This window comes from Gossypium arboreum, chromosome 11 (genome assembly GCF_025698485.1).
Source record: "Gossypium arboreum isolate Shixiya-1 chromosome 11, ASM2569848v2, whole genome shotgun sequence".
NCBI lineage: Eukaryota > Viridiplantae > Streptophyta > Magnoliopsida > Malvales > Malvaceae > Gossypium > Gossypium arboreum.
The window spans coordinates 13896513-13968601 of record NC_069080.1 but is presented as its reverse complement, the minus strand read 5'-3'; the positions used below and the strand labels follow the sequence as shown (position 1 = coordinate 13968601).

Sequence of the window (72089 nt, the reverse complement as noted above, 5' to 3'; positions counted from 1 at the left end):
ACTTTCTCTTTTCCTTTCCTAGTTGAAATCTCCGGTTCAATGTTAGCTGCGGAATTAAAACAATTAAAATTATCAATACACTACAATTTCATATTGAATATTTTTCAATTTACATTTAACATTCAATTTTTACTCACACTTTAATTAACTCCTAATCAAATCTAACTTTGTTTTATTTACAATTTATTCATTATTTTTCACTCAATTAACACTTAAAACTAAATTTAACTCTCTAATTTTCATCATAATTTCCTAATTTCGAATTTCTTTCAATTTAGTCCCTACTATTCAAAACTTATGGTTTATTTAACAATTCAATCCTTTTCCATTTTTAACTTGAAATTCTATCAAATTAACCCCTAATTCTTCAAATTGTTCAACATGAACAATATCTAAAAATCTATTAACTTTCAAAATTTCGATATAAATCAAGTAATATTTGTCTCTAGGATTCCAAAAACATCAAAATTAAAAGAAAAGAGACTAAATTGACTTACCAATTAAGCTTCAAACTTTAAAGCCCTAATTTTCCCTTTTTGTTTTCTTTCTCTTTTTCTTTCCCCTGTTTCGTTCTTCAATTCTGTTTCTTTCTCATTCTTTTGTTTCTTTATTCTTTTATTTAATTTTTATTAATTGTTTATTATATTATTCTAATATTATATTAATTTAATAATTATGACCGGTAAATACACTTTTCCTATAACCACAAATTTTGGGTCGTTACATTTCTCCTCCCTTAATAAATTTCGTCCTCAAAATTTACCTGAAAAGAGGTGGGGGTACTGAGATCTCATTGTTTCTTCAGATTCCCAAGTTGCTTCTTCCATACTATGGCTTCTCCATAACACTTTCACTAAGGGAACTCGTTTATTACGTAATTCTTTCACCTCTCGAGCCAATATTCTAACCTATTTTTCTTCGTATGACAAATCAGGCCAAATCTCAATATCTTCTGCTAAAATCACATGGGAGGGATCAGTCTATATCTTCTTAACATAGAAACATGAAAAACATCGTGAATCTTCTGTAATTCTGGAGGCAAAGCTAAACGATATGCTACCGGTCCAATTCTTTCCACAATTTCATATGGCCCAATGAAACAAGAGCTTAATTTTCCTTTTCAACCAAATCTCAAGATTTTCTTCCAAGGTGATACCTTTAGAAATACCTTATCACCGACTAAATACTCAATGTTCCAATGTTTCAAATCTGCATAAAAATTCTATCTGTCAAAAGCTATCTTCAATCTTTCTTGAATCTTATTAACAGCATCCTCTATTTCTTGGATTAAATCTGGTCCAATCATTTTTCTTTCATTCAATTCCATCCAACACACAGGTGACCGACATCTCCGACCATATAATGCTTCATACGATGCCATTTGAATACTTGATTAGAAACTGTTATTATATATAAATTCAGCCAATGATAAATAACATTCCCAACCAGATTCAAATTCAATGATATAAGCTCAAATCATGTCTTCTAAAATTTGAATAACCCATTCAGATTGCCCATCAGTTTGTGGATGAAAAGCTGTAACAGCCCAGTTTAGACCCTAGTCGGAATAGTGGTTTTGGGACCACAAATCTGAGTCAGAAAATTTTTTTAATATTATTTTCCATACTTATAATATGTGAATTGATGTCTGTGAAAGTTTCGTGTGAAAATTTTATCGTTTGTGTGTTCAATTTTGGAAAAAGGACTTAATCGCGTAAATTGTAAAAGTGACTAGCTAATTGTTAAAGTGCTAAATTGCTAAGTTCTTTCAATATGGAGGCCTTGAAATGAAATTTGGCCATTAAATAATGGCATGGACGGTAATGGAAAACCATTACAAATCCTTTACATTATTTCTTTAAAGTTAATTAGGTAATTAATTAATAAATGATGTTATAAATAAAGCAAATAAAAATTTGTTTATCCATTATCATCTATAGCTGAAAATAAAAAGGAAAAGAAAGAAAAAGACTAAGCTAGGGTTCGACCTTTGTCTTCTTTGATTAAGGTATGAATTTTGTTCAGTTTTTGATAGTTTTTATGTTTTTGTGATCGTTGCTTAGTAATCTTTCAAGCCCATGCCTCAATTTTTGAATTTGAATGATGATTTTGAGTTGTGACATTGTTGATAATGTGAATTTTATGAAGTTAGATGATAGAAAATGAAAGATATGTGTTAGATTACTATGTTTTGTATTGGGATTTTTGATGAATTTGAGTATTTTGGACTAAATTGTGAAAATGAGAAATTGAGGGGATAAAATATGAAATAAATGAAATATATAGACTTATTTGGGCTAGAGAAAATTTTTTCTAGGCATGTGTGAAAGGAAATTATGCATATTTTGTGATTTTATTAAATAGGGACTAAAATGTTAAAATGTAAAAATATGAGGGCTAACTTGTAAAATTCCCTAAATATGTGTTTATGGATTGAATTGAATGATTTGTTGAATAAAAGAGTTAAATTTGGATTTATATATATTAAAAACTAAAGAAAACGGAATTAGATCGGAGAAAGTCAAAAGTCGTTGATTAGCCGTTCGTTTTTGTTCATTTCCATACGAGGTAAGTCGACATAAAAATAAATGTGTTTGAATTTATTTTTCATGTTTATATGATATTGAATTGTGATGAATGATTATAGAAGCTGAATATGTGAAATGGAGAAAGTTTCGATAATGTAACGACTTTTGAAAGCCCCGTATAATGTAACGACTTTTGAAAGCCCCGTACGAACCATAGGAATAGTTAGGATAAATATGTCATGACATAGGATTCCGATATGTGATTTTGTGTAAGACCATGTCTGGAACGTTGGCATCGATTTGAGATTTATGTGTAAGACCATGTCTAGGACATCAGCAGCGTATTTGATTTCATGTAAGACCCTGTCTAGGACAGTGACATCGATATTTGATTACATGTAAGACCACGTCTGGGACATTGGCATTGTACGAGTTTTTTAAGCTATTCTAGTATCCTTAATGATTCCGAACGGTTCAACGGGCACTTTGAGAAACGAATAACTATGTGAATGTATATCCGATTCAGGTATGTTTGAAATATATAACATGATTGAGAATGAAAGGTAAGTATTTGTACAATTGTGTACATATGATATATGTAAGAAAATTATAGTTAAATGAGCTATATGAGACCTATAGATATGTGAATATATTTTGCCATAAGTTACATGAATAAATTGGTTCTAGAAATGTGTTATGTGATAAGTTATTTGTATATGGCTTACTAAGCTTTTGAAAGCTTACTTTGTGTGTCTTTCATATGTTTTATAGATATCAAAGCTACCGAGAGCTCGAGGATCGTCAAGGATCATCAGCACACTATCAAACTTGTCTTTGGTACTTTTTGAAAGTGTAAATATTAAAGTATGGCATGTATAGTCTAAATAAATTTGAGATATGTTTTTGAGTTATGAATATTTAGCCATGTGATATAGCTTGGTTTTGGTTGAGATTATGAATGAATTTTGAGTATAAATCATGTGATGCAATATTGCTAATATAATGTGTTCATGATTGGTCAAGAGAAATGGTTAATTCGGTAAGATTTTGATATGAGATTGAATGAAGTAAATTGAAGTTTCGAAACATATGTTTTGGTATGACTTTGGCTTATGATTTGGTATGATTTGGTATGGATTTTAAGCATGAAATAGGTTGATAATAATATGATATGAATGGTGTATGTTTTGGGAATGAAATTGGTTGAAATCATGGTGCATTTGATGTTTATTTGGTGCTTATAGGGAGGACCCAAAGTGGGTGGCATATTGGCCTTGTAAATGGCCTATTTTTGCCCACATGGGCAGGAATACGGGCTTGTGTCTTTGTCGTGTTGCTTGAGGGCCATTTTGAAATGCGCTTGGGTAGACCACACGGTCGCACACAAGGGCGTGTGCCAAGCCGTGTGGCTAAGTCAGTTTCGAGCACAGGCTAAACACACGGGTGTGTGACTGGCCGTGTGACCGAAGTCAATAGCCTCTCTAATTTTTACATGACCTAGCACACGGGCGTGTCTTGTAGCCGTGTGGTCAAGTCAGTATGTATGCTCTATTTCGCCATGGCCTAGATACACGAGCACGTCTAATGTCATGTGAGGCACACGGCCTGTTCACACTGGCGTGTGACCTCTGTAACTTAGAAAAATTGTTTAGTTTTGAATTTTTTTTTATGTTTTTGGTTTAGTCCCGACCTATTCCTAATGCATGTTTAGGGTCTTGTTGACCTAAGAAATGAACTTTATATTGATATTTGACTTTGATATGGTAATGTATAACTTTTGATTGTAAAATGTTTCGATATGTTCGACAATGCCTCTTAACCCTAGTCCGGCAATGGATACAGGTTAGGGGTGTTACATTTGGTTGGTATCAAAGCTACGGTTTAGTCGATTCTTGGACTAATGTAGCATATGTGAGTCTAGCTATACATGCCATATATATGAACTGCGATAGTGTGATGATTCCTGACAATTAAAATGTGTTTTTATATAGTAAATATGTAACGACCCAAATTTTACCGTTACCGAAAAAATGTATTTTCGGGTCTCCGTTTTTGAAAAATGGATTCGTAAATATTTATTAAAAATATTTACAAAGTCAATTGAGTGGTTAATTAGAGTTTAATTAAGTAAATTTAGTTTAATTAAGAGTAATTAGGAAAAATGACTAAATTGAATAAAGGATGAAAGTTGAATTGTAGATTAAAAGAAAATGAAGAGGACCAAAATGGCAATTATGCCATTTGTCCTAAGTGAGATGACATAAACATAAAAATCGAGATTTTATGTGTTAAAATATATATTAAATTATTATTATATTATAGTATATTATATTATATATTATATTATATAAATAAGTAAAAAAAAAAACATAAGAAACAGAATGAAAGCAAACGAAACAGAGAAGAAACAGGGGAGAAAGAAAGAAAGAAAAAGAAAAAGGAAAATTTGGGTTTCAAGGCTCAAAGTTTAATTTGGTAAGTCAATTAAGTCATTTCTTCTTAAATTTTGATGTTTTAGAAGCTTTGGAACAAGACTTTGATGAAATTAAGTTGATATTTTGAGAGTTTATAGATTTTCAAGTATAGTTCATGTTGAATAAAATAGTGACTTAAGGGTTTAATTGAGTAAATTTCAAGCTAGAATTGATAATAGGATCAAATTGTAAAGTAAGTTATAAGTTTTGTGTTGTAGGGACTAAATTGATGAAATTTTGAAATTAGGAAAGTATGCTGGAAATTTAATATTTAAATGAGAGTATGGATGAAATTTGAATAGAAATAAAGTATGAATTAAGATAGAAAAGTAAGTGAATTTAGTTAGAATTAAATTGAAATTAAAGTAAATCAACATTTTGTACTAAGACTATTTTGGACAGCAGCAGTAGTCTAAGTTTGAAAAATCACAAAAAATTGTAGAAATTGAATTAGAGGATGAATAAAATATGAAATTAAATATTATTGAGTCTAGTTTCTTATAGAAGAAACGATATAAGCAATTGAATTGTAAATTATGAGATATAATGAATTTTGTGAGACAAGGTCAGAATGAATTCGGGTTCCCCTGTTCTGACTTTGGAAAATCACGAAAAATTGAATAAAAATAATTAGAGGCTTAAAGTTATATTTTTAGAATCTCTAATGAGTCTATTTTCATTAGAAATCAACAAGAATGTTATCCGAGTTCTGTACTGTGAGATAATTAATTTTTAGTAAAGAAGGGACGAAACTGTCAGACAGCAGAATAGGGGTGAATTTAAAGAATAAACTGTACTTAATGGCTAAACCAAAAATTCTGAAAATTTTATTGTAAGAAGATTTGTGAGTCTAGTTTCAGGAAAAATTAGCGGATCTTAATTTAGATTTCTATAACTCAAGATATGAATTAGTAATCTATTAATGATTATGAATTGTGTTAATTTCGTAGTCAATGTGGTACCAGAAATCTCGTCTAAGAAAGGACAAGACAAAGTAAACGGGAGTTAGCTCGAAAATTACGGTTTGTATTTCTGTAATCCGAACCTAATACTTAATTGTTGAATTTATTTCTTAATATGTATATTAAGTGTTTTGAAGTAAGAATTATTGTGTTTTGCAAATGAAATGGATTGATATAGTATGTGATGAATTTATTGAATTTATATTGATTGAATTACGATATTTATATAGATATATATATTGAATATTGAATATATATTGATTATTTGAATTGAATCGAAATATAAATTGTTTGAAAATTTTAAATATGAGATTTGTGATATTTGGATATTTGTTATTGAAAAGTGAATTGAATTGTATTGAATTATGAATTTATGTGATTAATTAAAATGTGTATTGATTGAAAAAATTGAAAGTGAATTGAATACCCTATTAACGATGATCGAGTGAGTCGGATATAGTTGGCATGCCATAGGATTGGAAGTGTTCAGGATTCTTCGACCTCGAGTCGATGAGACACTGGTGTCACTATATTTCTTCGGATAGATTCGATGAGGTACTGGGTACCAACTTTACTTGACTAGGCCGATGAGACACTTGGGTGTCAAATATTGCTTCGAACTATCCGATGAGGCACTGGGTGCCATATTGGTGTGTTTGGTTGGATCCGTATCCGCCAAGGTCCGAGTCTTGTTAATAGGGGTAAATAAGTGAAAAGATAAGTCGAGTGAATTTGATTGATTGAGCTATTGGAATGAAATGAGAAATTGAATTGAGAATTGAAATTGAGATATGAGATTGAAAACATGAACCAAAAGGTTCATGAAATGAGTGAAGTTCAAATGGATGATGATTGATGTTAGAATGAATTAAAATGGTATATTGTTAAGAAGTAAAGTGTGAAAACAAGTGAATTGTGAATATATTGTATAGAATTTATACGGTAAGTAAATGAAAAGAATTGAACAAATATGTTATTGTGTTTGTTATATGACTTGTATAGAATTTATATGGTAAGTAATTGAAATTTTATCTATAAAACAAATAAATGAATACTTATAATTGTTATTGTGATTTTAAGTTTAATTGTTATATTATTAAGTGTTCGGATTATGGAAATACCACTTGAGTATACCATACTCGACATACGGTTTGTTTCGCATGTAGGTTTAGTAAAGATAGAACGTTGAATCAAGATCCCGTTCGATCCCGAATTCATTAAGGTAAAGTGTGTTAATTATTGGTAATGGCATGTACCTAGGATGTTTTATGAGAGTCATTTAGGTTGTAGATGTACTCATGAAATGAGTAAATTATGGTTGGCAACGGTATGTAGTATGAATTTTGAAATTTACTAAAAATTCGTAGTGATTCTAAATTAGTCCCGAATTGAATTTACTGTTCATATTGGACCGCGAGGGCCCATTAAAGAGACGACATCTTAAAACTAGGATGTGTGTAAATATTTATTTTAATTAATGATCGAAATTGGACTATACTGACTGGTAATGTCTCGTAACCCTGTTCCGATGACGGTATAGGGTTAGGGGGCGTTACAATAGATCCTGAACGAGCCGTAGCTAAAGATGTTGAAAATAATGTGCTTGCTCCCGCTTAAGAGACAGCGCCATCTAATTCTAGACCTACTACTAGTATCCATGAGGGAGAGGCTAATCAAGTCTTTTACCAAATGATGAATGATTTGTTCACTCAGTATATTAGAACCAATCCAGCTGTGCCATAACCTTCAACCCCACTAAATTCTCCACAAGTTCCTGTCATGCCACAAGCTAATCCGATTTAGTTGAAGAAGCCTCCTGTTGATAAAATTAGAAAATATGAGGCCGAAGAGTTCCGTGCTACTACTAATGATGATACTGAGAGAGCTGAATTTTGGCTAGAAAATATGATACGAGTGTTTGATGAATTGTCATGTACTCCAGATGAATATCTTAAATTTGTCGTTTCACTTCTGAGAGATACGACGTATCATTAGTGGAAGACGTTAATATTAGTGGTTCCGAGAAAACGAGTCACCTGAGATTTCTTTCAAGCTGAATTCTGAAAGAAATACATCAGTCAAAGATTATCAATCAAAAATGTAAAGAGTTTCTTGAATTGAAACAGGGTCGTATGTCTGTTATGGAATACGAATGAGAATTTGTGAGATTGAGCTAGTATGTACGAGAATGTGTCTCGACTGAAGCAATTATATACAAAATATTCGAGGATGGCTTGAATAAAGATATTCGCTTATTAGTCAGAATTTTGGAGGTAAAAGAGTTTGTTGTGCTTGTTGAACAAGCAAGTAAAGCTGAAGAACTCGGGAAAGAGAAAAGAAAAATAGATTCAGAAGCTAAAGAAGTGAGAAAAAGATCATCGAGCAAGTCATTTCATTCGGTATCAAAGAAATTTCGAGATGATTTTAGTCTTTCAAAGGCTAATGTTGGACATTCGAGTAGAGATCATATTAGATTGCATTTGAGTTTCAGAGCTCCAGCTACTTTTATTGCAAGTGTTGGAAATGTTTGATCCGATCGACCTGTGTGTCGACATTGTAGTAAAAGGCATCTAGAAGTTGTAGATTGAATGATCGATCTTGCTTTATCTGTGGATCATTAGATCACTTTATCCATGAATGTCCTGAGTCTGTAGAGGAAGAGATTGTGCAAAATCTGAGGCCTCCTGGCAATACAGCTTGAGGTAGACCACCTAGAAATATGAGTAATATGAGTGGCAGCCAGAGGGGAACTAAAGATACAATTGTTAGATCTGGGGCTCACGCACTTGCCAGAGCTTATGCTATTTGTGCATGTGAAGAAGCTTCGTCTCCAAATGTTATTACTGGTACTTTTACTCTTTATGATACTTCTGTGATTGCATTAATAGATCCAGGATCAACATATTCTTATATATGCATGAACTTAGTGAACAGTAAGACTTTGCCTGTAGAGTCTATTGAATTTGTAATTAGAGTATCGAACCCCTTAGGTCGGTGTGTTTTGGTTGACAAAGTGTGTAAGAATTGTCCATTGATGATTCGCGATTCATGTTCTCCGGCAGATTTGATGTTATTACCATACGATGAATTTGATATAATTCTTGGTATGGATTGGTTAACTTTGCATGATGCTATTGTAAACTACAAATGGAAGCCTATTGATTTGAGATGTCAGAATGATGAGATTATTCGGATTGAGTCTAATGATCTGAATGGTTTACCAACAGTGATTTCTTCGATGATAGCTCAGAAATATGTGAAAAAGGGTTGTGAAGCTTACTTTACTTATGTGATTGATTCGAAAGTGACAGAAAAGAAAATTAAATCAGTGCCTGTTGTCTGTGAATTCCCTAATGTGTTTCCTGAAGAACTTTCGGGATTACCTCCGATTCGAGAAGTTGAGTTTGGCATTGAATTAGTGCCGAGGACTACTCCGATTTCGATAGCTCCATATAGAAGGGCTCCGATCGAGTTGAAAGAATTAAAGTGTAAGTTGCAAGAATTGACTGATAAAGGATTTGCACGACTGAGCATTTCTCCTTAGGGTGCTCCTGTTCTGTTTGTGAAAAAGAAAGATGGTACGATGAGAATGTGCATTGATTATTGTTAGTTGAACAAAATGACTATCAAGAATAAATATCCTCTGCCCAGAATTGATGATTTGTTTGATCAGTTGGAAGGAGCTACCATGTTTTCAAAGATAGATCTCAGATCGAGTTATTATCAGTTGAGAGTAAAAGATTCAGGCATTCCGAAAATTACTTTCCGAACGAGGTACGGACACTATGATTTTTAGTTATACCTTTTGGATTAACGAATGCACTTGCTGTTTTTATGGATTTGATGAATATAATTTTTAGACCGTATTTAGATCGATTTGTTGTCGTATTCATTGATGACATATTGATATATTCTCGTAACGAATCTGAGCATGCTGAACATCTAAGAATAGTGCTACAGACTTTGCGTGATAAGCAGTTGTATGCGAAGTTTAGCAAATGTGAATTCTGGTTACAAGAAGTTGGTTTTCTGGGACACGTTGTGTCAACATCTGGTATCCGAGTTGATTCGAGCAAAATTTCAGCTATCTTGGATTGGAAGCCTCCGAGAAATGTTTCTGAAGTTCACAGTTTTCTGGGACTTGCCGGTTATTATAGATGATTTGTGAAAGGCTTTTTTATGATTACTACTCCATTAACGAAATTACTTCAGAAAGATGTGAAAGTTGAATGGTTTGAAAAGTGTCAGAAAAGCTTTGATCAGTTGAAAGCCCTATTGACAGAAGCTCTGGTGTTATGATAATACTCTAGAACATCATATTTTTATGTGCTAATTATATATTTATTTTGAGTATGATGCTACTAATTTGGGCTATTTATGGTCTTTTATCTTTTAGAGACTAAATTGGAGGCAAGAAGAAATTTAAGGGTAAAAAGTGCCAATTTGAAAATATAATGGGCCAACATGCAAAGAAAGAGAAAAGTGGTTCCAAAAAATGCAAACATGGAAGACCCAAGGACTACAATGCAAAAGAAGAGATTTTATAGCACAAGATTCTATTTTAATTTTAATTATATTAGGATAATTATTAAGGATTTTTATTTAGATTTAAATTTTAGGATTTATTTTCATTTATCTTTATTTATTTGTATTTATCTTTTAGAATTTCATTAGGAATATACTAGGTTTTCTAGTACTATAAATAGGGGATGGAGTGGTACATATTTGACATCTCTTTTTTCTGTAATCACCCCCTCTCCCAAAAACTCTGTCTTTTGTTCTCTCTATATTTTCTTAAATAAAAATCTCATATCTATTTTATTTACTTCTTTCTCAAAAATCATGAGCCACTAAACCAATCTAGCCGAAGGTTGTCAAAATTCCCCAAAAAGGTTCATGAGGCTTAGAATCCACGCTTAGCCTTCTCAACAGGGTATTCATCGCTTCTCCGCATTACGGGGATGACGCTTCCGTCCATGTCTCTTAATAGGTGATCTTTTCAACTTGTGCAAGGAACGGCCACTTTGTACGTTTTGAGAAAGTTGCACAGTTGGTTCGTTAGCTTTCTGCTTCAGAGGTTGGCGAATCCAAGAGACAAAACGACGTGGTATTCGCCGTTGGGAAGAGGTGATCTAGCAGAAGATAGTCCCACAAAAGCGATTATTGGCTAGAGTCAAGCTCCGCCAAATCTTAGGTCCAAATCCTTGGAGCTGGTGGTCGTAGGCGTCCTTTTCCACTATAACTGGCTTATCCTGCTCGAGAAGGGTTACTTAAAAGCCAAAGATTGAACCCAAAGCAGAACGAGATAACTGGAGGCTGGAATCTCGCCACATAAGAAACTTTCTTTATTTTCAAACTTTGTTTATTATTTTTCCATTTTAATTTCTGCAATCTATTTAATTTCACAATTTTAATTCACTTTAAATTCTATTTTTATTTTTTCTAGATTCTTAATTCTATTTTCTATTTTCAGGAACGCAAGTTTTCTTGGCCAAGAAATTGTCCAGGATTTCAAGAAACGAGCAATCGTACAATCCGATCTCTGAGGATTCGACCCTACTTCCCCTTTACTATTATTTTTACTATTTTACAGGGAATAGGATTTTTTTGATGCTCTCAACGACACATCATGTTAGTGCATCTCTGGTAAAGAATTTTTAATATACAGTGATGCATTGTTGAATGGTCTGGGCTACGTTTTGATGCAGGAAAGCAAAGTCATAGCTTATGCCTCGAGACAGTTAAAGCTGCACGAAAAGAATTATCTGACACACGATCTGGAATTAGCAGCTATTGAGTTTGCTTTAAAGATTTGGCGGCATTATCTGTTTGGTGAGAGATGTCATGTTTATTCTGATCATAAAAGTTTGAAATATCTGATGACTCAGAAAGATTTGAACCTGCAGCAGAGAAGATGGTTAGACGTGCTAAAAGATTATAAGCTTGTTATTGATTATCATCCGAGAAAAGCAAATGTTGTTGCTGATGTTTTGAGTTGGAAATCATTATTTACATTGCGTGCGATGAATACTCATTTAGTTCCGTCCGATGATGGTTCGATTTTAGCCGAATTGAAAGCGAGACCGTTTGTTTTACAACAGATTATTAATGCTTAGAAAGTTGATAATAAGATAATAGCAAAACGAGTTCAGTGTGATTTGGATTCTGATTTTGAATATCAAATTGATAGTGACGATTGTTTGAGATTCTGAGGTCGGATTTGTGTTTCGAGAAACTCAGAGTTGATTCAGATGATTTTGAACGAAGCTCACAATAGTCGTTTATCTATACATCAGAGTAGTACAAAATGTATAATGATTTGAAACAGCATTACTGGTGGTCTGGAATGAAAAGAAATATCTCCGACTTTGTTTCGAAATGTTTGATCTGTCAGCAAGTTAAAGCTGAACATCAGGTGCCATCTGGTTTGTTACAACTGATTATGATTCCAGAGTAGAAATGGGATAGAATAACAATGTATTTTGTTTCGGGTTTGCCCTTATCTACGAGAAAGAAAGATGCAATCTGGGTTGTGGTTGACCAATTGACGAAATCAGCTCATTTTATTTCAATACGATCTAATTACTCGCTTGATAAATTAGCTGAGTTGTACATTTCTGATATTGTAAGATTGCACGGGATGCCATTGTCTATTGTGTCAGATAGAGATCCGAGATTCACTTCGCGATTTTGGAAGAAACTACAAGAGGCTTTAGGTACAAAATTACACTTTAGTACTGTTTTTCACCAGTAGATGGATAGTCAATCTGAGCGAATGATCGCGTTATTTTGTGATAGGTTTTAAATATTTATAATTACTCATTCTTAAACTAACTATTATTGCGATGTAGGCAAGTGCACCTATAGAACAGTAGTATAGTTTTAGCAAGACCAAATTGTCGAACCCAAAGGACCTAAAAGTACTAGTAATGACTGTCTTTTTATTATCTAGCCTAAGAATAAAGAGGTTTTTGTTTTAATTAACTAATTATCTAAACTAAGAACGCACAGAGAAAAGAATTGGGGAATTGTTTTTGGGAAAAATCAATTGACTTAAGACAATACCTAAGGAAAAATCCACCTAGACTTTACTTGTTATTCTGGCTCCGAATTGGACGATTTATTCATTCAACTTGTTCCGTGGAGATCCCTAAGTTATGTTATTATCTCTATTCAAGACTAATAACGTCTAATCCCTAGATTGAATAACCAATACTTTTCTCTAATTAACACTCTAGGGTTGCATTAACTCAATCTATGGATCCCCTTATTAGGTTTCACCCTAATCCGGCAAAATCTTGTCACCCTATGTCTAGACGCACAATCAACTCCACTTAATTATGACAAATGTACTCTTAGACAGGGTCTATTCCTCTTTTGAATAAGAGCATATCTTGAATTAGTATCCTGGGATATCAAAACAAGAATTAAGAACACATAATTAAGAACAAGTTAAATATTTATCATACGATTCAGAAAATAATAACAAGATATTTCATTCCCCTTAGGTATTTAGAGGTTTTAGTTCATAACTAAATAAGAAAACATTTCAGAAGAATAAAGAATACAAAACATAAATAAAACCCAAAACTCTTGAAGGGAAATTAAGGAGAGATCTTCAGTCTTGATGATGAATTCGGCTTCTGAGGTGGATCAATCGGCTTCCTTGGAGTAATTCCTTACTCCCTATTCTCCGTGTCCCTTTTTTTCATTCTCTAGGGTATATTTATAGGCTTTGGAATGCCTAGAAGCCCTCAAAATTAACCTTTTTGGAATTAGACTCAACTTGGGCTCGGTAAGGACATGCTCGTGTTCGATTGCTTCAGGCCGTGCTCGAGCCTGCCAAATTGACACGACCATGTGGTCTGCCCGTATGAGGAGGTCCAGGCTGTGTTAATTTTGTACCCCGGCCCATTTTCTCCGTTTTTAGCCCGTTTCTTATTCCTTTCGCTCTCCTATGCTCTTCTAAGTATAAAACATGAAATTAAAGCATTAGGAGCATCGAATTCACCAATTCTAATGGGAAATCATCCATAAAATGCATTAAACATGGGGTAAAAATATGTATAATTTATGGTTTATCAAATACCCCCACACTTAAGCATTTTCTTATCCTCAAGCAAAATTCTCAACTCATAATCAAAATAAATTCTTCTGAACTTAAAATTTCTATCGATAATATCTCAAAATAATCCATAGGTAATCATAATTCAACTAAAAGAACATAAAAGTTTCAAACATTCCAAGTTGAGTATTTAATCATGCAAACATAGGTGTCTCTCCGCATCTAAGTAGTTACCTTTGATTCAGAATATCACAAAGTTTCACATCCTCACTAAAGATTCATTCAAATCACTCGAGGTGTTTAAGGACAATAAATGAAGCACTCAATAGTCAATAATGAAAAGTCATTACCATAGGCTTGCATGAAAATCAAATCTCCACCACTATAATTTAAGATGATACATCAATCAAAAGGTTTTTAGAAGGTTGTAATAAGGCTTAGTTAGGGGGTGTGGTTACAAGCTGAAAGAAAGGGTTAGAATCGAGATTGAATTGAAAAATTACCTAATTGGAAAAAAAGTTAATCATTACTTGCGTACAACAGAGCTTCCTCTCAGACTATGGAATTTAAGTTTTGAAGCTTACAAATAGAAGATAACTACTAATGTGTATACATGTTTTTTTTAAGAATAAGTTAAAATAATATAGACTAACTATTAAGAACAAAACATAGCTAAGCAATCCATTCAACTCAAATCTTGACAAAAATAGGGATTAATTTAGGGGATTTCAACAATAATGTGTTAAGGGTTAATATTGAGGTTAATACAAGGAATGGCTTGTTAGGCTCAAGGGGGTTTACTAGGGGTTAATCATGGAGGTAGGCTTTTCATGGCATGAGTGGGTTAATCCTAAGTGCCTTAATCATTTTGATATATCAAATCAAATGGTGTGGTCTCGACATGTATAATCAAGTAAGTTCTAGAATAACAGTTCAATACTGAAGCACTCTGAGCAATAATAAAAGTGAGCATGAAAGGATTAATAGATGCTCAAAAGACTAAAAAATATCACAAAAATTATGGCTTTTTGATGTTTAGACTCGTGAATTCCAATTCAAAGTAATACTTAGACTTGGGGAAACAACCTAGAATTTTAAATTCTTAAAAATCAACTCATCATGCTTGATTCTCTAATGTCTTAAAATTTAAACAATCAATGCATAAAGGCCTATGTTTTAATTCAAGATATATCAATCAAAATCATAAATCAATTAAAATTTATCCTAAATATGATATGAAAGCTTTTTAAGAGAACAAGGCAATTATTCAGGGATTTTTCTGATAATGAAATAAATGCCTTTCACACTTAATATGTTCATTGCCCTCAATGTACAAAGATATATATCAAAGTATAAGAATAAGAGAGGGGGAGAAGTGGAATTTCCTGTATTAAGAATAGAAGTTATTCTTGGATTGGTGAGATCGAGTATTAGAAATAAATCTGGATGTCAAGCATGATTCTGAATGATAAAAAGAGAGTGAAGGGAATGATCTGATTGTAGTCACAAAGATAAGCCGTGTTTAAAAGGGAAAGAAATGAATCTTAAAAACTTAATGGGAGGAAAATAAAAGGATTATTCTGATTCTTCAAATGGCATGGCTAGGGTATACGCCCGTGTGCTTCGTGGCTTGGCCGTGTTTGTCGCGAATTAAGATGTCGTCACACGGCCTTCTGACACGCTCGTGTGAATAGGCCGTGTGGCTATGTGATCATGTTACACGATCGTGTGTGATGTGGTTCGCTTCTCCCACAGTCGTGTAGCTCCACACATGTTCATGGTATTGCGATAGTGTTGTCCATGGGTGCTAGACACGGGCGTTCGCACGCCCGTGTTTATTTGGCAGATTCGACCACGGCCATGTCGTATGGTCGTGGCATTTTATTACAGCCCGTGTTTGGGGAAATCTTCTACCCTGTTTCTGCACGGCCATATCGCACGGCCGTGTTTCCATCCGTGTTTGTCACATGGCCTTAAGCACGACCGTGTGCTAGGCCGTGTGGAGTTAGTAACCTGTGCTTCAAGTACTCTATTAGTGACCTAAATGTTTAAAACTTGAAATTTAAATAATTTAAAATCGTTAGTATTCGGGTTGCCTCCTGAGAAGCGCTTGTTTATAGTCTAAGCTCGATTGTTACCTTGTTGGTTTATTCAGGGCAGTTTGTAGAGTCGTAGCTCCTTTCCATCGACTTTAAAATTCTCAACATTATAAAGTTTGAGACGGTATCCATTTACTTTAAAAGTACCGTATGATGGGTGACTTACCTCTATTTTTCCATATGGAAGAACAGATTGAATTACGAAGGGTCCTGACCATCGTGATTTTAGCTTTCTGGGAAATAATTTGAGTCTTAAGTTGTATAGGAAGAAGAGATCTCCAACTTCAAATTGTTTTCGTTGCTTTAAACAAATGTCATGGCGCCGCTTTGTTGCTTCCTTGTATAGGGGTGAATTTTCATATGCATTGGCTCACCATTCATCAAGCTCGTTCAGCTGTATCAACCTGTTTTTTCCTGCAAGTTCAGGATCAAGGTTTAGAAATTTAATAGCCCAAAAAGCTTTATGCTTTATTTTGAATGGTAGATGACAACTTTTTCCATAAATAAGTCTGTAAGGCGATGTCCCTATGGGAGTCTTAAAAGCAGTTCTGTAAGCCCATAAGGCATCGTCTACTTTCGTTGCCCAGTACTATTTTTTCAAGGATCCATTTGATTTCTCAGTTTGCTACTTCAAATTGTCCATTAGTTTGAGGATGGTATGGGGTGGCTATTCTATGATGAACTCTGTATTTCTTAAGGGTTTTTTCAAATTGGGTATTACAAAAATGAGTGCCCCTATCACTGATAATTGCTCTAGGTGTTTCGAATCTGGAAAAGAGTTTTTTTAGGAAACGTACTACCACTCTAGCATCATTAGTAGGTAGAGCTTGGGATTCTACCCATTTGGACATGTAGTCAACTGCTTGTAACGTCCCCCTACCCGAGACCATTGCCGGAGTCAAGCAGGAGACATTACAAAACTTATCTTAGCACTTAAACAGTTTTCGTAGTAAACTATCCATCTGCATCACAGTCGCTAAAAAAATCATATCTCGAGTTACAAAACTCAACATCCAATTCCGTAAATTTTCCATGAAACTAGACTCATATATCTACTTACTAATTTTTTTCTAGAATTTTTGGTCAGGCCAATTAGTACAGTTTATTAGAAAAAGTCTCCCCTGTTTCAGGGTTTGGGTACTCTGACCCTTGTGCACTACGAATCAAATTTCTTCCTGTACAGAAATCCAATGACTATTCCATTTGTTTAAATTAAAAATAGACTCAATAAGGAATCCATACATATAAAGTTTGAGTCCTAATTCTTAATACACAATTTATGGTGAATTTCTAAATTCAAAACAGGGAATTCAGAAATTGCTCTAACCCTGTTTCAGAAAAACGTAAATATCTCATAAAATACAACTCTTTTACCTATTTTGTTTCTTCCATATAAAATAAATTCATTAAGCTTCAATTAAATATTTTATTCATCATCTAATTCACTTTATACTATTTTTGGTATATTTTCAAAGTTGGACTATTGTTCTGTCCAAATCTGTTTTAGTATAAAATGTTGATAACTAAGTTTATAACATCTTCATTTCTTCTTTCTACAATATTTACCAACACTTCCTCTTATTACTCTTCACTAACATATCAAAACATACCATACTTAAGGTTTTGGTAACATTTACAAAACATACCAAAATATCACTTAACAACTTAGATACTTTCAAAATGACCAAAAACATCCTAGGTACAATGCCATTTTCCAAAAGATAGAAACTTCACCAATTTGAGTTCGGGGATCGCTTGTATGTCGAGTCCTTATACTTTCGTACCTAGCCTCGCATACGAAAACAAACCGTGACGAGAATACTCTTAGTGGTATTTCTATAAACAATAGCTTAATCAACTTTAAAACATGGTAATTCAAATACATTATTGCTATTATTCAATATCAATCAGTACTTTAATAACCTTTACTTTATTTACCCTTATTGACATAACTCGGACACTGACGGATACACGGATCCAACCTACACTCCGGGATAAGCACATAGTGCTTCATTGGAATAAATCCGGAACTTTAACATTATAATACACAAAGTACTTCATCGGAACAAATTCGAAACTTTAGCAGTAGTCGACACATAGTGTCTCATCGACTCAATGTCGGAATATCCCAATACTTCCAATTCCTATGACATGTCAACTATATCCATCGTCCGAAAATCGTTAATAGGGTATTCGAATCACATTCATTTCAATATGGTAAAAATACTTACCTCATTCACATTTTCATACAATATCAATATCAAATATAGCAATAACGATTAAGCTCGGTTTATAGAAATACAAACCACTATTTATCGAATTTAATCGATATCTTCGTTCACTTTCTCTTTCCCTTCTTTGATGACGATCCGGTTATACGTTTGCTACTAACATTCATACAATTAAAATCATCAATATACTAATTCATAAAACACATTTTCACTTTCTATCAAACTTTTACAAAAATTCCAATTTCATCCTTTTCCATTACTAATCTTTTTCTTTAACTTATGCTTCATATTCTCTTTTAATCAACTCATTAACAATTTCTAACTCATAAAATTCATTATAAAACATAAATTTTGAGCTCTATTCAACTTAATCCCTATTTAAACCTAACTTAGAATTCTTTTAATAAATCACTCAATTTTCACTTCTAACTTCAATTTCTATCAATTTAACCCATAAAACCTCAATTTATTCAACTAAATCAATATCTAAAAATTTTCTATTTTTCTTCATTTTAACCTAATACATGTAGAACTTTGAATTAGGCATCCATAAACATAAAAATTATAAGAAAATAAGCTAAAACATCTTACCAATCAAGCTTTAGGGCCTTAATCCTCAAATTTCCCTTTTCTATTTCTTTCTTTCTTTCTTTCTTTCTTTCTCACGTTTGCTCTCTGTAACTCTTTCTATATTTCTTTCTTTCTTTCTTTTTTTTAACTTACTCATAAATCTATATTCAATATAATAATATTAATAATATAATATCATTCTAATAAAATAACTTAATCTATAAGAAAAACTACTTTAACACATTTAATATCTTTACCAACTATTACCCATGTTATATCATACATTCACACACATGGCACTTAGGGTCTAATTGCTAGATTAGTCCCTTTACTAATCTTTAATCTATAATTAAACTTTTATACCGTATGCAATTTAGTCCTTTAAACTAAATTCAAGCTACTTCACTTAATTAAACACTAAATAACCATTCAACTATAATTCATAAATATTTCTAATAAATATTCATGAATTAATTTCACGGAAACAGTACTCAAGACTCAATTTCTGATACCGTAACTTTCGGTTCATTACACTGCTACTAAGATGTATTTATTCCTAAATGAACTGGGGAATGGGCCGATGAAATCAATACCCCAAACGTCAAATATTTCACATGAAAGCATATAGTTTTGAGGCATTTCATCACGTTTAGATATGTTACCTGTCCGTTGGTATTTGTCACATGAAGTAACATACCTGATAGCGTCTTTGAATAATGAAGGCCAATAAAAACCTGATTCAAGTATTTTGTGTGCGGTCTTAGTTCCACTATAGTGTCCTCCGGTTGGCCCTAAGTGGCAATGTTCCAATATTTTTGATGTTTTTGATCCTGTAACGCATCTTCTGATGACTTGTTCTGCACATCTACGAAACAGAAATGGGTTGTCCCAAAAGTAATTTTTCACATCATTAAAGAATCGCTTCTTTACTGGTGTGTTAACCCTTTTGGGATAATGTTAGCAGTTAAAAAATTTGTGATGTCTGCAAACCAAGGTACCTCGGAGTTAGATATAGCGATAAATTGTTCTTTAGGGAACGAATCAATTATTTTAACGTCATCTAGTTCTCTGGTATTGGATTTCTCGAGCCTGGACAGATGATCAGCCGCGAGATTTTCAGCTCCTTTCTTATCCTGAATCTCCAAGTTGAATTTCTGCAATAGGAGAATCTATCGAATGAGTTGAGGTTTTGCATCAGTTTTAGTTAAAAGGTAGCGAAAGGCGGAATGGTCAGTGTAAACAACAACTTAGACGATATAAGGTATGATCAAAATTTATCAAATGCAAAAACCATAGCTAGCAACTCTTTTTCCGTAGTAGTATAGTTTTCTTGTACAGCTGTTAAGGTTTTGCTGGCGTAATAGATAGGTTGAAAATGCTTGTCTCTTCGCTGTCCCAATACTGCACCTACTGTAAAGTCACTCGCATCACACATTAGATCAAATGGTAAGTTCCAATCAGGTGCAATTATGATTGGAGCATTAATTAATTTATCCTTTAAAGTATTAAATGCTTCTAAACATTCCTGATCGAAGTTAAAAGGTATATCTTTTTCTAGCAATTTAGTCAAAGGTTTAGCTATTTTAGAAAAATCCTTAATAAATTTTCTATAAAAACCAGCATGTCCTAAAAGCATCTAATACCCTTAATCGAACTAGGAGATGGTAATTTTTTGATTGTTTCTATTTTAGATTTATCCACCTTAATCTCTTTACTAGAAATTTTATTCCCTAATACAATACCTTCTTGAACCATGAAGTGACATTTCTCCCAGTTAAGCACAAGGTTTGTTCCCTCACATCTTATTAAAACTCGTTTTAAAATTTTAAGGCAGAGACGGAAAGAATTACCGAATATCGAAAAATCAACCATAAATACTTCCATGATATCTTCCACGAGTTCGTCGAATATGGACATCATACAGCGCTAAAAAGTGGCAGGAGCATTACATAATCCAAAAGGCATTCTATGATAAGCGAACGTACCATATGGGCATGTGAATGTCGTCTTTTCTTGATCTTTAGGAGCTATTGAGATTGGAAGTAACCAGAGAGTCCGTCTAGAAAGCAGTAATACATGTATCCGGATAATCTTTCCAACATTTGGTCAATGAATGGCAAAGGGAAGTGATCTTTTCTTGTGGCATCATTCAGTTTCCTATAGCCTATGCAAACTCTCTACCCTGTGACTATTCTTGTTGGGATTAATTCATTCTTCTCATTGGTCACAACCGTCATGCCTCCTTTCTTGGGGACAACCTGCACTGGACTTGCCCAAGAACTGTCAGAAATAGGATAAATAATTCCAGCATCTAGAATTTTAATTACCTCGGCTTTTACAACTTCTTTCAAGTTGGGGTTCAGACGTCTTTGAGCTTGCACACATAGTTTTTATTCATCTTCCATCAAAATTTTGTGGGTGCAAAAAGAAGGGCTGATTCCTTTAATGTAAGAAATTTTCCAAGTTATGGCCTTTTTATGCTCCTTTAATACTTGGATTAATTCCTCTTTCTCCTTGGGTTGCAAGTTAGAAGCAATAATAACTGGTAATGTAGAATTATTTCCAAGGAATGCGTATTCTAAGTGGTTTGGTAATTGTTTAAGTTTCAGTTTGGGAGGCTCCTCAATAGAGGGTTTTTGTTTAAGTTCATCATTTATATTAATGCCCTCATATTCTACTTATCTTTACGAATGGTCATTAGGTTCCTCACCTGTCTCCTCACCTTGAGCTGGATACAGTTCCATCGTCTCCTTTTATACAATTTCCTGAAAAGAATCTTGAATAATATGATCAATAGAGTCAATAAAATAACATGAATCATTCTGTTCTCTAGAGAATCTCATAGCATCGTAAATTTTAAAGATAATCTCCTCGTCACCTACTCTAAGTACCAATTTACTGTCACCCACATCGATTACAGCCCTAGCAGTGGCTAAAAATGGGCACCCTAAAATTGAGGGTACTTCCACATCTTCATCCATGTCAAGCATAACAATATCAACAGGGAATATGAATTTATCTACTTTTACGAGTACGTCTTCTATAATACCCCTAGGGTATTTAACAGATCTATTGACTAATTGAATACTCATCCTAGTAGGTTTAGGTTCCCCAAGACCAAGTTGTTTGAACATTTTATATGGCATCAAATTAATGCTAGTGCCTAAATCAACTAGTGCTTTTTCAACATTCAGACTACCAATTAAGCAAGGGATAGTAAAACTTCCTGGATCTTTCAGTTTGGTTGGTAGCTTGTTTTGGAGTATGGCTGAGCACTCCTCGTTGAGTTTTATTGTAGATAAGTCCTCGAGCTTTCTTTTATTTGTTAGAAGCTCCTTCAAAAATTTTGCGTATGTAGGCATCTGCAAGATGGCTTCGACAAAAGGTAAGTTGATATGTAATTGCTTAAAAAGTTCAAGAAACTTATTGAATTGTGCATCAATGTGATCTTTTTTCAATTTTGATGGATATGGAACTGGTGGTTTATATTCCTCCGGCACTGGTTTGTCACTATTTTCGGGTTTTTCTTCCCTTCTTTCACTTTCCACGGCTTCTTGTGCTAACTTCTTTTCAAATTCCGCTAACACTTTCCCACTCCTTAGTGTAACTACTTTGACATGCTCTTTTGATTTGGTGTTACTAAATAAACTTCTTAGTGGTCTTTCCGAGATCAGTTTGGACAGCTGGCCTATCTGAGTTTCGAGCCCTTGGATCGACGCTTGTTAATTTTTAAGTGCTGTCTCGGTGTTCTGAAAACTGGTTTGTGACACTGATATAAACTTTAAGATTATCTCTTCAAGGTTTGGCTTCTTTTCCTATTGGTAGGGTGGTTGTTGGTAGCTTGGAGGATATTGTGGTGTTTGATTTTCTTGACCGCCCCACGAAAAATTGGGGTGGTTCTTCCAACCTACATTATAAGTGTTACTATATGGATTGTTTTGAGGTTGAGGATTATTACCCATGTAGTTTAATTGCTCGTTATCCATGCTGTGGCCATAAGGTTGGTATTCTGAATGGTTTGTTCCACCTCCACTTGCTTCGCACTGCATTACTGGGTAAACCTGTGAAGAATTAAGAAAACCATCAATCTTTTTATTTAAGAGTTTTACCTAATTAGAGAGCATGGTTACCGAATCGATGTTATAAACGTCGGCTGTTTTTGTTGGCTTTATCCTCATAACTTGCCACTGATAGTTATTCAGTGACATCTCCTTTATAAACTCATAGGCATCTTCCGGTGTTTTATTGTTGATGGTTTCGCCCGCTGCTGCGTCAACCATTTGCCGAGTCGAAGGATTCAGACCATTGTGAAATATTTGTACTTGGAGCCAAAGCGGTAACCCATGGTGAGGGCACCTTCTCAGAAGGTCCTTGTATCTCTCCCATACATCGTAGAATGTTTCTAAATCCATCTGCACAAAAGAAGAGATATCATTACGTAATTTAGCCGTTTTAGCAGGCGGAAAATATTTTTGTAAAAATTTTTCGATCATTTGTTCCTAAGTAGTAATTGACCCTCGTGGTAACGAGTTCAACCACTGTTTAGCTTTATTCCTCAATGAAAAGGGAAACAACCGAAGACGTATGGAATCATCAGAAACGCCATTAATTTTAAATGTATCGCATAGTTCTAAGAAGTTGGCTAAATGAGCATTGGGATCCTCATCCTGCAAACCATCAAACTGAACAAATTGTTGTATCATTTGAATAGTGTTAGGTTTTAATTCAAAAGTATTTGCAGCTATAGCAAGTCTAACTATGCTTGATTCAGTTCCTGTTAAAGAAGGTTTAGCATAATTATACATAGTACGTGGAGCAGGATTTTGATTAACCGCAATTGTAGAAGGTAGTTGATTGCCTTGGTTTTCAGCTATCTCTTCGGTTGGGGGTTGAGTATCATTTTCTTGCTCGTTCTTCGTGTATCTTAAGCTTCGCCTTATTTCTCTTTAATTTTTACGAACTATACGATCGATTTCTTCGTCAAAAAGTAATGGTCCTGACGGGTTTCTTCTAGTCATAAACTATAAAAACCTGCCAAGAGAAAGAAAAAAAATAAGTTAATAAATAATAATAATAATAAACTTAAATTAAATTGCAAGAAAAATAAATGGCTAAAGTAACAAAAATTGAGCGTTCCTAATATTTCAATTCTCCGGCAACGGTACCAAAAACTTGATCGCGTTATTTCGTGATAGGTTTTAAATATTTATAATTACTAGTTCTTAACTAACTATTATTGCGATGTAGTCAAGTGTACCTATCGAACAGTAGTATAGTTTTAGCAAGATCGGATTGTCGAACCCAAAGGAACTAAAAGTATTAGTAATGACTGTCTTTTTATTATCTAGCCTAAGAATAAAGAGGTTTTGTTTTAAGTAACTAATTATCTAAACTAAGAATGCACAGAGAAAAGAATTGGGGAATTACTTTTGGGAAAAATCGATTGACTTAAGACAATACCTAAGGAAAAATCCACCTAGACTTTACTTGTTATTCTGGCTCCGAATTGGACGATTTATTCATTCAACTTGTTCCGTGGAGATCCCTAAGTTATGTTATCCAAGACTAATAATGTCTAATCCTTAGATTGAATAACCGAGACTTTTCTCTAATGAATACTCTAAGGTTGCATTAACTCGATCTATGGATCCCCTTATTAGGTTTCACCCTAATCCGGTAAAATATTGTCACCCTATGTCTAGGCGCGCAATCAATTCCTCTTAATTATGACAAATGTACTCTTAGACAGGGTCTATTTCTCCTCTGGATAAGAGCATGTCATGAATCAGTATCCTGGGATATCAAAACAAGAATCAAGAACACATAATTAAGAACAAGTTAAATATTTATCATACGATTCAAAAAATAATAACAAGATATTTCATTCCCCTTAGGTATTTAGGGGTTTTAGATCATAACTAAATAAGAAAATATCTTAGAAGAATAAAGAATACAAAAGATAAAGAAAACCCAAAATCCTGAAGGGAAATTAAGGAGAGATCTTCAGTCTTGATGATGAATCCGGCTTTTGAGATGGATCAATCGGCTTCCTTGGAGTAATTCCTTACTCCCTATTCTCCGTCTCCCTTTTCTTCCTTCTCTAGGGTGTATTTATAGGCTTTGGAATGCCTAGAAGCCCTCAAAATTGGCCTTTTCCTAATTGGACTCAACTTGGGCTCGACAGGGACACGCTTGTGACATACGCCTGTGTTCAATTACTTTAGGTCGTGCTCGAGCCTGCCAAATTGACACGACCTTGTGGTCTGCCCGTGTGAGGAGGTCCAGGCCATGTTGATTTCGTACCTTGGCCCATTTTCTCTATTTTTGGCCCGTTTCTCGTTCCTTTCGCTCTCCTATGCTCTCCTAAGTATAAGACATGAAATTAAAGCATTAGGAGCATCGAATTCAGCAATTCTAATGGGAAATCATCCATAAAATGCATTAAAAATGAGGTAAAAATATGTATAATTTATGTTTTATCAGTGAATTATTCAGATTCTCGAGGATATGTTGAGATGTTGCATTCTTGAGTTTGAAAGTACATGTGAACAGTATTTTCTATTGATTGAATTTGCTTATAGTAATAGTTTTCAATCGAGTATTAAAATGGCACCATATAAAGCCTTTTATGGTTGAAAATGTCGTACACCATTGTATTGGTCAGAGCTCAGTGAGAATAAGATTCACAGAGTTGATTTGATAAAAGAGACTAAACAGAAAGTAAAAACAATCTGAGATAGTCTGAAAGCAGCTTATGATTGTAGAGCGTATTGGATCGGTTGCATATAGATTGTTATTGCCACTTGAGTTAGAAAAGATTCATAATGTATTTCATCTATCGATGCTTTGATAATACAAATTAGATCCTTCGCATGTGATTTCTCCATCTGAGATAGAAATTCAGTCCGATATGACCTATGAAGAAAAACCGATCTGTATGTAGGCTCGCGAGGTTAAAGAATTGAGAAATAAGAAAATTCAGTTAGTAAAAATAATGTGGCATCGACATGGTGTTGAAGAGTCTACGTGGGAGCCCGAAGATGCTATGAGATAGCAATATCCGAATCTGTTCAACGGTAAGATTTTCGGGGTCAAAAATCCCTAAGGGGGGAGAGTTGTAACAGCTCAGTTTAGACCCTAGTCGGAATAGTGGTTTCAGGACCACAAATCTGAGTCAAATTTTTTTTAATATTATTTTCCGTGCTTATAATATGTAAATTGATGTCTGTGAAAGTTTCGTGTGAAAATTTTATCGTTTGTGTGTTCAATTTTAGAAAAAAATGACTTGATCGCATAAATTGTAAAAGTGACTAGCTAATTGTTAAAGTGCTAAATTGCTATGTTCTTTCAATATGGAGGCCTTGAAATGAAATTTGGCCATGAAATAATGGCATGGACGGTAACGGACAACCATTATAAAGCCTTTACATTATTTCATTAAGTTAATAAGGTAATTAATTAATAAATGATGTTATAATTAAAACAAACAAAAATTTGTTCATTCATTATCATCCATAGCCGAAAATACAAAGGAAAAGAAAGAAAAAGACTAAGTTAGTGTTCGTCCTTTGTTTTCTTTGATTAAGGTATGAATTTTGTTCAGTTTTTGATAGTTTCTATGTTTTTGTGATCGTTGCTTAGTAATCTTTCAAGCCCATGCCTCAATTTCTTAATTTGAATGATGATTTTGAGTTGTTCCATTATTGATAATGTGAGTTTTATGAAGTTAGATGATAGAAAATGAAATATATATGTTAGATTACTATGTTTTGTATTGGGATTTTTGATGAATTTGAGTATTTTGGACTAAATTGTGAAAATGAGAAATTTAGGGGCTAAAATATGAAATAAATGAAATAAATGGACTTATTTGGGCTAGAGGAAACTTCGGCTAGGCATATGTAAAATGAAATTATGCATATTTTGTGATTTTATGAAATAGGGACTAAAATGTTAAAATGTGAAAATCTGAGGCTAATTTGGAAAATGCTCTAAATATGTGTTTATGGATTGAATTGAATGATTTTTAGTATAAAAGAGTTAAATCTGGATTTATATATCGATCAAGAACCAAAAAAAAAGGAATTAGATCGGGAAAAGTCGAAAGTTGTTGATTAGTCATTCGTTTCCGTTCATTTCCATACGAGGTAAGTCGACGTAAAAATAAATGTGTTTGAATTGATTTTTCATGTTTATATGATATTGAATTGTGATGAATTATTATAGAAGCTGAATATGTGAAATGGAGAAAGTTTCGATAATGTAACGACGTCTGAAAGCCCAGTACGAACCATAAGAGTAGTTAGGATACATATGTTATGACGTAGGATTCCGATATGTGATTTCATGTAAGACCACATCTAGGACGTTGGCATCGATTTGAGATTTATGTGTAAGACCATGTCTGGGACATCGGCATCATATTTGATTTCGTGTAAGACATTGTCTGAGACAGTGGCATCGATATTTGATTACATGTAAGACCACATCTGGGACGTTGGCATTGTACAAGTTTTTTGAGCTATCCAAGTATCTTTGTAACACCCCCTAACCCCAAACCGTCGCCGGAACAGGGCTACGAGGCATTACCGAATATATCAAACAACTTATGGATATTTTACAATTATTATAACATTCATAGTATAATTGAAGAATTATGTCCCTATAATGGACTTTCGAAGCCCAACACAAGTATTAAAGTGGAATGAAACGGGACTTGCTCAAGTATTCAGGAAATATATATATATATATATATATATATTTTTTACAAAAATTTCGACAACATTTCTTCTTAATTTTTACATAAACCCCCTGCAAATTCAAACCAAAAACCACCTAATCCAAAACCAATGGCACAATCAAAAACAATTTAAACCTAAATATATCTAAATCATAACCAATTCATTAACATAGTCATTTAATAACTAAACATTCATAATATTAATCCAAATTAACTAATAACTTCATTCACTTTTTTTTCATTCCAACTTATACCAAATTATATAATATAATATTTACCATTTTATCAAACTAATAACAAAATATGGTATACCATTCTTATAACTAACTTTACAAGTATATCTATATAACTTATACAACACCTAGTACATGCCACTTTCAATTAAGAAAGAAAACATCACCCAAAATCTTTTCACTGAAGTCGGGATCACTTTGGATGTTGGACCAGACACTAGACTTCTATTAACTGCGCACGGAAACAACCGTACGCTGAGTATTTCATACTCAATGGTATTACCATAATTCAAATTGCAATAGCAATTAAAAAAATAAAATAAGAACTCAGCATCAAATAACAATTCTTTTTTTTTAAGTTATCATTAAATAACAATAAATAAACAATCTTTAGCTATTATTCAATTTTAGTTACAAATCACATTTACCGTGTTTTAATCACCACAATCATTTTAAATCCATGCATTTCATTTCCAATCTAAATTTTCAGTCTACAATTTTAATTTCTTTCATATTCACTAGTACAATGATCAAATTCATTTGAACTTCTCATTTCAATTATTCACCCTATTAACATTTCGGACTTTAACGGATACACTGATTTCAACCCAAACACACCAAGACGGCACATTGTGCCTAAAACGGTACATAGTACCGATCAAGATATGACACATAAAGTGCCTAAAACGACACACGAGGTGCCCGATACGACACACGAGGTGCTCAAATACGACACATAAAGTGCTCGATCAATAAAGCCGCAAATCCGTACACTTCCATATCCTATGGCATGCCAATTATATCCGACTTAGCCCGACTAGTTAATAGGGTATTTCAATTCTCAATTCTTAATTCACTTTCATTTCCATTCCAAGATTACTTTTCAATTAAAATTTTCACATTCAAATCAATTTACAATTCAATTATACACACACATTCACCATTCAATTCAATTCTCATTCAACTCCAATATCAATACTTACCTTATAATTCACTTATTAAATATAGAATTGATATATAGCATTTAATAAAAAGTAATTTGAATTATAGTAATACAAACCGTGAATTTCTCGTTTAATCCTCGATAGCTTTCTCCTTTCCTTTGTGCGCCGATGTCTTGGGTTCTTTGTTAACTACTGAAAATAATAATAATTTATAATCATCAATATAACACAATTCAATTTAATCCATGAGCCTAAACATGCAAATTTAACCATTTTTAATGTATATATATAATTTCACCATTAAGCTGTCTACTTGAGTCATTGTTACTAAATTATTTATATCTTGAGCTAGGAAACTCCAAATTAAGATCCACTAATTTTCCCTGAAACTAGACTCATATATCTTTTCACCATAAGATTTTCAGAATTTTTGGTCTAGCCAATTAGTACAGTTTATTCATTAAATACACCCCTGTTATTTCATTTGACAGTTCTGACCTCTCTCTACTAAAAATAAATTATCTCATTGTACAGAGCTCGAATAAGGTTCTTGTTTACTTATTTTGAAACTAGATTCATTAAGGAGTTCACAAATATAAATTAAACTCCATAATAATTTTTTTACAATTTATAATGATTTTCCAAATTTAAAACAGGGCATCTCGAAATCACCCGAACCAGTCTTACAAAATTTCAAATATCTCTTGATTCATCAATTCATTGCTTACACTATTTATACTATAAGAAACTAGACTCAATAATTTTAATTACATATTTTTTTATCCTCTAGTTCAATTTATAAAATTTTAGTGAATTTTCAAAGTCAGACCATTGCTACTTCCCAAAACTGTTTTGATGTAAAATGTTAATAACCAAATTTATAACACCAATTCACACCTTATGTCTATTCAAATTTCATTTAAACTCAAATTTAACTATTAAATTTTCAACATATTTTCTTAATTCCGAAATTTTCCTCAATTTAGTCCCTAAAACACAAAACTTATAGCTTACTTTGCAATTCAATCCTTATATCTATTTTAACTTGAATTTCATTCAATTAAACCCCTATTTCATTTTTTTATTCAACATGAACAATATTTAGAATTCTAATAACTTTCAAAATATTAATTTAATTTCATCAAAACTTTGTTCTAAAGCTTTTAAAACATTAAAATTAAGTAAAAAGGGCTAAATTAACTTACCTATTAAACTTTCAAACCTTCAAACCCTAATTCTCCCTTTTTCTTTTCTTTCTTCTTTCTTTCTTTCCTTCCCCTGCTTTTCGTTTGCCTATTCTGTTTCTTTTCTTTGTTCTTTACTTTATTTTCTTTCTTTTATTTGTTTTAGTTGCTAATAATATATTATAATAATTTATTTATTATTTATTTTTTTACCATCCACTTGTCAAAATTATACTATATAACTAAGTAAAAATCTTAGATTTTTTTACTCCTTTGTACCTCATCTTCCCAAATAGGCTTAATTCCTATTTGGTCCTTATTATTTCCTACTAATTTATAATTAAACTTTTACTCCTTATTCAATTTAGTCATTTTACTAATTACTCTAAATTAAGCTAAATTCACATAATTTAAACCTAATCAAACACATCGCTAAACTCATAAATATTTCTAGTAATTATTTCGAACTCGATTTACTAAGACGGAGGCCTGTTAATTTACTTTTCCGATGCCCGTGAATTTTGGGTCATTACAATCTTTAATGATTCAGAACGGTTTAAAGAGCACTTCGAGAAACGAATAACTATGTGAATGTATATCCAATTCAGGTACGTTTGGAATGTATAACATGATTGAGAATGAAAGGTAAGTATTTGTACAATTGTGTACATGCAATATATGCAAGAGAATCATGGTTAAATGAGTTATATGAGACTTCTGGATATGTGAATATATTTTTCCATAAGTTACATGAATAAATTGATTCTAAAAATGTGTTATGTGATAAGTTATTTGTATATGGCTTACTAAGCTTTTGAAAGCTTACTTTGTGTGTTTTTCATCTATCTTATAGATATCGAAGCTGCCAAGAGCTCGGGGATTGTCAAGGATCATCACCATACTATCAAACTTATCTTTGGTACATTTTGAAAATGTAAATATTAAAGTATGACATGTATAGTCTAGATAAATTTGAGATATGTTTTTGAGTTATGAATATTTAGTCATTTGATATGGCTTGGTTTTGGTTGTGATTATGAATGACTTTTGAGTATAAATCATGCGATGCAATATTGCTAATATAATGTGTTCATTATTGGCCAAGAGAAATGATTAATTTAGTAAGATTTTGATATGAGATTGAATGAAGTAAATTGAAGTTATGAAACATATGTTTTGGTATGACTTTGGCTTATGATTTGGTATGATTTGGTATGGATTTTAAGCATGAAATAGGTTGATAATAATATGACATGAATGGTGTATGTTTTGGGAATAAAATTGGTTGAAACAATGGTGCATTTGATGTTTATTTGGTGCTTGTAGGGAGGACCCAAAGTAGGTGGCATATTGGCCTTGTAAATGGCCTATTTTTGCCCACGCGGGTAGAGACACGGATGTGTGTCTCTTCCGTATTACTCGAGGGCCATTTTGAAATGAGCCTGGGTAGACCACATGGTTGCACACAAGGGCGTGTGCCAAGCCATGTTGGTAAGTCAGTTTCGAGTGCGGCTAGACACATGGGCGTGTGGCTGGCTGTGTGATCGAAGTCAGTAGTCTCCTTAACTTTTACACAGCTTGGAACACGGACGTGGCTTATGGCCGTATGGTCAAGTTAGTATGTATGCTCTGTTTTGCCACAGCCTAGACACACGAGCGTGTCTAATTTTATATGGGGCATACGGCCTGTTCACATGAGCATGTGACCTCTATAACTTAGAAATTTGTTTATTTTCGAAAAAAATTGTATGTGTTTGGTTTAGTCTCGACCTCTTTCTAATGCATGTTTAGGGTCTTGTTGACCTAAGAAAGGGACTTTATGTTGATATTTGACTTTGATATGATAATGTATAGCTTTTGATTGTGAAATGTTCTGATATGTTCGATAATGCCTCTTAACCCTAGTCTAGCGACGGATACAGGTTAGGAGTGTTACAAAAGCTATACTAAAATTGAGTCGAGTACTAAGAGACTCATGCAGCTGTCTCCAAAACCTCAATGTAAACCGTGGATCCCAATAAAAAATTATCGATACTGGAATACCATGCAATCTCACAATTTCCCGAATGTAAGTTAAGAAAGATTTTGAAGTGATCAATCAGTCCTGACAGCTATAAAATGAGCTGACTTTGTAAGCCGATCGACAATCACCCAAATAGCATTTTTCTTACTTACTGATAATGGCAAACCCGTCACAAAATCCATTATAATACAATCCCATTTCCAGTCAGGAAAATTAAGAGGTTGAAGTCATCCTATCGGAACTTGATGTTCGGCCTTAACTCGTTGAAAAGTTAGACATTTTGCCACATATTCCACTATATCTCTTTTCATACCTGGCCACCAATAAGATTCCCGTAAATTATGATACTTTTTTGTTCCTCTCGGATGCATTGCAAAAGGACTGTCATGTGCTTCACGAAGTATCAATTCTTTTACTTCTGAAACAGCTGGAACACAAATCCGATTATGAAATCTCAGACAATTATGCTCATCAATGCTGAAATTTTCTGCTATACGGTTCTGAACCGTCTCTCTTTTCTTTATCAACTTGTTATCTTTTAATAGTGCTGACTTAATCTGATAAAACATTATTGGTTTAACTATTAATTCAGCTACTAAACTTCCATTTTCATTGGTACTAAGCTGTACAAACATTGCTCGTAATTCAATCACTGCTTTTCTACTTAATGAATCAGCTAAAACATTTGCCTTCCCTAGATGATAATCAATAACACAGTTATAATCTTTCAGAAGTTCTATCCACCGACGCTGTCTCAAATTTAACTCTTTTTGTGATAAAAGATACTTGAGACTTTTATGGTCTATGTAGATGTAACATTTTTCACCATACAGATAGTGTCTCTATATCTTCAAAGCAAAGATCACAGCAGCTAACTCCAAATTATGTGTCAGATAATTACGTTCATGTGGTTTTAATTGCCGAGAAGCATAGGCTATTACCTTCCCATTTTGCATCAGAACACACCCAAGTCCATTTAAGGAAGCATCACTATAAACAACAAACTCTTTTCCTGATTTCGGTAAAAACAGAACAGGTGCCTCAGTCAACATCTGCTTCAATTTCTCAAAGCTTTCTTGGCATTGATCATCCCAAAAAAATAGAACATTGATCGTGAGGTTTCGTGATAGGTTTCAAATATTTATAATTACTCATTCTTGAACTAACTATTATCGCGATGTAGGCAAGTGTACCTATCGAACAGTAGTATAGTTTTAGTAAGACCGGATTGTCGAACCCAAACGAACTAAAAGTACTAGTAATGACTGTCTTTTTATTATCTAGCCTAAGAATAAAATGGGTTTTATTTGTTTTAATTACCTAATTATCTAAACTAAGAACGCACAGAGAAAAGAATTGGGGAATTGCTTTTGGAAAAATCGATTGACTTGAGACAATACCTAAGGAAAAATATACCTAGACTTTACTTGTTATTCTAGCTCCGAATCGGATGATTTATTCATTCAACTTGTTCCGTAGAGATCCCTAAGTTATGTTATTATCCCTATTCAAGACTAATAACGTCTAATCCCTAGATTGAATAACCGAGACTTTTCTCTAATTACCACTCTAGGGTTGCATTAACTCGATCTATGGATCCCCTTATTAGGTTTCACCCTAATCCGGCAAAATCTTGTCACCCTATTTCTAGGCACGCAATCAACTCCGCTTAATTATGACAAAAGTACTTTTAGACAGGGTCTATTCCTCCTCTGAATAAGAGCATGTCTTGAATCAGTATCCTGGGATATCAAAACAAGAATTAAGAACACATAATTAAGAACAAGTTAAATATTTATCATACGATTCAGAAAATAATAACAGGATTCGTCTTAGGTTTTATTCCCCTTAGGTATTTAAAGGATTTAGTTCATAACTAAATAAGAAAACATCTCCGAAGAATAAAGAATACAAAACATAAAGAAAACCCAAAACTCCTGAAGGGAAATTGAGGAGAGATCTTCAGATGATGAATCCGACTTCTGAGATGGATCAATCGGCTTCCTTGGGGTAATTCCTTACCCCCCTTCTCCGTTTCCCTTTTTCTCCTCTTCTAAGGTATATTTATAGGCTTTGGACTGCCTAGAAGCCCTTAAAAGTGGCATTTTCTGAATTAGACTTAACTTGGGCTCGGCAGGGACACGCTCGTGTGACACACCCGTTTGCGATTACCTCAGGCCGTGTTTGAGCCTGTTAGAATGGCATGGGCGTGTGCTATGCCTGTGTGAGTCGTGCTCCAATTCTGCCGGATTGACACAGCCGTGTGGTCTGCCTGTGTGAGGAGGTCCAGGCCATGTTAATTTTGTAATTTGGACTATTTTCTCCATTTTTGGCCCGTTTCTCGTTCCTTTCGCTCTCCTATGCTCTCCTAAGTATAAAACATGAAATTAAAGCATTAGGAGCATCAAATTCACCAATTCTAATGAGAAATCATCCATAAAATGCATTAAACATGGGGTAAAATTATGTATAATTTACGGTTTATCAAATACCCCCACACTTAAGCATTTGCTTGTCTTCAAGCAAAATTCTCAACTCATAATCAAAATAAATCATTCTCAACTTATAATTTCTATTGATAATATCTCACATTAATCCACAAGTAATCATACATTGAGAATTCAACTAAAAGAACATAAAAGTTTCAAATCATTCCAAGTTGAGCATTTTATTCCGAAAACATAGGTGTCTTCCCTCATCTAAGTAATTACCTTTAATTCAGAATATCACAGAGTTTTACATCTTCACTAAAGATTCACTCAAATCACTCGAGGTGTTTTAAGGACAATAAAGGAAGCACTCAATAGTCAATAATGGAAAGTCATTACCATAGGCTTGTATGAAAATCAAATCTCCACCACTGTAATTTAAGATGATACATCAATCAAAAGGTCTTTAGAGGGTTGTAATGAGGCTTGGTTAGGGGGTGTGGTCACAAGCTGAAAGAAAGGGTTAGAATCGAGATTGAATTGAAAAATTTGCCTAACTAGAAAAAGAGTTAATCTTCACTTGCGTTAACAGAGCTTCTCTCAGAATATGAAAGTACAGATATGTATACATAGTTCTTTTTTTTTTAAGAACAAGGTAAATTAATATAGACTAACTATTAAGAACAAAACATAGCTAGACAGTCCATTCAACTCAAATCTCGACAAAAATAGGGATTAATTTAAGGGATTTCGACAATAATGGGTTAAAGGTTAATATTAAGGGTAATACAAGAAATAGTTTGATAGGCTCAAGGGGGTTTACTAAGGATTAATCGTGGAGGTAGGCTTTTCATGGCATGAGTGGGTTAATCCTAATGCCTTAATCATTTTGACATATCAAATCAAATGGTGTCGTCTCGACATGCATAATCAAGCAAGTTCTAGAATAACAGTTCAATATTGACGCACTCAAAGTAATAATGAAAGTGAGCATGAAAGAATTAATAGATGCTCAAAAGGCTCAAAAATCTCACAAAAATTATGGCTTTTTGATGTTTTGACTCGTGAATTCTAATTCAAATTAATACCTACACTTGGGGAAACAACCTATAATTTAATTTCTTAAAAATCAACTTATCATGCTTGATTCTCTAATGTCTTAAAGTTTAAATAATCAATGCATAAATCCCTATGTTTTAATTCAAGATATATCAATAAAAATCATAAATCAATTAAAATTCATCCTAAATATGATATGAGAGTTTTTCATGAGAACAAGGTGATTATTCAAGGATTTTTCTGATAGTGACATGAATACCCCCTACACTTAAGATGCACATTGCCCTCAATGTATAAAGATATATATTAGAGTATAAAAATAAGATAGAAGGAGGAGTCAAACTTCCTGTATTCAGAACGAATGATATCCTTGGATTGGCGAGATCGAGTATTAGAGATACTTTGGATGGCAAGCTGGATTCTAAAGGTAAGCCATTTTTTTTTTGAAAAGGAGAATAAATGAATCTTAAAAATGCATGAATCTTAAAAAATTAATAAAAGAAAAATAAAATAAGATAATTATTCTAATTTTTCAAGTGGCACGGCCGTAGCATATGCCTGTGTGGGCCGTGGCTCGGCTGTGTTTGTTGCGAATTAAGATGTCGCCACACGGTCTTATCGCACGCCCGTATGTCTAGGCCGTGTCGCTACATGATCGTATCGCACAACCATGTCTGGCGTGATTCAATAGTGTTGTCCACGGCTTAACGGCCACGCCCGTGTCAAAGAAAGAGAATCAAGCCTTGCTCCTGGCATGCTCGTGTTTTTCTATTTCCATGCCCATGTTCACCTTTCAAGTTCTCTCACGGCCATGTCGCATGACTAGGGGAATTTATCGCATCCCGTGTTTTAGAGAAATCATGTCTTGCTTCCACACGGCCGTATCTCACGGCGGTGTCTCTTCCCCTGTTTGGCCACGGCTTTAAGCACTCCCGTGTGCTGAAAAATTTGCAATTCAAAGATAAAGTTAATGATTTAAAGTGTTAGAAGTTAAAAATAAAGAAATCAAAATATGTTAGTGCTCGGGTTGCCTCCCGATAAGTGCTTATTTATAGTCTAAGCTCGATTTACCTCTCTAGTGAATGGTTAGGGTGGTTCAAGGAGTTCATACTCCTCATTCCTGCTATCAATCTCATCAAAATAGGGTTTTAATCGGGTGTTGTTTACCTTAAAAGAATTGAACTTGGGATGACTCACCTCTACCGTACTGAATGGAAAAATACTGAGTATTGTAAGAGGGATTTCCTCATTCGGTGTGGCAGTGACAATGTGAGGATCTGCGGCATCTAGTAAGACTTTATCGCCAACCTTAAGTTGATTTGGAGAGGTATCGACCTTGTTTTGGCATAGTTTTGGTTTATCATGTGTTCTCGATTTGTGTGCTCACCATTCGTCTAGCTCATCTATCCGTAGCCTTCGTTCTTCATGAGTGTGTCCTCTATCATTGCTGGAACATGGCTCGTGAACTTCTTTAATGTTCGATGTGATGCCAGAATTACGATTTTGAAGGGTGATCGTGTCATCTCCTACGCGAAGCGTGAGCACACCTGTGCCAACATCAATAATTATTTTAGCAGTTGCTAAAAAGGGCCTCCCTAAAATCAAATAGGTGCTATTATCCTCCTCTATGTCTAGAACAACGAAATCAACAGGGAATATGAACTTATCTACTTTCACAAGTACATCTTCAATAATACCCCTAGGGAATCTTATAGTTTTATCTGCCAATTGGATGCTCATCCTAGTTTGTTTAGGTTTCCCAAGACCTAGTTGCTTAAACATTTTGTAAGGCATGACGTTAATACTAGCCCCTAAATCAGCTAATGCATTACTTATATCTAAACTACCAATTAAGCAAGGAATTGTAAGACTCCCTGGATCATTTAATTTGTGGGGTAGCTTATTCTGTAGAATAGCTAAGCAGACTGCATTTAATTCCACATGCGACGCTTCATCCAACTTTTGCTTATTTACTAAAAGCTATTTTAAAAATTTCATTGTATTTGGCATCTGCGACAAAGCTTCAATAAACGGTAAGTTAATATGTAATGTTTTCAAAAGTTTAAGGAATTTACCGAATTGTTTGTCTGAGCGGTCTTTCCTTGTCGCATTAGGATATGGGACATGATGTTTATATTCTTCATTCACCGTTTTGTTATGACTTACCTCACTTTTACCTTTGCTCACCACAATTTCTTGCATCAATTCTGGCTCAGGCGTAATGAATCATTCCTTATCTTGAGTACTAATTGCGTTGAGCTGTTCCCTTGGGTTAGGTTCAGTATTACTTGGTAAGCTACCTTGTGGTCATTCGGAGATTAGTTTGGATAGCTGGCCAATCTGAGTTTCAAGTCCTTGGATCGATGTTTGTTGATTTTTAAGTGCTGTCTCGGTATTTTGGAAACGGGTTTCTGACATTGATATAAATTTTGAGAGCATTTTCTCAAGGTTTGATTTCTTCTCTTGTTGATAAGGTCGCTGTTGAAAACCCTGAGGATTTTGTGGCTTTTGATTCCCTTGACCACCCTAGGAGAAGTTTGGGTGGTTCCTCCAACCTGCATTATAAGTATTACTGTATGGGTTATTTTGAGATCTAAAGTTATTGTTACCCATATAATTGACTTGTTCCTCTTCGGTTGTAGGATTGAAGGATTGATATTCTGTATGCACACCTCCTCCACTTGAGTCACACCTCATTACTGGATGTACCTGCGTAGAAACAAGTAAACCATCAATCTTTTTATTGAGGAGTTCTACCTGATTTGACAGCATAGTAACTGAGTCGACGTTATAAACGCTGGCTGTTTTTGTTGGCTTAGTCCTCATGACTTGCCACTGATAGTTATTCAGTGACATTTCTTCAATGAATTCATAAGCCTCTTCAGGTGTTTTGTTGTTGATGGTTCCGCCAGCAACTGCGTCAACCATTTGCTGAGTCGAGGGATTCAAACTATTATGGAATGTTTGTACTTGAAGCTAAAGCGGTAACCTATGGTGAGGGCACCTTCTCAGAAAGTCCTTATATATTTCTCATGCATCGTAAAGTGTTTCTAAATCCATCTGCACAAAAGAAGAGATATCATTACGTAATTTAGCCATTTTAGCCGGCAGAAAGTATTTTAGTAAAAATTTTTTGGTCATTTGTTCCCAAGTAGTAATTGACCCTCGTGGTAACGAGTTCAACCACTGTTTAGCTTTATTTCTCAGTGAGAAAGGGAACAACTGAAGGTGAATGGCATCATCAGAAATGCCATCAATTTTGAAAGTGTCACAAAACTCCAGAAAATTCGGCAAGTGAGTGTTGGGATCCTCATCCTGCAAACCATCAAACTGAACAAACTGCTGTATCATCTGAATTGTGTTAGGTTTCAGTTCGAAATTATTTGCAGCAATAGTAGGTCTAACTATACTAGATTCAGTTCCTATTAAAGAAGGTTTAGCATAGTCATACATAGTACGTGGAACAGGATTTTGATTAGCCACAATTTCAGGAGGTAGCTGATAGCCTTGGTTTTCAGCCATCTCATCGGTTGAAGGTTGAGTATCATCTTCTTGCTCATTTTCTGTGTATCTTAAGCTGTGCCTTATTTCTCTTTGGTTTCTACGAACTGTGCGATCGATTTCTTCGTCAAAAAGTAATGGTCCCGACGGGTTTTTTCTAGTCATAAACTATAAAAACCTGCCAAGTGAAAGAAAAAGTAAATTAATTAGTAATAAAAATAATAAAATTAAATTAAATTGCAAGAAAAATAAATAGCTAAAATAATAAAAATTTAGCGTTCCTAATATTTTAGTTCCCCGGCAACGGCGCCAAAAACTTGATCGCGAGGTTTCGTGATAGGTTTTAAATATTTATAATTACTCGTTCTTGAACTAACTATTATCGCGATGTAGGCAAGTGTACCTATTGAACAGTAGTATAGTTTTAGCAAGACTGGATTGTCGAACCCAAAGAAACTAAAAGTACTAGTAATGACTGCCTTTTTATTATCTAGCCTAAGAATAAAAGGGGTTTTATTTGTTTTAATTAACTAATTATCTAAACTAAGAACGCACAGAGAAAAAAATTGGGGAATTGTTTTTGGGAAAATCGATTGACTTGAGACAATACCTAAGGAAAAATCCACCTAGACTTTACTTGTTAATCTGGCTCCAAATTGGACGATTTATTCATTCAACTTGTTCCGTACAGATCCCTAAGTTATGTTATTATCCCTATTCAAGACTAATAATGTCTAATCCCTAGATTGAATAACCGAGATTTTTCTCTAATTGCCACTCTAGGGTTGCATTAACTCGATCTATAGATCCTCTTATTAGGTTTCATCTTAATCCGGCAAAATCTTGTCATCCTATTTCTAGGCGCACAATCAACTCCGCTTAATTATGACAAAAGTACTCTTAGACAGGGTCTATTCCTCCTCTGAATAAGAGCGTGTCTTGAATCAGTATCCTGGGATATCAAAACAAGAATTAAGAACACATAATTAAGAACAAGTTAAATATTTATCATACGATTCAGAAAATAATAACAAGATTCGTCTTAGGTTTCATTCCCCTTAGGTATTTAGGGGATTTAGTTCATAACTAAATAAGAAAACATCTCCGAAAAATAAAGAATACAAAACATAAAGAATACACAAAACTCTTGAAGGGAAATTGAAGAGAGATCTTCAGTCTTGATGATGAATCCAGCTTCTGAGATGGATCAATCGGCTTTCTTGGGGTAATTTCTTACCCCCCTTCTCCGTCTCCCTTTTTCTCCTCTTCTAGAGTGTATTTATAGGCTTTGGACTGCCTAGAAGCCCTCAAAAGTGGCCTTTTCTAAATTGGACTTAACTTGGGCTCGGCAGGGACATGCCCGTGTGACACATCCATTTGCGATTACCTGAGGCGTGTTTGAGCCTGGTAGAATGGCACGGGTGTGAGGTGTGCTCCAATTCTGCCAGATTGACACGGCCGTATGGTCTGCCCGTTTGAGGAGATCCAGGCCGTGTTGATTTTGTACTTTGGCCTATTTTCTCCATTTTTGGCCCGTTTCTCGTTCCTTTCGCTCTCCTACGCTGTCCTAAGTATAAAACCTGAAATTAAAGCATTAGGAGCATCGAATTCACCAATTCTAATAAGAAATCATCCATAAAATGCATTAAACATGGGGTAAAAATATGTATAATTTACGGTTTATCAAACATTTTTTTGCAACAACTTTGTCATCGATAAGGCTATCTTTGAAAATCCATTCACGAACATTCGGTGAAACTCAGCCAGTCCTAGAAAACTACGTACCTCTGACACATTTTTGGGAGCTTTCCATTGGACAATTGCTTCAATCTTCTTTGCATCAACTCTAATTCCATCTGCTGATACCATGTGACCAAGAAATACAACCTCTGGTAACCAAAATTCACATTTACTCAATTTCTCATACAATTGCCTTTCCCATAATATTTGCAAAACAATTCAGAGATGCTTCTCATGTTCAGATTTAGACTTTGAATAAACTAAAATATCATCAATAAAAACTACCACGAAATGATCCAAATACGGCTGAAAGATTCGGTTCATAAGATCCATAAAAGTAGCCGGGGCATTTGACAACCCAAGTGGCATCATTAAGAATTCATAATGACCATACCTTGTAAGAAATGTTGTCTTTGGTACATCACTTTCTTTTTCCTTTAACTGGTAGTAGCTTGATCTCAAATAAATCTTTGAAAACACAGAAGCTCCTTTCAACTGATCGAATAAATCGTCAATATGAGGTAATGGGTATTTATTTTTTATTGTCACATTGTTCAGTTGCCTATAATCAATACACAACTGCATTGAACCGTCTTTCTTTTTAACGAACAGCACTGGAGCTCCCCAAGGCGAAGTACTCGAACGTATAAAACCATGATCTAATAAATCTTGCAACTGTACCTTCAATTCTTTTAACTCGGTAGGTGACATACGATACGGAGGTATTGATACTGGAGCTGTACTTGGGTAAACTTCAATTACAAACTTCAGGAAATTCAAAAACTATCTGAATTTTACTGCATTGTTTTTCAACTGCATCCGAATTAATAACATATGCTAGAAAAGCAGCACAACCCTGATGAAAAAGTTTATTAGCTTGAATAATCGAAATAATATGGGCTGATCCACTAGTCTAAACACCATTTACTTTAATCTGATCACCACTTTCATTCTGAACAGTGAACTTCTTTTTACAACAATCTGAAATCGCCTCATGTTCCGATAACCTATCCATGCCTAGTATAATATCAAAATTTCCAAACGGCATAATAAAAAAATCAACAAAAAAGATTCTATCCTGAATCAACGGACATCTTCGACATATTCGATTCACTAACATTGTTTGCCCCAAAGGATTCGATACCTCTACTGTTACTCTAGACATTTCAGGTTTTAAATTTCCCGACTCAACCAGTTTTTTATTAACATATAAATGTGATGATTCCGGATCTATTAAAGCATAAACAGGTTCTGAATGCAATAAAAATATACTTGTTACCATATCATGTACCATATCGTGTGCATTACCTTCTTCATAAGTTCTTACTACATATGCTCGAGCTAGTGCTCTAGCCTCTGATTACTGAGTGGCAACATCACTTGATCTTCTAGCTCCACCTCTAATAACTGAACCACTTCTGCATGGTTCTTGACCTCTGGAAGTAGATTCAGATCTCTGTGATACCACCGGTGATGTACTTTTAATTCTTGGACAGTTTTTTCAGTAGATCCACAATGAAAGCAACCTCCAGTTAATTTCGAACATTCACCCCGATGCCTATTTCCACAGTGATCATATTCAGGTATTTCTGTATTCCGAGATAGACCTCTAATACTTTCAGTAGATACTATCATCTGTTTTCCCTAACTTTTATCACCTCTATCCGATTTAAAACTGGATCTCCTACTACTCTGAAATTTGTTTGGTTGTTTAGGTTGCGGGTTTGAACTAACAATTCTGAGGCATTTTCCAATCGAACGACTAATTTCAGGCTTTTTATTCTCCCCTAGTACTTGTTCAACCATCTTGGCCCTCTCAATTAAATCTGCAAATTTAGTAATTCGGAGAGACACCAATTGTAGTCGTAATTCATCTCGCAATCCCCGTAAAAATCGTTTACATCTATCAGCTTCAGTTGGTACAAATTCAATTGCATATCTACTAAGTCTTAAGAATTCCTATTCATAATCCACAACAGATATTTCACCTTGTTTTAGCATTAATAATTCATATTTCTTATCTTCCAAGTACAACTTTCCCAAATACTTCTTTTGTAATTCTCTTTGGAAGAAATCCCAACTTATCTGTTCCTCTGGTATATGTTGCGTTATTAATTCCCACCATATGTACGCTTCTCCTTGTAACAAAGATATGGTACACAATAAACTTTCCTGAGGGGTGCATTCCAGTTGCTTCAGAATCCTCTTTATAGCTTCTATCCAGTTTTCAACTATAATCGGATCAACTCCCTTTGAACCTAAAAATTCGGTAGCACCATATTTATGCAGTTCTTTAATTGAGACTCGTTGGACTGTAGATGTAGAAGTCATAGCAGGTATAGTTCCCACTATTCGCTAAAGAGCATCACCTATCACTCTAATTATTTCTGATTTGTCTCTTTCTCTGGTTTCAACTCTTCTAAGATTTGGTGGTTGATTACTTACCGGATTTACACTTGGTGTTGTAGATTCTGATTCATTTATATCATATGATTCATCATCTTCACTGTACATTTCTCGATCAATATCTTCAATGTGTTCATCAGACATCTTTAACTATAATACAGAAACAATCAATATATCAGCATCCAATCCAGACTCAAATTTGAATTAATTATGTCATGTACCTCTAGACTCAATTTTGTACTCAATTTAATCCTAGAATTGACTAAACTTGAATAGCTCTGATACCACTAATTGTAACACCCCCTAACCCTTTTTCCGTCACCGAAATAGGATTACGGAGCATTACCGGTCAATACAGTTCAAACAAGAAGAATAAAAAATAATTAACATTCAAATATGCTCAAAACTTTCTGATTTAAACATTTTATTTACCTATCTAATGTTCTTTCTTATTACTTCGCATGTACTATCAAAGCAATCTATTTACAAACCAAATAAACCTTTCTTACTACTTGCTAATTCTATCTCCCAAACTTATCTATTTCATACTCATTTGAGCATCAAATCAAATACCATATTAAACTTCAACAAATACATGCATTATATATTAACCATTTCCTTCATATAACATAGTTTACAATCATATCCCAAAATATCAACATTTGTCATCCTAGGTACATGCCATTTATCAAAAAGAAGTATACATCACCACTTTGAGTTTGGGATCAACTCTGGATGCTGATTCAACAACTTGACTTCACCTAACCTGCGCACGGAAACAAACCGTACGCTGAGTATGCACTCAGTGGTATTTCTATAACTGAACACTTAAATAATTATAGAACATATATATATATATTAAAACTATTCAAATTCAATAAATATTCAATCATCCACTTCTCAACCAATGTTCTATTTTATTCCAAACTCAGTATCAGTCAATATTTTTCGATAATAATCAATTGTTTATTGTTATTTAGTAACAATTAGTCATTCAGAAACAATCAATCATTCAGTAACAATCAGTCATTTAGTAACAATCAGTCATTCAGTATATTTATCTACCCCTATTAACATGATTCGAACAATGACGGATACACGAATCCAACCAACACACTAGTACAACACTCAGTGTCTCACTAGCTCTGCCGAAGTAAAACAGTAATAGTACGGTACTCAGTACCTCATTGGATTAAACCGAAGTAACAGTACGACAGTTATAGTGCCTCATCGACTCAAGGTCGAAGTATCCCTGAATGCTTCTAATCCTATGGCATGCCAACTATATCCAACTTAGTCTGATACTGTTAATAGGATTTTTCAATCACTTTTCAATTCATCATCAACAATTAATATACATTTTAAGTCAAATATTCACAAGTCAACATAATGACACAATATCAATACTTACCTTATTCTCAATAACCATACATAATAATAATAATGCATCAAAATAACTATTGAGTTCGATTATAGATTTACAAACCAAAATTCTTGGATCACTCTTCATTCAACATTCAATTTTTACTTACACTTTAATTAACTCCTAATCAAAACTAACTTTGTTTTATTTATAATTTATTCATTATTTTTACTCAATTAACACTTAAAACTAAATTTAACTCTCTAATTTTCATCATAATTCTCTAATTTCGAATTTCTTTCAATTTAGTTCCTACTATTCAAAACTTATGGTTTATTCAACAATTCAATCCCTTTTCCATTTCTAACTTGAAATTCTATCAATTTAACCCCTAATTCTTCAAATTGTTTAACATGAACAATATCTAAAAATCTACTAACTTTCAAAATTTCCACATAAATCAAGCAATATTTGTCTTTAGGATTCCAAACACATCAAAATTACAAGAAAATAAACTAAATTAACTTACCAATTAAGCTTCAAACTTTGAAGCCCTAATTTTCCTTTTTCTTTCCTTTGCTTCATTCTTTTGTTTCTTTATTCTTTTATTTACTTTTTAGTAATTGTTTATTATATTATTATAATATTATATTAATTTAATAATTATTATTTCTTATATTATAAGTAAATCCATGTGTATAATAGAAATGTATGTATAGTAATATTACACATGTATTTCTTTATTACAACACAATTGTCATAATTTGATTTATTTTATTTACTTTATTTAATTAATATAATACAATAATATAATAATAAAATAATATTTACTTAAATTATAAGTAAATATATAATAATTATTAATATATGTATATTATTTATACACATGGAAATTATTTTATGACACACATGTCAATTTATGGTTTAATTGTTTATTTAGTCCTAAAATTTTTCTTCATTCTACAATTCAACTTTTACTCTATATTCAATCTAGTCCTTATATCTAATTAACCTTATTTTAAGCTAATTTACCTAACTAAAATCTAATTAGCCACTCAATTAACTTCGTAAAGATTTCTAATACATATTTACGAATCCGTTTTACGAAAACAATAACCCGTAAATACACTTTTCCCATAACCAACAATTTAGGGTCGTTACGTAAAATATAAAAAGAAAATATAAGGTTATTGTTAGGAGGAAAAAATTCAATTAAAATGACTATATATGTTCATTTTTTATTTGTTTAGATTTATATATACTTTAATGGACACTTATTATCTAAATCTCACTCGTGGATAGTAAACCGAAAAAGCATTGATTACCCCATTTAAATGTGAGATAAAGGGCCCAATACTATTAACTATGGGCCACGGTCAGTATCCGGAGAACTTATTTTCCTTGCAGAGCAGTTGTCGTTTCAAGTGTGAACCACAATCTAGTAGCCCTGCGTTTGACAATGTTTCACCGATTTCGCTGCAACCATCTTCTTCGGTTTATTTCAAACAATTTCGACTGAAGGAAACAGTAGCTGTTGAACTGTTTTTTTCCTCCTAATGTTAAAACAATGGTTCGGTGACTTGTAAATGGTTTCCATTTAGCTCAATCACCCCATTATTTTCATGCAACTGAAGCCTTCGGTAAGCGAATAATGGGATACAATTAACTCTCTGTCTTTGACTTTTATTGCCTTCCATATTTATTTTACTACCATAAGCTATTGGAATAGTTTTTCAGATGTTGGGGTCATGTTCAAGGTATGATATAAACCGAGATATGATTCTTCTTGGTTTCTCTATTTCAAGATTATGCATCTAGATTTAATACCTTGGAAATTGTTGTAGTTATGGGGAAAGTCGAGGGACAAGGAGAGTCTTGGCATAGTCGTGTAACGACAGTCACTATAGGGCCAGAATACTGCAGGCAGAACTTACTAAGAAACTGATGAATCTTCTTGAAGACATCAATGATTAGATGTAAAAGTCGTGTATAATTATTGATGAATTCTTTTTGGGTATTTTTCTCTTATGGATATTCTCATAATTGATTTGAGTAACTTTTGTCTGTTCATGCTATGATCATGTTAATGAGTTAATCTGTGTAAGCAAGTCTATTAGTTGTAGTTGTTATTCAAGCAGTAAGCTACAGTTAAACGGTTAGCAAGTTGTTAGCAAGGAGAAGTTATTCGTAGGTTCTATGAATACTATAATCATAATGTACAGAGGCAGATTAGAAGTACAAATACAGAAATATTTTCTTCAAAATTAAACATAGTTTTCTCTCTATTCAATTTCAGTATAGCTTCATTTACAATTCACAAACTTACCATTGCTTTCAATATGGTATCAGTCGCATAAAGGTTCTGGAGACCTATTTCCATGACCACCACTATCTTTACCGATTCTGCCTCCGTCAAACCTGGATGTCCGGCGTTCACCAGTGCTCGACTTGTCCAATCATTTCCTCACTATGAGACAATCAAGTTAGATGAAGGCATATTGTTCCATGGCAACAGTATGTTCGGTTAATTGTAGACAAATATAAGTTGACTGGGTTTCTGGATGGAACGTTGTTGATAAACCGTAAGATATACATATTTTTACCCCATGCTTGACATATTTATGGATGATTTTTCCTTGGTTTTATTGAATTCGATGCTCCTAATCCTTTAATTTCATATTTTATACTCAGGAGAGCTTAGGATAGCAAAAAGAGCAAGAAACGGGCCAAAAACGGACAAATTGGGCCTAAATCAGTGTTGCACATGACCTAGGCACTTCCACACGGATAATCCACACACCCGTGTATGACACACAGGTAGACTACACGCACGTGTCTCATGGCCGTGTCGACTAAGAACCAACTCAGAATTGCACACGGCCTGAGCACCTTTACATGGGCGTGGCACATGGCCGTGTCTCTGCCGAGCCCAAGCCTAGTTCTATTAGGAAAATGGCACTTTTGAGAGTTTTGAAGCATTACAAAGCCTATATAAACACCCTAGAAGAGGATTAGGGGAGGAAACACAGAGTTGGAGGCAAAAAATACTCAAGAACAGCCGTCGGAATCACCTCAGAGCAAGGATCTACATCAAGACTAAAGATTTCCATCCAATTTCCTAGAAGTTCTTTGGGTTTCTTTATGTTTTGTTGTTTTCCAAACTTTGAGATGTTTTCCATTATTATTATGAACTAAACTCCCTAAATACCTAAAGGAGATGAACCCTATGATGAATCTTATTACTATTTGAATTATATGATAAAGACTTATTCTTATTCTTAATTGTGAGTTCTAAATTCTTGTTTTAATATTCCAGAGTATTAATTCAGGTTTTGATGTGCTTATTCAGTGGAGCAAAAGCCCCTGTTTAAGAGTAGATCATCCATAATTAAACGAAGTTGAATGCAATCCTAGAGATAGGATGACATAACTCTGCCGTATTAGAGTCAAATCTAATAAGGGAATCTATAGATCGAGTTAATGCGACAATAGGAGTTTTCATTAGAAAGAGATTTCAATTAATCAACCTAAAGTCAGTTGTTCTTAGTCTCGAGAGAGATATTAACATAAATTAGGGATTTCTACAGATTAAGTTAAGTGAATAAATTGTCTAATTCAGAAGTAATAAGTGAAGTCTAAGTGGATTCTTCCTTAAATATTGTCTTCTCCGTCGGTTTTTCCTAAAGTATTTTTCAAACTTGATCTTTGTCGTAATCTTAGTTAATTAGATAAATAGTTTTAGTTTAAAAACACACTTTAATTCTTAGGCTAGATAATAAAAAGATAGTAATTACTAGTACTTTTAGTCCTTGTGGATACGATATTTTCAGTCTCACCATAACTATACTACTGTTCGATAGGTGCGCTTGCCTTAAGTCAAATTTTTAGTTAGTTTCACGACCATCAAGTTTTAGGCGCCGTTGCCGGGGATTAAAATATTAGGACTGCTTAATTTTTATTACTTTAGTCATTTATTTTATTGTAATTTAATTTAATTTAATTTTTTTTATATCACTAAATTTTCTTTTATTTACTTCTGACAGGTTTTTATAGTTTATGACTAGATGAAACCCGTCAGGACCTCTACTTTTTGTTAGTGAGATCGAAAGCACAGCTTGCAGAAACAGAAGAGAAATAAGGCGAAGCCTACGATACATAGAGGAAGGACAATAGGACGATATTCAAACCACAACCGAGGAGATGACTGATAATCAAAATAATCAATTACCTCATGTGGCTATTGTAGACCCAGTAAATCAGAATCCTGCTCCTCATACTATGTATGATTATGTTAAACCTACTTTAACAGGAGCTGAATCGAGTATAGTTAGACCTGCTATTGCTGCAAATAATTTTCAACTGAAACCTAACACGATTCAAATGATACAACAGTTTGTTTAGTTTGATGGTTTGCAGGACGAGGATCCAAACACTCATTTGGCAAATTTTTTAGAGTTCTGTGACACTTTTAAGATCAATGGCGTTTCTGATGATGCCATACGCCTTTGGTTGTTTCCATTCTCATTGAAAAACCAAGCTAAACAATGGTTGAACTTGTTCCCACGAGGGTCAAACACAACTTGGGAACAAATGACCGAAAAATTTTTACTAAAATATTTTCCAGCTAAAACGACTAAACTAAGGAATGATATCTCTTCTTTAGTGCAGATGGATCTAGACACCCTGTATGATGCATGGAAGAGATACAACAACCTATTAAGAAGGTGCCCTCACTATATATTACCTCTATGGCTGCAGGTTCAGACTTTTAACAACGGTGTGAATCCCTCAACAGGGCAACTTATCGACGCAGCCGCCAGTGGAACTTTAAACAATAAAACACTTGAAGAGGCTTATGAGTTTATAGAAGAAATGTCACTGAATATTTATCAGTTGCAAGTCATGAGGACAAAGCCGACGAAAGCGGCCGGCGTTTTTAATGTCGATTCAGTTACCATGCTCTCAAATCAGGTAGAACTTTTGAATAGAAAAATTGATGGGTTACTGGGTTCTTCACAGGTTCATCCAGTAATGCATGTGATGCAAGTGGAGTTGGAACGAGTAATTCAGAATACTCACCCTATGGCCACAACATGAAGAACGAACAAATGAATTATATAGGTAATAATCCTCGACCTCAAAATAATCCTTATAGTAACATTTACAATGCATGTTGGAGGAACCATACAAATTTCTCATGGGGAGGCCAAGGGAATCAGAGACCACCACCCCCTCCAGGCTTCCAACAACAACCTTACCAGCAAAAGAAAAACCTGAACCTTGAGGAGATGATGACAAAATTTATTTCGGTAGCGGAAACCCATTTTCAGAACACTAAAACTGCACTTAAAAATCAGCAAGCATCGATCCAAGGGCTCGAGAATCAAATTGGCCAGCTGGCTAAGATGATTTCAGAGAGACCACCAGGAAGTCTACCCAGTAACACCGATCCCAATCCAAAAGAGCATGTGAAAGCAGTTACACTAAGAAGTGGGAAAGTGTTAGCTAAATCTGAAAACAAGCCACCACAAGAAGCTGACAGAAACAAAAGAGAGGAGGTAAAACCCGAAAACAATGACAATCCAATGCCAAAGGAATATAAACCACCAATACCATATCCAGTAAAGTTGAAGAAAGACTGCATGGATGTACAATTCAGTAAATTTCTTAAACTTTTTAAACAACTACATATTAACTTACCTTTTGTTGAAGCTATATTGCAGATACATACATATGCAGAATTTTTAAAGGAGCTTCTAACGAATAAAAGGAAGTTTGAAGACTTATCTATACTGGAACTTAACGAGGAATGCTCAGTCATACTCCAAAATAAACTGCCAACCAAACTAAAAGATCTAGGAAGTTTTACTTTTCCCTGCTTAATTGGTAGTTTGAATGTTGAGAAAGCACTAGCTGATTTAGGTGCTAGCATTAATTTTATACCATATAAAATGTTTAAACAACTTGGTCTTGGGAACCTAAACCCACTAGGATGAGTATTCAACTAACTAATAGATCTGTTAAATATTCTAGGGGTATTATAGAGAACGTACTTGTAAAAGTAGATAAATTTATATTCCCTGTTGATTTCGTTGTGTTTGACATGGATGAAGATGTTGAAGTGCCTTTAATTCTAGGTCGTCCATTTTTAGGCACTGCTAAGGCTGTTATTGATGTGGGTGATGGTAAACTTGTGCTTAGAGTAGGTGACGAAGAGATTATTTTTAAAATTTATGATGCCATGAGATTTTCTAGGGAACAGGATGACTCATGTTATTTTATTGACTCTATTGATCATGCTACTCAAGATTCTTTTCAAGAAATCGTACATAAGGACACGTTGGAACTGTGTCTTGCTCAAGGAGAGGAGGTAGATGATGATGATTCTGAGATAGGTAAGATAAAAGCTGAACTAAATTCCAATAAACCCTTCCCCAGACAAGCGGAATATGAGGGTATTAAGGCAAACAATGAACTTAAGCAAAAACCCTCTATTGAAGAACCTCCTAACCTGGAACTTAAACAATTGCCAAATCAATTGGAATACGCATTCCTTGGAAATAATTCTACATTACTAGTGATTATTGCTTCTAACTTGCAACCAAGGAGAAAGAGGAATTACTCCAAGTATTAAGAGAGCATAAAAGGGCCATAGCTTGGAAAATTTCTGACATTAAAGGGATCAGCCCTTCTTTTTTCACCCACAAAATTTTAGTGGAAGATGAATATAAGCCATGTGTGTAAGCTCAAAGATGACTGAACCCCAACATGAAAGAAGTTGCTAAAACTGAGGTACTTAAACTCCTAGATACTGGAATTATTTATCCTATTTCTGACAGTTCTTGGGTAAGTCCAGTACAGGTTGTTCCTGAGAAAGGAGGCATGACTGTTGTAGCCAATGAGAAGAATGAATTAATCCCAACAAGGACAGTCACAGGTTGGAGAGTTTGCATTGACTATAGGAAGCTGAATGATGCCACAAGAAAAGATCACTTCCCCCTGCCATTCATTGACCAAGTGTTGGAAAGATTATCAGGGAACATGTACTACTGCTTTTTAGATGGACTCTCTGGTTATTTTCAAATCCCAATAGCTCCTGAAGATCAAGAAAAGATGACATTTACATGTCTATACGGTACGTTTTCCTATCGTAGAATGCCTTTTGGATTATGCAATACTCCTGCTACTTTTCAGCGCTGCATGATGGCCATTTTTGACGAACTCGTAGAATACATCATGGAGGTATTTATAGATGACTTCTCAGTATTCATCAACTCTTTCCATCTTTGCCTTAAAAATTTGAAACGAGTTTTAATAAGATGTGAGGAAAAGAACCTTATGCTTAACTGGGACATAAAATTTCTAGTAAAGGGATTGAGGTTGATAAATCTAAAATTGAAACCATTAAAAAACTACCTCCCCCTAGTTCGGTTAAGGCTATTATAAGCTTTTTAGGATATGCTAGGTTTTATAAAAGATTTATTAAAGACTTTTCTAAAATAGCTAAACTTTTGACTAAATTACTAGAAAAATATGTGCCCTTTAATTTCGATCAAGATTGTTTAGAAGCGTTTAATACTTTAAAGGATAAATTGATTAATGTTCCAATTATAATCGCACCTGATTGGAATTTACCTTTCGAACTAATATGCGATGCGAGTGATTTTGTAGTAGGTGCAGTTTTGGGACAGCGAAGAGACAAGCATTTTCAACCTATCTATTATGCTAGCAAAACTTTGACAGCCATACAAGAAAACTACACCACTATGGAGAAAGAGCTACTAGCTGTGGTTTTTGCATTCAATAAATTTAGGTCATATCTAATATTGTCTAGATTTGTCGTTTATACTGACCATTCTGCTCTTCACTACTTTTAACTAAGAATCATTCGATGGATTCTGTTATTGCAGGAATTTAACTTGGAGATTCAGGATAAGAAATGAGCTGAAAATATCATGGGTGATCATTTTTCAGGCTTGAAAATTCAAGTACCAAAGAGCTAGATTAAGTTGAAATAAATAATTCATTCCTTAAAGAACAATTCTTTGCTATATTTGATTCTGAAGTACCTTGTTTTGCAGACATTGCAAATTTTTTAGCCGCTAACGTTATCCCAAAAGGGTTGACACATCAACAAAATAAGTGATTCTTTACTGATGTGAAAAACTACTTTTGGGAAGACCCTTTTCTTTTCCGTATATGTGCAGATCAAGTCATTAGGAGATGCGTTACAAGGTCAGAAGCATTTAAAATATTAGAGCATTGCCACTCAGTATCGACTGGGAGACATTACAGTAGAAATAAGACCGCACATAAAACACTCGAATCAGGTTTTTATTGGCCTACACTATTCAAAGACGCCAACAGGTATGTTGCTACTTACGATAAATGCCAATGAATAGGTAATATCTCTAAACGGGATGAAATGCCCGAAATGTACATGCTTTCATGTGAAATATTTGACATTTGGGGTATCAACTTTATGGGTCCATTCCTTAGTTCATTTGGGAATAAATACATCTTAGTAGACGTCGATTATATGTCCAAATGGGTGGAAGCCCAAGCTTTACCTACTAATGATACTAGAGTGGTAGTATGATTCCTTAAGAAATTCTTCTCTTGATTTGGAACACCTAGAGCAATTATCAGTGATAGGGGTACTCATTTTTGTAACACCCAATTTGATAAGACCCTTAAGAAATACGGAGTTCACCATAGATCAGCTACACCTTACCATCCTCAAACTAGTGGACAAGTCGAAGTAACAAACTGAGAACTTAAACGTATCCTAGAAAAGATAGTTGAACCAAACAGGAAAGATTGGACGATGAAAGTATATAATGCTTTATGGGCTTATAGAACTGCTTTTAAAACCCCCATAGGAACATCTCCTTACAGACTTGTTTATGGAAAAAGTTGTCATCTACCGTTTGAGTTAGAACACAAGGCATTCTGGGCTATAAAGTTACTAAACTTCGATCTCAAACTTGCAGGTGAAACATGTTGATGCAGTTGAACAAGTTAGATGAGTGGCGAACTAATGCATATGAGAATTCACGCCTATACAAGGAAGCCACGAAACACCGCCATGATACTCATTTAAAGCAACACAAGTAATTTGAAGCTAGAGATCTTGTCTTGCTATACAAATCAAGGCTCAAATTGTTTCCTGGGAAGCTAAAATCATGATGGTCAGGTCCATTCGTCATCCAAACTGTTTTTCCATATGGCACAGTAGGGGTAAGTCATCCAACTCACGGCACCTTCAATGTAAATGGACATCATCTTAAACTTTATAACAATGAGGACTTTAAGGATAATAGAGATGAGCTGCAGCTCTATGAACCTGCCTAAATATGTCACAAGGTAAAGTCGAGCTTAGACTTTAAATAAGCGCTTCTTGGGAGGCAACCTAAGCACTAACCTTACTAAATAGGGTTTAATTTTTCTTTAACTATTCATAGTTCAACTGCAGGTAATTTTGACATTTGAAAGGGGCGAACATGGCCTGGACCCACGGGCGTGTCCTAGGCCATGTGACACCCACAGGATGGAGACACGGGCATGCTTAGAACCGTGTAAACTTTGAGTACTTTAATGAGATGATCGACAGTATTGAACATGGCCTAGACCCACGGGCGTGGCCAAGGCCGTGCTGAAACAGGACTCACATTTTTCCCAAAACAGAGGTACACGGGCTATGACAAGGAAGCCACAGTCGTGCGATACGGCCGTGTGAAGCCCACGGTTAAGGGACACGGGCATGTCCCAGACCGTGGAAAAATTACACCTTAATTTTCACAAAAATTCAGTAGAGACACGACCTACGATAAAATACCAAGACCGTGCGAGTCGGCCATGGGAACCACACGGCCTGATACACGGGCATGCGTGATGCCATGTGTGGACTTGCCCAAAAATTGAAATAATAAATGAAGTCAAGATAGAGCACAAGTGAAAGCCACGGCCGTGCTTAAGGGCCGTACACAATCCTAACTAATGGACACGGGCGTGTTGGATGAGACACGGGCATAGGAGAAACAAAGGAAGCACCACATAGCCATGCGATTTGTTCACATGGTCGTGCCCCTTTTTAAACCCCACCATTTCCCTTTAAAACCTTAAACCTTAAAATCACCCCTATTTAAACTCCTATTCATCATCTCATTTCCCTATTCATCCCATTACCGTCACAACCCCCTTTTACTCCGGCCATCACCTCCGATGAACCACCGACAACAACTATTTTCCTTCTCCCTCCTTTCTTTACCTCTCATCGTAAACAACCACCCTTAAACCCCTCTCTCCTAATTTCCAACAATAGCCCAGCCCCTTGCAACCCCCCACCATCTGACCACCCCCTAAGTCAAGCCAGCAAAGCCTCCAGACCGCTTTCGTCATGCCACTTCTATCCTCCAGCCGACCCATCATCGATCCTCATCGGTTACACCTTATATCCTCCTCTTCTTTTCTTTATTTTCTTTTACTTTTCTTTTCTTTTATTTTATTCTTTATTTTATTTTAATTTTATCTTTCTTTTATTCATCCTTTATTTATCTACATTTATTTTCACTTTATTATGTCATTCTTATTTAGTTTAACCGATTATTCTTATTAATTTTATTAGTTTGGGATTCATTACCATATTTTATTCTACCATACTGCTTATAGGATCATCCTTACCTACTATTAGGTGTTTTGAATTTTTAGTTTAGTTTAGTCTAGTTACTAATCCTTCATTATGGCTAATTTAATTAAGTATACTGATGGCTTAGGAAATAGCACATATAGGACTCGATTCTACACTTTGATCATTTTTCTTATTAGTATTTATTTTCTCACACATTTAGTCCTATCCCCATATCCTATCCCATGATGTATTTGATTGGTATTCCAAATTTAGTCATATCACTGTTCTATCTTTTTCAGATACACCATGACAAATACTCGTGGGAAAAAAACTGCTGTCCCAGTTAATAAGAAAAGAAATGCGTCAGGTGCGACTTCCTCTAGTGCAAACACTGAAGTGCACCACCCTTTTCTCCAGTTCCCACCGGGCCCTCAGGAGGAACTATTTCAGATATTACAGCCCCGACCCCATAGTGTAGGCCTATGTATCGATTGGGCCGCACTGGAACAGATACGCCTAGCTGACGCCGTTCGAGCTCTTCTCGCTACCACCCTTTGGGACCAGTTCTTTGACATCGTCGAGCCAACTTATCTAGTGTTCACCCTAGAACTATGCTCGACATTTCATCTCTAAGTCGTCGTGACAGAGTTCGACGACTCAGGCACTGTTCAGTTCAGACTTGGCGGTCTAGTACGACAGCTCAATGTACCAGAGTTTGGCATGGCCTTGGGGTTGTATACGGACGAGTTTATGGAGACCGACCATTTCCCCCACCTCCACTGCCATATTCATCATTCACCTACATCGTGTTGGGTCGACCTCCGCCCTGCTACAGGCATTAATGATCCTAGCTGATCGAAGGCATCGACTCTACCTCCAACTCTGCACTATCCACACGCCATTTTGGCACACATATTAACTGGGAGGCGAGAGAGCACTGCGTCGTTAACACTCACGACGAATATTTCCTGTGAAGCATGAGCCATGGGCACACTTTTGATCTCGCATACTTTGTTGCCCTTGCTTTCCGCCACCAAACAGAATGACACCGAAAGGGAGTCATCAGCATCGGCCCATAAGTGACTCGTTTAGCATGATATTTTGGGCTCCTGAATACAGCGGCGCAGTCTTCATCTCTCACTTTTATTGGTTAGATGTCCCCACAGGGCATCCAAAGCATGCTCCATATGTGAATGATTCAGCGTTGTCGTGGGTTCGACCCTCCTCAGTACCGACTTGCACGAGCTGTCGATGAGGATGACGCCGAGGATATTCCTGATGATATCCCTGCATTTCAGGAGGACCCATCTTCACAGCCACCACCGAGTCACCGACCAATTCATGCGGCTACTTCAATATCTGAAGTTTTTGACCACCTTTATCGCTTTGAGCAGTATTACACTCAGCGATTCGACAACATCGATGCGACACTATAACAAATCTGCCAACAATTTCATATATCGCCTCCAGCACCACCACCTCACGATCCAGCTGTCGACGAGGACTATTAAGTCCATCTAATTTTTAAATTGTTTTGCTTTTTATTTTATTTTTATTTTGGCATTTCTTTTGCACTTTCATTATCAATTACTTACAAGACTTTTATTAGTATAATGTGAGTTTTATTTTATCTAGTTATTTCATTATTACTAACCTTAATAACCATATACATATAAATCCCTTAAATATTATCGATGGCATCGCAGTTTCAAAAGGTTCAGTCGATGGGTACTACTAAGGCATACACATACAATCATCCATGGCTGCCATGTCCTGCTCGACCACGACCATAGCCACCACGACACCGACCACCACAATAACCTCTTCGCTGGGCACTATTATTGTGGAACCCAACCTCTACCACCATCTTCACCTCTATCTACATGTAACATATACATCACTTTCAATACTTCTAAACCTGTTTCCGCTCTTTCAAGGATTACATCGAAATTCAGGGTAGTTTCGATTCTCTCTCTCTTATAATCTTATACTTATATTGTTATTATCTATCTCTGTACATTGAGGGCAATGTACACCTTAAGTGTGGGGAGGTTATTTATATGATTATCAGAGAATCCCTAAATTTTTTTCTTATTCTTAAATAATTTTCTCATATCATTATTAGAGTAAATTTTGATTGATCTATGATTTTTATTGATATGTTTTGAATTAAACCATAGGTAATTGTACATTAATTGTTTAAACTTTAAGACATTAGGGAATCAAGCATGATGAGTTGACTTTTGAGAAATAAAATTTCTAGGTTGTTTCCTTGAATTGAGGTATTATCTTGAAGTTTTGAATTTACAGGATTGACATCAAATACCTAAATTTTCGTGAGATTTTGAGCTTTTTAGAGCATATATCTTTCTTGCTCAGTGATTTTATTAGTTATGAGTGTGTCAATATTGATTTGTTATTCTAGAACTTACATTGATTATACATGTCGAGACCACACCCTTGATTTGATATACGAAAATGATAAAGGCATCTAGGTTTTAACCCATCTACCCCATAAAAAGCCTACCCACATAATTGACCCCTAGTGAACCCCTTTGAGCCTTAACTATTATTTCTTGAATCCTTTCATTAATGTTAACCCATAACTTGACCCTTTTTAATTTATTAAGAATTTTTACCTTTTTATTGACTCCCTTTTTATCGAGATTTAATTTGATTAGTTACCCATTTCTTTTTCATTCATTCTAGTTGCTGAATTATTTCTTATTATGTATTTATATTATTCTTATTCTTAAAAAAATGTATATTTATATTCATACAGTTACATATTGTTCTAAAGAGCTTGGATGAGTTAAAGTTGTTATGTTATGAAAAAGAAGCTCATATTTTTTGCTTTAGATAGTCCAAATTCTGGCACTTCCTTGTAATTCAGCACTTAGCCTCACTCTTCTAAGCTTGGTAATTTAGTTAAATTAATCTTGATTCTAACCCTCTTTTTCAACTTTTATCTACACCTTTAACCTAAGCCCCATTATAACCCTGTTAAAGACCTTTTGATTTGTGTATCATTCCATTATAGTGGCAGAGATTTGATTTTCATGCAAGCCTATGGTAATAACTTTCCATGTTTGACTATTGAGTGCTTAATTATTAAACCCTAAACACTTTGAGTGAATCAATAGTGAGGATGTCAACCTTGTCGATTTGGAATTAAAGGTGATTACTTAGATAAAGGGGGATACCTATAATTTTATGATTGAAATGCTCGATTTGGATTGTTTGAAACTTTAATGTTCTTATAGTTAAGCTCTTAGCATATGATTACTTGTGGATTATTTCGAACATTATTAGTAAGAATTATAAGTTGAGAAGAACTTATTTTAATTGTGAGTTGAGGATTTTGCTTGAGGATAAGCAAATGCTTAAGTGTGGGGATATTTGATAAACCGTAAGATATACATATTTTTACCCCATGCTTGACATATTTATGGATGATTTTTCCTTGGTTTTATTGAATTTGATGCTACTAATCCTTTAATTTCATGTTTTATACTCATGAGAGCTTAGGATAGCAAAAAGAGCAAGAAACGGGCCAAAATAGACAAATTGGGCCTAAATCAGTGTTGTACACTGCCTAGGCACTTCCACACGGGTAATCCACACGCCCGTGTGTCATGACCGTGTCGACTAAGAACCAACTCAATATTGCACACGGCCTGAGCACCTTCACACGGGCGTGGTACACGGCCATGTCCCTGCCGAGCCCAAGCCTAGTTTTATTAGGAAAATGGCTCTTTTGAGAGTTTTGAAGCATTCCAAAGCCTATATAAACACCCTAGAAGAGGATTAGGGGGGAAACACAGAGTTAGAGGCAGAAAATACTCAAGAACAGCCATCAGAATCACCTCGGAGCCAGGATCTACATCAAGACTGAAGATTTCCATCCAATTTCCTAGAAGTTCTTTGGGTTTCTTTATGTTTTGTTGTTTTCCAAACTTTGAGATGTTTTCCATTATTATTATGAACTAAACTCCCTAAATACCTAAGGGAGATGAACCCTATGATGAATCTTATTACTATTTGAATTATATGATAAAGACTTATTCTTATTCTTAATTGTGAGTTCTAAATTCTTGTTTTAATATTCCAGAGTATTAATTCAGGTTTTGATGTGCTTATTCAGTGGAACAAAAGTCCCTGTTTAAGAGTAGATCATCCATAATTAAACGGAGTTGAATGCAATCCTAGAGATAGAACGACATAACTCTGCCGGATTAGAGTCAAATATAATAACGGAATCCATAGATCAAGTTAATGCAAAAATAGGGGTTTTCATTAGAAAGAGATTTCAATTAATCAACCTAAAGTCAGTTTTCTTAGTCTCGAGAGAGATATTAACATAAATTAGGGATTTCTACGGATTAAGTTAAGTGAATAAATTGTCTAATTCAGAAGTAATAAGTGAAGTCTAGGTGGATTCTTCCTTGGGTATTGTCTTCTCCATCGGTTTTTCCTAAAGTATTTTCCAAACTTCATCTTTGTCGTAATCTTAGTAATTAGATAAATAGTTTTAGTTTAAAAAAACACTTTAATTCTTAGGCTAGATAATAAAAATATAGTAATTACTAATACTTTTAGTCCTTATGGATACTATATTTTCGGTCTCACCATAACTATACTACTGTTCGATAGGTGCACTTGCCTTAAGTTAAATTTTTAGTTAGTTTCACGACCATCAGTTTTCGGCTCCACTGCGATTTGTGCAGTCTCCGGAGGGCTCGCTAGTGCCGAATCCGAATGCGTCGACCTTTGTTCAACAGGACTGGTTACTAGTTTCATGGGTACTCTCTACGATTCATCTTTCTATTATGTCTTCCTTTACCGAAGCTAGACCGGCGTATGATATGTAGACCACCACCACAAGACTCTTTCCACAACCACCTGTGCGAAGATATCTCGCCTTCGTCATGAGCTTCATTCTATCAAGAAATGTAATCTTTCTGTCAAAGATTATGTTCCAAAGATTAGAAACCTGTGTGCCTTGCTTGAAGCATCAGGATCTCAAATCTTGGATGAAGAAAATGTTGAAATCGTCCTTACAGGGCTACCACTGAAGTTCGATGTCGTCCCCACTTTGGCTTCGTTCTCGTCGGAACCACTACCACTTCAGCACCTACTCGAAGTATTACTTGAGTACGAGAGTCGACAAGTGCGTGCGGTCCAAAAACTATCATTGCATGCCAACCTCGTGGAACTCGCTCCATCGCAGGTGATGGAGAGGTTTATATGCGGTGGATGTCCTCCGTCTAGGGGCCGTGGGATAGGCTTCCAATCACGCGTCCAGTGTCAGATTTGTAGTAGATTCAGGCATCTCACCGAATGATGTTTTTAAGGGTTTAATCGAGAGTTTGATGGCTCGTCGCCCATGGTTCGAGCGTTATATTCAGGTGATCGACCCGCTTCTGAGTTTTCCTTTCCATCGTCGGCCTCTGCTCTTCATCCTGGCTCATTTTTAGCTGCACTACAATGTGATTTGTTGGGAGGAAATTGGTGGCCAACCTCTCGATGAATGAGGTACTCAAATCCCTTTGTTCAAAGTCAATTTGAAACCAGTCAAAACGTGTTTATAGCTGGTCCGTACATTGGGTCTCATGATGGGTCAAATGCACATTTTGCAAATAGGCATGATTTGTCTCATACGCCTAGGCTTACTACTATTGGGCATTTTAGGCCGAATGGGCTTGGTGTTTCTAATAGAATTAATAGGTCGTCTGGCTCACGTCAAAGGTTTGGCACTTCAAATGATTTTGGGTCGAATGCTCCACCTATTCCAACTGGGCCATCTTCTAATTATGTTCAACTTGATCCATCTCTCGGTCATGATCACAATGTTAGGTCATCGGGCGGTGGTGTGTGTAATGCGCCTGGCCCATCCGTTCTTTGGTGAAACAAACCGAGAGCTCAGGTTTACACCAGTTCCGATCCATGTATTGGGCTCCCTCGTCTACCCGATTTGCATGTATTGGATTACTCTGATTCTTCTGGGTCTTATATCAATACCACTCAGTTTAGGTCTAATGGTGATGGCACTGACTCCTACATTCCTATGCCCGTTGGCACCTCGTCTTGGTACCCAGACTCCAGTGCTAGTCATCATGTCTGTCACGATACCTCGGCACTACATGACTCTATACCTTATTCAGGTACATCTTCTCTCTTAATAGGTGACGGGACTTCCACCATGATCTCGTTTATTTGTAATGCTATTTTACCTACGCAATATAAATTACTTCGTTTATCTAATATTTTGTGCGTACCGAGTATACGAAAGAATCTTTTGTCTGTGTCACAGTTTTCCACTGATAATGATGTGTTTTTTGAATTCCATCTGACATATTGTGCTACTAAGGACGCTATGGCCCTGGCAACTTTGCTGAAGGGCCACATTCGTGACGGACTCTACCATTTTTCTACGCTAGTTATATCTGCTCAATTTGCCGAAGCCCCGACTGCTCACAGTGGATTCCAAAATCCGTCTGAGGACTGTAATGTTTTCTCTTTGTGGCACAAACTTCTTGGTCACCCTTCTGCTTCTGTTGTTAAAACTGTTTTAGATAAGTGTAGTATTGCGTCAAATAAGTTTTGTCTTGATACTATATGTATTGCATGTAAAAAAGGGAAGTCCCATAAATTGCCCTTTCCAAATTTAACTACTGAATATTATGATCCATTTGCCTTGGTTGCCTCTAATCTCTAGGGACATGCGTCTGTTGCCTGTGGTAATAATTGGTATTATGTATCTTTTATTGGCATATGCACTCAGTTTACGTGGATTTATCTTACTCGTCAAAAGTCTCAGGCTGTGGAATGCTTCGTTCGATTTTAAAACTAGTTAAAACTTAGTTTGGCAAAACTATTAAATAGTTTCAAAGTGATTGGAGCGAAAAGTATTGCGCTTTCTCGTCTGTTCTAGCATCTCAGGGGATAATTTACCGGTTGTCTTATCCACATAATTTCAACAGAATGGAGTGGCTGAGCGCAAACATCGTCACATTATTGACATGAGTCCCATGCTTTTAGCTTAAAAGAATCTTTCTATAGAATATTGGGGCTATGCATTTTGTTGTGCTGTTCATCTAATCAATCGTTTTCCTACCTTAGTTCTGAAAGGACAAACTCTATTTAAGGCTCTTCATGGACAAGAACCCACCTACAATCATCTACGGTTATTCGGGTGTTGTTGTTTTCCTTATTTATGTTACGTCCATTTCTACATCATAAATTGGATTTTCGTTCTCAACCCTCTATTTTTGGGGGCTATATTTCTCAACACAAGGTGTATCAATGTCTTCTGTCGAATGGTATGATTGTTATTTCACGTCAGGGAAACTATTTTCTGTCTACTGAGCTTGCTACAAAGGGTTCTATTCTTATGAATAGTCAATCTGTCTCCACATTAGTTCCTCTTGTCAAGAAAGTCTCTTCTCGGCCTATGGAGTTCTCAACCGCTCAACCTTCTGAGTCGACTTCATACCCTACTATCTGCTCCTCACCTTCTATCTCTGGTGTCCTTCAGGCGGGTGTTGGATCTGACCGTGAGCCACATAGTTCTTCTTTACCAAATGGTGCTAATGTGAATAATAGTACTGATGTTAATAGTGCTAATGTTCGTTGCTCCACAGAGCTTGCTGACAGTATTCCGTCCTCTCCTAATATTCAGGCATCTTCATTGCCTGTGACTAATAATCACCCAATGGTTACTCGATCTAAGGCTGGTATCTTTAAGCCCAAAGTTATGTCCGTTGAAGCTTTAGAACCTTCCATGATTCAGGAAGCCTTTTCTACTTCGGAGTGGCGTGCTACAACTCAAGCGGAGTATGATGATCTCATTCGTAATTCTTCCTGGGATCTTGTTCCATTACCACCTAGTCGCTAGATTATTGGATGCAAATGGCTTTTAAAAATCAAGAAAAATCCTGATGACACTATTGCTCGAAGAAAGGCTCGGTTAGTTGCCAAAGGCTTTTCTCAGGTGCCTGGGTGTGATTTCAAGGAAACATTTAGTCCGGTGGTTACACCTGCTACTATTCGGGTCATTTTTTTGGTTGCTATTTCCAAAGGCTGACAGCTTCATCAGGTCGATGTGAACAATGCCTTCTTAAATGGCGATCTTGATAATGAAGTGTTCATACAGCAACCTCCAGGATATGTCCAGTATGATTCGAATGGAAAACCTTTCGTATGTCGTCTGAAGAAAGCTTTGTATGGACTCTGTCAGGCTCCACGTGCTTGGTTTGAGAAACTGAAAAGGTTTCTCATCTCTGTTGGCTTTATCATATCTAAATCTAATGCGTCTCTATTTGTTAGAGTTACATCTGATTCCACTCTTTGTGTTCTTGTGTATATGGATGATATTATCATAATTGGAAGTGTGCCTACCTTTATAACTTGGTTTATTCAGCAGCTAAACGAAGAGTTCTCACTTAAGGATATAGGTGATTTTTACTATTTTTTCGGGACCGAATTACTCGTTCTTCAACAGGGTACCTCCATCTTTGTCAGAAAAAATATATTTGCAATCTTCTTGACAGAAGCTCTATGTCTCATGCTAAGAGTGTTCAGACTCCAATGATTCGCTTGTCTACAATGTCTAAAGATGACAGTGATCGTTTGTGTGATCCGACTGAGTACAGAAGCCTTACTGGTGCACTACAGTATATGGTTCTTACTCGGCCTGATATTGTATATGCAATGAACCGGATTTGTCAATTTATGCATAATCCTACTACTGTTCATATGGCCATGTTAAAATGGATTTTGCTGTATTTATGTGGCACACTTGATTATAGGATTGTTTTTCGCCCGTATACTCGATTATCTCTAGTTGGGTATGCAGATGCTAACTTGGGGTTGGATTTTGATGATCGGCGGTCTACATCGAGTTACTGTGTATATTTTGATCACATACCCATATCGTGGTGTTTCAAGAAACAACAAATGGTCTCACGATCCACGGCTGAGGCTGAATATTGGAGTCTTGCTTCAGCCACCAGCGATGTTACTTGGTTAATTTCGTTACTTAAGGAATTACAACTTCAATCCGATGATACTCCTAATATTTGGTGTGATAATTCTAGTGCAGTTGCCGTTGCAGCTAATTCTGTCTTATATTCCAAGTTCAAACATGTCGAGCTTGATCTGTTCTTTGTTCGCGAGAAGGTTGCTGATGGCTCTGTTGTTGTTGGTGAAGTTCCTGTGTGTGACCAGGTTGCTGACATTGTTACCAAGCCACTTTTTGTATTGTACTTTACTTGTTTTCGAAATCTTCTTCGGGTCTTACCTGTCGGGAAGATGGATGAATGTTAAGGAGTTAATCTGTGTAAGCTAGTCTATTAGTTGTAGTTGATATTCAAGCAGTTGAAGTTGAGCTACAGTTAAACTGTTAGCAAGTTGTTAGCAAGAAGCAATTATTCGTAGGTTCTATAAATACTATAATCATAATGTACAGAAGCAGATTAGAAGTACAAATACAAAATATTTTCTTCAAAATTAAACATAGTTTTCTCTCTATTCAATTTCAGTATAGCTTCATTTACAATTCACAAACTTACCGTAGCTTTCAAAATATCAGAAGCTTAGTTCATGCTACTGGGAATGGAGCAATGCCAGCAGTGAGTTTCAGAAAATTTTGACATTATAAAGAGATGCTGATCGCATTTGTAAATTATCTCTAGTTCTTATATTTTAGCAGAACTCAAGAAGGGGTGAATGCACATATAATTAAAATTGGTTTTCGTAGTCTTTTATCATATCAGATTGATGTTAGACCTCTTTTTTTGGTCTCAAGAGTGGCATGAATTTTGTAATTCCTTAAATTTCAGTCCTCCTTTTTACTTTTTGGCATCTTAGATAATTAAATAAATTCTTTAATGCAAACTTATCTTGTCATTGTCCTGGAGAAATTATCTACTTAATGAGTTTTTACGCTGTTAAATTTAAAATTAATACCGTTTCAAGACATTGTCTTCTCTAAAGTCTCGAGCAAGTTAGATCACAATGGAATCTATACCATTTGAAGCAATGAACGTGATACAATATGTTGTTATCCGACTTTACTTGCATTTTCTGTTTCTTTTTTTAATTTGTAATGAGCGAATATAATACAAGACTATCATGAAGAATGTCATCAATCTCCAGGTTTCTCCTTCAAACAAGTATGCTGTTACTGGGAAATTTTAATTGCAAGTCAATAAGTTTTATCTGAAACCTATTGAATTGGATAAGGGGCATTCGAATAGAAAGTCCTAGTCTTGAACATGTTTGTTAACTCCACCCTGTTTCTCTTTTTCCATAGCATTTTGCATGTACATTCAGCTTGGCTGCCATGTCTTTCATTCTTGTCAAGTTAACTTCTATCAACTCTTCAACAGCCTAGTTTATATGCCTGATAATACATCCATGCTTGCTCATGGTAGGAGGGAAAATAGGCCCTGTCCTAAACTTTGAACTTGCCAGGATGCTTATATTTTTCCATAGAAGGACAGTGGCAGAGATTTGGAGAGGGTTCTCGATATTGTGCATGTCAAATATGAAATTTCTTGAACATATCCATTAAACCAAATTGTTTCAATGGAAAAATGCTTCCAAAAGTGCCAGTTTTCACAATGATGCTCTCTCATGTCCTGCATATGTTTGTGTATGGAAATGTGTATAAATGCAAGAAAGGCTCACCGACCTTTTCATTTCTACATCTTGGATATGTAATATACAGACGGGTACTATGCTATTGTTCTGGAGAGGAAGTTGGGCTAGGTAAGTGGATTTGGATGTCCAACTAGTACTTTGTTTTTTTCTTTTTTGGTCCAAGTATACTGCCTCTTACATTTTCATTTTGTGGTTTCTTTTAGAGATATGAGGAAAGCTTTATCTAGAGATGTTATAAAGAAGTCAAATCATCCCCCTAAAACGTCCAGTTACACCTGATGAATTGGAGTGTGATTAGATCCGTTATCCACGGAATTTCTCCAAACTATTTCTGATGGTGATGCATCACAACATGGTCATGTTTTTTTCTTGAAATACAGAGGTGGGACATAAGAGAGCTTTAGGTATGTCAAACGTGATATCCAATATCATATTCTTAGTAATGAATTCACTCGGTGCTCTGTATGTGGTCTTTCACTGTCCCTTGTATTTTTGTAACTTCCATTGTTGTTTTACTTTTTATATTGATTTGGTAATTCATGTATTTATAGTGTTCACATATCTCATGTCATAATTGTGTTTTAAGGTATTTAATACATGTTATATATATATATATATATCGACACTTTTATATATTGTCATATCTTCAAATTAAGATGCTTTTGAGTTTTCCTTTCAGCAGATCTCTCTCTAGATTTGCAGTTTTCATCATTAAAAGCGCATGCTGATCTGTTATATATCCAGCATTGCATGTTTATAAAGTTAAGATTAGATTCTTAGAGCTCCCCTTTAAGCTAGCATATCAACCGAGAACCACTTTATGGAGAGTTCAACTGTGTTTATAACATTTCCATTCCTAGAGTTCCCTTTCGATGCTCATTTGAAGAGGGTTCGCCACTTGCCCAACGTGTGGCTTTTTTCAGAATTGTGGGGTACATGCACACAGGCACACCATGAAAGCAATCAACACTATTATCATGAGCCGAAAAATCCAACGCATCTCTTCTTTGAAAACCAATTGTGTGTATGGGTATAGTTTTTGAAGCAAAAAAGTTGTTTGGTTATTCTAGTAAAGATTTGCATCGTTGTCAATCATGAACAAAAGTTGACAGGACCAAAAGTTAGTAACACTTACCGTATTTTATCGAAGAATATGGGTTTTCTGGTGTGTGGTCCAAAATGGGGCAACAATGGTGGAGGCCCCAGGAAGAAGTTGGCCATAAGTTAGAATGTTGTGGGGGCGAGATGGGTCCGGCCTCATCTGCATGTTGGCCGCTTGGACAACAGAGAAACAAGGAAGATGAGGGTGCTCACGTGCCCTCGTCTTATTCAAGAAAGAAATGCTGAACCACTCACAAAGCAGCTGAGCAGACATGGGTTTGATGATTACTAAAATGGGTTTTCGTCCAAACCAGGGTTCAACTTCACTCCTTTCTGCTTTTCTATGGGTTCTTGCTTTCGTGTCAACATTTGGTACTGGAGTTCTCCATAACATTGTTTTGTAGCCGACATGGCATGGAGGAATAATTTCAACTTTAACTCCATACTGTCAACTGGTGCACTGCTGCTTCCTTTTTCGCTTTTTCATGATTCCAGAAAATGCCAAACAATGAGAAGAGCTGATGATGCCCTTGCCAACCCATAAGGAATTAACCAAAAAAATAAAGCCGTTAGAGAATTGTGTGCATGCGTAGTCGTAGACTTGCTTTAGGATCCTGATTCCTACATTTTAGCTATCCATTGTCAATTCCAGGTTCTCTGCTCCGTACAAATTAGTAGATCTCGATTCTGCTGTGCGGTTCGCAATCCCTTTGATTATTACTCATGTGGTCCTCCTCCTGTTTTCTGCCTCAACTCAACCCCAAGTTGTTGAGCGTTTATCATCATCATCATCATCATTATTATAGTTTTTTTTTTCTTTTCAGTTTAGTATGGGAAACTGTAACCCAATTTAAGGGTATTAAAAAGTTTAATTTGTAAAACTTTCAAAATGGTACCGGTGGTTGAATTGATTAGATCACTAGTTTCTACTTTGACTAATTTAATCAAGTTTTTTTATTCAATTGAATAAATTATTTTAAAATTTTAAAAATATAAAATAAAATATTAGAAATAGGAAAAATTGGTTTAACCTGATTAATCATCAACTCGACTAATTTTTTAATTTGGTTTGTATTGATTTATTGGTCATTCGGTCTAACTCCTTATTTCATATCGGGTTTTTTGTTCAATAGGAAAAAGTGTTTTGAAATAGTATGGTTTGTTAATTTCAAGTGTTTGTCATTGCTGTCAAAAATTACTGTAGAAAGTTAAAATATTCATTTTAGACATAATGTTGGAACTTAATAAATAAATAAATTTACACAATATTTAAATAGTTCAATATAATTGTACATTAAATATATATTTTAAATACTTTCTTTGTAATTTGTAAATTTAATAATACATGAAATATTTTATAAATTTTAATACAATAATAAATGATATTTAAATATTTAATATAATGATAAATCATATTTAAATAGTTTAATATAATGATACATAAAATATAAATTAATCTAAAATTTTAAATACATTTTAAATGGTTAATATAAATCAGGATATTTTTATAATTGTACTTCAAAATGCAAAAGTCAAAAGCACCTAAGTCGTGGAAAATCAATTTTTGACAACGCTTTTTGTAACAACCCTAAATTTTTTATATTTTAAAAGCAATTATAAATTGAGATAATGTACAATTGATTTCTTGATAAAGTAAAATAAGAAAATGAAAGTGATAAAAGAGAAGGTTGAGCATAATCAAAGAAAGTTAAATTGAAAAGTATGTTGTAGTATACTAAACTAAAGTAAGGATTAAATCATAAAGATGTAAAAAGTTTTGAGGTTCAAGTATAATTATTTGAAATTTGGGGAAATGAAGTATAAACATGAGAAAAAATAAGGACCAACAGAGAAAATAATCTAAATTTCTTATGACATGAAATTGGTGTGTAGGGACCAAATTGAATAAGTGAAGTCAGTAAGTGACGTCGCATGTTGAACCCCTACGTTGCGATGTTATCCCAAAATTTTGCATTTCAATCCTTGTTCGACCTTAGATTGTGTAGAAAGCTATTATAAACCATATAAAACTCGAAAATAAATATGAAACATATAGGAAACATATATTGACTCAAATTAATTATGTAGACACTTAAAATTATTTGAATTAGACTATAATGATTCCGACAACGAATATAACATCTTGATAACTGGACACAACAATTGAGTCAAGTATAAGGGTATTATACTTTCTAACACTAAAATCCAAGTGTTTGACATTGTTTTTGGGATTAAAAAACACCTTTTAGCACTTAAAAGCATTATTAATTGAGCGTGAGTAAAGTTATGATCTCCATACATTTGTGTTAAGAATAGTGTCGCAAGTAGAATTGTTCATAATATTCATATTGAATTAGGTTTGAGCTAAATATCAAATAAGATATATAGTTGCTTATTAATTATATAATTTTTACTATTATTAATATTTTTATTAAATTTCTAAATATAAATAATTTAACATACATTTTACTATTTATATTATGGTATAATATATTTAATTTGTATGATAAAAGCTGCATAATATATAAATAGAAGAAAAAGTATCATATTATAAACTTGAAAATAAATTAATTTAAATAAAATTAAACTTTGAATATTAAAAATTTAACTCGACCATTTTTAAATAAATATAATTTTTATTTAAATCTAATATTTTTATATAAATCTTTTCAAAATTTCAAACCAACCAACCCAACATTTTAACAAGTTGCAACTGACAAACCGACAAAATAAATCAAATAACATAGAAATTAGGTGGAAGACTAGAAGTCAAAATTTGCTACTTGGAGAGAAAATGTGGGATTAGTGACTAGGTAATATTTAGTCAAGCAATTTGCTTCATCTAAAATAACTTTTACAAGTTTAACCAGCACTTATTTGTTATAGTGGCATCCAAAGAAATACATACTACTTGTCTACATCTCAATGCCTTTTGGATAACGCACCAATGATAGAGGTATAAGATGGAACTAATACTTGTTATTTCTTAAAACACTTTAATCTATTGGAGGAAGAATTATATGAAATATGAAATATGAATATTATTTTTTTAATAGTTTAATATTATATTAGTAATTTTATTCTGAATTTTAAGATTTTTATTTTCATTTAATTTAATTTTTGGATGAAATTATTAATGTTTCATTAAACTATTAAACGTGTACAATCCTTTCTCAATTCACTAAGATTTTAAGTGTCATGAAATTTTCCATTAATACCAACATGATGAAACTTCTTTTTTCATAAAAGAAATGGCAATTAATAGATATATGAAGAATTGTTTGGATTTAAATTTGAAGAGAGCAGTATTATGATGTAGCTAGGTTAAATGTAGTGGGAATTTGAGATTTTGAATTACTAATTTCAAATCAGAAATCAAAGTGTGTGGGATGTTTGAATGCCCACCTCACATTGAAAGAAGCACCAAACCTTATCATGTAGTTTCAAATCTGATGCTGTCTGCCATCTTTGGTATACTTTAGGAGGAGGGTTATGTCACAACAAAAGCTCAAAGGAGGTGAAACACTTTATTCAATGTGGTTAACTAGATGTACCACCATCTAAATTTGTCCAAAACTCTGTTGTTGTATTATGGACTGGTCCATTGGTCATTTTGGGTGCCATAAGTATTTCTTTTAAATAAAGGTTGTGGTTCCTTTGTCATCCTAGGATCAAATGTCTTGCTTCCTAGGAACAATGATCTTTGGTTTACTTTTCTCTTAACCGATACTAACTTCATATCTAGCTAGATTGAGGAATGTCACAATTAAGACCATAATTATATTCATTTCATTGATGTCGGTGGGTGGAAAGAGATAGAGAGGGACATATAAGCATGCTTTATTTGGTAAAATCTATATGTTTTACCAATACCAATGTTGTTCAAAATCAGATTATACTTTTTCTAGCTTTATACTAATCATCAATTGTTGATAAAATATTTCTTTTCCCTTTTGGGTTTTGCAAATGATAAAATTAATGTTCATTTTTGGGTATTGCCATTTCATTTATCACTGACTTTTTCAAGTGATGGAATTAATAAGCTGACAAACCAGATATTTTGTATAGTAATTCGACCAAAAAAGGATCTTGTCAAAGGCAAGGAGCCATTGCTTTTTATCATTGTCTATTTCTTTTACTTCAAAACTAAAAAGATTTGCTACTTTTTTTTCTGTCGCCCTTGAAATCATATTATATATATATTTTTTATTTATATACTACTACATTTTTTACAGCCTGCTTTACACATAAATGGAGTTAATGGTGATCATCATATCTACCTTAAAAAAAGGGGGAATTTGATATGATGATGAGATCAGCGTACTTTCTCAAAGAGTACTTTAGCAATATGAAATGTGATGGTGTCTAAGTCACAGTGTGCAGCATAGTAAAAACTCCGTGCCACCGTAAGAAATGTTTGCTTGAATTCTGAGTTTTGGTCATCGGCGGCCGAGGGATTTTGCAGTACTAACTGAACGAGCTCTTGCATGTTGGAATCTATTTCCCGGGTTATGTTGTTCTCTGTTTCATTATTGTAGCAGCCATTGACGTGCACCTGAAACAGTTGACGGTAAAAGTAATTAAATATGCATGAAGCCGTATGGGTATGTTGCTTAGTTCTTAGAGTCGAAATGGAATGAGATATTTATGCAGCAGAAGACCAAAATTAATCATATCCCATGTAACAAATATTCAAATTTAGTGGATATCATACCATCCCTTAAAGATAGTTGCATGCATCGGGATTAGATTCACTTGGTATATATAAGTGGGCATGTTATACTCATTTCATTATAATTGTAAAACGAATAATGGTTTAAGCGTTCCCATTGGGAGTCTTCATGGAATCCACTTAGAGGGGGAGCCCGTCAATTCAGCAACACACAGGGATTTATACCAATGACAGTGACAATGAGATTTTCTTATCGGATTATAATGAAATGAAAGATGGTAAAAGAATGGGGACAATGTTGTTGAGGCAACTGACCTTTAGCATTTGGCGATGATAAAGCTGATGGCAAACTGAATTTGTGAGGCTGGAGAGTGGGTCGTATTGGGGATGAGACAACAGTTCGTCCAAGGACCAACGGCCAGAGCTGAGGTTGATGGTCTGCACCACTAACTCTGCGAGTCCTCGGTGCC

At 34.7% G+C, this 72089-nt stretch overlaps 1 protein-coding gene, 1 long non-coding RNA gene and 3 other non-coding genes across 5 annotated transcripts in view; 3 read left to right on the top strand and 2 right to left on the bottom strand.

The window, feature by feature from the left end:
- The first annotated feature begins 23267 nt into the window (after positions 1-23267).
- On the top strand, positions 23268-23374 carry LOC128284954 (small nucleolar RNA R71). Its single transcript, XR_008275371.1, has one exon. It is a non-coding gene; the product is annotated as a small nucleolar RNA R71 (small nucleolar RNA).
- A 15153-nt stretch (positions 23375-38527) lies between these two features.
- Positions 38528-38634, top strand: LOC128284456 (small nucleolar RNA R71). Its single transcript, XR_008274882.1, has one exon. It is a non-coding gene; the product is annotated as a small nucleolar RNA R71 (small nucleolar RNA).
- A 7345-nt stretch (positions 38635-45979) lies between these two features.
- Positions 45980-47796, top strand: LOC128284371 (uncharacterized). The gene is made up of 2 exons (XR_008274800.1): positions 45980-46191; positions 46901-47796. It is a non-coding gene; the product is annotated as an uncharacterized LOC128284371 (long non-coding RNA).
- A 1390-nt stretch (positions 47797-49186) lies between these two features.
- LOC128284546 (small nucleolar RNA R71) lies at positions 49187-49293 on the bottom strand. The gene has a single exon (XR_008274970.1). It is a non-coding gene; the product is annotated as a small nucleolar RNA R71 (small nucleolar RNA).
- A 21741-nt stretch (positions 49294-71034) lies between these two features.
- The window catches only part of LOC108472513 ((-)-kolavenyl diphosphate synthase TPS28, chloroplastic-like), a 7736-nt gene continuing 6681 nt past the window's right edge, over positions 71035-72089 (bottom strand). The window contains exons 14-15 of the mRNA XM_017774051.2: positions 71935-72089; positions 71035-71502 (exon numbers count right to left, since the gene is read on the bottom strand). The exon at positions 71935-72089 is cut by the window's right edge and continues 40 nt beyond it. Coding sequence (XP_017629540.1) covers positions 71263-71502; positions 71935-72089 — 395 coding nt within the window. The 3' untranslated portion in view covers positions 71035-71262. The remainder of the gene's footprint in view (positions 71503-71934) is intronic.